Consider the following 60,544-nt stretch of genomic DNA (forward strand, 5'->3'; position numbering starts at 1 on the left):
AGGTGGGGGGCGACTCTGGCACTGCTGCTCCAGCAGAGCGATGAGACTCGATTGGTTGGTGGCCAGAGAAGCCAAGTGCGTGTACTTGTGCTCGAGATCCTTGTATCGGCTGGTGAGCTGCTGCATCTCAGAGGTTTGGTTCAGGATCTTGTTCTCCATCTGAGCCAACTCCAGGGCATTGTCTCTCTTCCTGATGATCTCGTGGAGCAGCTGCATGTATAGCTGAGTGACTCTGGAGTTCATGTTTCGGCTCTCCTTCCTCAGAAGCTTGACCTCATTCACAATACCTCCGTCCACCTCCACCAGCTGCTGCAGGGTCTCGATCTGCCTCTTCTGTCTCTGCAGCTCCACATTCAGCAGCTCCAACTCCTGTTTGTTGACCCGATTCTCCAGCATGGCCTCCGGCTCCTTGGAGTTGACGCAGATGGCTCCGGTCACTTTTTGTTGCGGCACAATGAAAGTGTAGGAGCACTTGTCCTGCGGCTGGTCAGCTGGAGCACGCTTGGTCCTCGGAGCGTAGAGAAACTCTCTCTCCAAATCATCCTCGCTGCTCTGAAATTCTTGGGTCCTGTCCCCCCTGCCGCGGCTGCTGTCTGACGGACCCCCATGAGCCCGCTGGGCAGTACAGGCTAGTCCATAAACGAGAATGAGCAACAGCAGGACCATTGAAGGGGGCTCCATGTGTCCCAACCAAACCACCAAAGCCTGAAAAAAATGCAGAAATATAGAGAACATTGTCCATTATTGCCAAAAATAAGTCCTGAATGACTCACTTTTCTAGTTAGTAAGTAGAAGACTGTATGAGAACACCTATTCTGAGATGTTTTCCTTTCTGTTAGAATTGACAGCCCTGTTGGGCTGCACGTTCATTTTGAGACAAACATCAATGGGGTCCTTCACGGCGAGGCGGATTGACATGAAAAGAAGGCTGTACATCAGGTTACACTAGACTTATCCTACATCACCTACGCTAGCCGTCGTTCACAAAGGCCCTGGGCAAACACATCTATACTTAGTCCGGCCTGGATGTCATTACAGCTTTCAAAAGTATGGGCTTCTGAAAAAGATAAGATCTCAAAAGAAAAGCGCCAACTCGCCCCGCTGAACGCCACTGGTGCTGCTGTGACTTTCCACGGCAGGATAGGAATTATATTGATGTGTAATAATTAAGACTTGCATGGTTGCTACACTGCAAGTGTCACTAGCTACATGAGCAAACACTGCTGTATCGACGTGTTCCCCCTGTTTAAATCGTTTTTTCCGCTATCAAGCTCATGCAACACACACATGTTTGAAAGGTACTAATCACCTCACTGCCCAATAGGAAAAATATTTCTTGTCTAATGAAGTTCTGATCTCCTCAGTCAGTTTTATTGCTGTTAGGGGGGAGCGTGTTTAGCCTAGTTTGCTTTGCTGGCTGAGGTTCTCTTTGGGCGAGTGCCACTGCTTGTCCATGACACACACACACACACACACACACATAGGACCACTCCTATCTGCTCCCCTCTGCAGGCCTGGACATCTTTGCTTGTGGAAAATATGAGACAGTACCAGATGGTGCTATTCATGGAACTGTTTAAATATTAAATGTGTTTCATCAGTCCCGTCCACAGCCTTTACCAAAAGAGGTAAATACTGTAAGTCACGCTCAGACACCGTCAGGCAGTACATAACCCCTCTCTGTGCATAACCCTCCCCAGATTAAAGTCCCTCTTAAATGATGTGACCTCTATGACTACACCTTGTCGCACAAAAAACATACATTTTCTCGAAAGTTAATGAAAATAAGATAATCAGCCCTTAACCCCAGAATTGAATTTATAGAGATTTTAATGAGAAAAATAAGTGCAGGCCGTTTTCGTGGATGATTGTGGTGTTATTAGGGGAAGCCCCTGAGTACTGAGGAGAATGTAACTCCTGTGCAAGGATAACAAGGCCTTTAACTCCTGGGGAACCTTAATTGAAAGCTGCTGTATATTGGATTTACAGGTGGGTCCTCTGTAACACCTCCCACAGTGAGAAAGGGCCATGTCTTATCAAAAAGCCCATATTGGTTTGGCTTTGAAGATCAGCGTCAGGGTTGCCAGGTTTACGACTCCTCACTCATTTCGCTATAGCCTAACTTGGTGGGAAAGATAATCTGCCATCTAATAGTAAGCACAAACCTGGGAAGAGAGCGGGACTGTTTTTGTCTTGTTAATCCAGGCGTACTGCCAGCACATTAGGTAGGAGACATGGAGAAGAGAAATGCAGCGCTCTCCAAGAACATGACCCCTGGCACATTCAACCTTTTATCTGTCTAGAGTAGAATGTGAAAACATTTTTTCTTCCCGGGAAAAACTCCCACCTTATACTGCTCGGTATTCTTTTCTGATATTTGGGTTTACCTGGCGTGAAATGTATTCTCTGCTTCTTCCATGAATTTGGTTAAAACAGAAAAGCACCAGGTCCATAATTGTAATATGACTGCTATGAATAAAAAATAAAAAATCTCAAAGAAAACTAGTCTTTGCTTGGAATTTAGTTAGATTGAAACAGTTTTTTTGTCAGCACAGAGAGGGGTCTCTATTAGCACAGATGCTGCCCACTAAGCCTAGCAGTACGACGTCACCTTAGGCAAATGCTGATTGATTCAGTGCCATACGTATCTTTTTCCACCATGCAAAAGGAATACTTATCAACACTGCAATGACCGCAGAGTATTCAAGAACCTACAGAAATCAATACTAATAGCTCACAAGCAGACCCATACCATGATAAAAGAGCAGCCCAGAGCCTGTGGCTCGTAATGTGCTGAGTGACTGTACTCGGCCAGCGGCTCCTGTGGAGTCTCCCCCTGGACCATGAGCTCTGTCTCTGAGAAATGCAGAGTGATTTGCCCCCGCTGCGGAGGAGGAGTCCCATGGTAGACGTCGTTAGCCCCCGGGAATCTACTCCAGGCGTTACTACCCGTCAAAGCAGAGGGGGAAACGTTTGCAGCTTTGAAAGAAACGTGTGTGTTGTGTGCGAGTGAAGGCGGTATGTGTGTGTCCTTGTCTCCGAGGGCTTTGCCGATAATGCGTGTTTTCAAATAACAACACTTGGTGGGCTCGGTATCCCGGGGACCTGACAAGAGTCCCATCTGCCCTGACATAGACAACCTGTTATTAACCCGTCCCCCGTCCCCCCCCCACCCCAGTCTGCCAGAAGGAACAACAGAAAGCCTCCTCCTCTTCCTCCTCCTCCTCCTCCTTCGAGGCTTTTAACAGCCTCATTGTCCTCACATCAGTCCCTTTCGCAGGCTGCCGAGGAGCCGCGAATAGCTGCGGTGATTAACCGGTGTTGAGAAGTGTCACATATGTATACTATGCCCAGGCCCAAGCGCAGTGTGCAGAGAATAACCACTCTCATTGTGATTGGCGGCTCCTCTTGGGGGAAGGAGTGGGGGTGGTGGGTGGTACTTTCTTCAAGTCTGCTTCACACCAAAATGTTTTGGTTTTACTGTCTTCAGGTGGTTAAGTCTGTGTTTACACGACTCCTCCCTCTGGACTTTACTCTGTGTTAAATCAAGTGTGATAGGCCAGTGCAGCGGGTGGGTCAATGTGCCTCTGACCAGCGCTGTGCTCCGGGCTTTTTTTTGGGTCATGCTCAGCACTTATTAATTAAGAAGGTGGGCAGCCTTGCTCAGACTGGTTGATGTCTCTCACCCCAGCCCCTCTCATTTCAGCGTGAGCGCGGCATTCCTCGCATTCTTCGTCACCTCATTAGAGCGAGCCGCCATACACACACGGAGAGTCGGTGGCGGTGGCAGACGGCTGGACCCTCTGGACGCAGGACCACGACTCCCCTTGCCCCCTCCGTGCCTCCAAGACGCACTGACCCAATTCACTCACGGTGTCCTACTTTCTGTGCGAATGCCTCATAATCACATCATCATCATCATCATCGTCCACAACAGGAGATATCACAACACCACTACGCGGCACCTAATTTGTCAGTAGCCGAGAAAAGAGCGGACACTTCAGAGAGGGGGCGGCTTTGTGCAGCATTTTCAAATTAGCGCCAACTCCGCTGAGAGCTGGCAGCCTCCTGCAGGACACCCTATATGTGTTGGATCAGAGTCCAATTCAATCTGCTCACGGTAATCTGCACTATTGCATTACCTCAAGGGTGACCTCATTCTTTCCTCAAGCATGTAATGCTTGTTAGCGTTTTCAACATGTTGAGCCTCAACTACCTGCTCCGTACGATGGCATAGGTAATGTTTGTTTTAGTAGAGGTTGGATTTTATTTATTTTTTTCTTCTTCAAATTTGTGTTTTTGTGTGTGTCACATGCTGCTTTTGGGAGTAATTCCATACAGCCGATCCGAGTCAGACGGGGAGGGGGTCTCGGGAATTGTTTCGATAAGTTCCAGCGTTCTGCCTCAAAGCCCCCTTATCCAAACACTACCCTGGCAACAGAAACAAAGACGGGATTCAACCGCCTTGCTTCCATGTCCTCCTGAGCCCGGGGGAAACATCCTGAAGCGGCAGACGGCTTGGAGCACCGGTGGCGGGTCGTCCGTTTTGTCCTTTCTCTTTTTTGAATGAATGGTTTCATTTAGATCTGACAAGACGAGTCTCTGTTGGCACGTAACGCACAAGGCTCTCGCTGTATATCACCTCATACACACCCTCTTCCATGCCGGTGCCTTCATTTGACCCCTTTGGGCTCCTGTGTTTTGACAAGCTGAGTGTTTTATCAGCAGTGAAGAAACACTTAGCCCAGAGAGCCCACTCTCCAGCATCCCCCTGCGCTGAATTAACCCTTCCACACCAACACCATCAAAGTCACGTGTCCGGTTAGTCCTCAGCGAGGACAGTGACCCCACTGGTTCCCAACAGTGAGTCGGATAACAGGTGCTGCATGACGACTGCTGAATTCAACATCAAACAAAGTCATTGTGAAAAGTAAAAGCAACTTGAGGGTTATCAGTCAAAGTCTGGCTTCAGTCAATTTAAGTTCAAGTAATTGCTTCACCATTGCATTAGAAATTTCAATGAGCTTACTCAGAGCTTCTTTCGAGATAGCAAAAGTCATCATCTACTCTGAGAGATTACTTGTTGCAGAAATGAATTGAAGTTATCCTTAATATCATGCATCATGCACGTGAAAGGTTGGTCCATGCTTACGACACAGATGCTTGCAGGGTATCAATGAGGCTCCCTCAGATGCCTTTCCCTCCCGGCAGAGCTGATTGAAGTTCTTCCCGGTAGAAAGTCATCCCAAGTGAGAAAGCTGCAGCCCTGCGTCCTCCTCCTCCTCCTCCTCCTGCGTTCTGCCTGTATAGTTACTCTCTGTCACCTCCATCCATTCCAGCCGTGGGGGTGTTTCTAAAGCGTATTATTACAAGACAGCCGGGAACTCTTCAGCAAACCTTGAGAAGGTTGTTCCAAAAATCCGACGGAAAGAAGTTGGAGCCCTTTCAGGGGACAAGTGGTAACTTAAGTCGGATGGTGGAGATAGTTTCCTGGTGAGTGGTGAGAGTCCAGGGCAGCATGTGTTGCCTGTGGCCCGTTAGGAGAAGACTGTCACTTTTCTGTGGGCTGAATCCATCACTTCTGCCTCACAGCTCTAAGAGGCCGTCTCTCTCAACTGCACCTCTCTCTCCCCCCTCTCTCTCTCTCTCTCTCTCTCTCTCTCTCTCTCTTTCTCTCCCTCCATGGTGCTTTTAAATGATGAAAAAAATCCTCCCCCTACTCCCTTAAAAATGAAAGCAAAAGCCTTCTTTCTTCACCCCTCCTCCCCATGGCACAAAGGAGATACACAAGCCACACACACACACACACACACACACATCTCAAGTTTCAGACCCTCTGCCCCCTGGCCGCTGGCTCAACACCACCACTATTTGTGGCCCGGACTGCCCCGTTCCTCTGGTGTCGGGCGGCCACGTTGTTAAAGTGATGGGATCCTAATTGGCTGCGACTGAAAGCTTGTCCCGAGAGGAGCGGGAAGGGATAAGGGATTCCAGGTGTTCTGAACTAGACCAGGTTCGGGGTGAGCAACCGCTCTCCCCAGGTTTGTAGTCCGGAGTTGAGCTGTCTGCAACACGCCTGCGTCTTGAGGACAGAGCAACGGCGGTCAGCCACATCGTGCTGGGTGATAATTACGCAACGCTGTCTGAAGCAGGGCCGAGAAGAGGATATGAAACACGTTGTCGTGTCACCGTGTGGACGATCCTGCCAACGCTCTGTGAATTTCTCACGCACAAAGACTTGGCTTCGGAGGCCGCTGCCGTGATGCTTGTGTGTCGTCTTCCTGTTTTTGTCCAGCCAATAATGATGTCGTCGTGTTTCGTCGTTGTTATTCGAGATTATTAGTATTTCATAGTTTTTTTATTCAGTTCATATAGCAACTTCAGAGTAGCATTTTCCTAAGAACACAATTTCATCTTTTCTAGCAGCTACTAAAATGATTTATTAAGCCTTGAGATACTCACATGCTTTGTTGCTGATAAACTTCGCCCTTCTGTATGTTACACAAAGGACTATATTAATATTACAGTCATGCAGGATTTCCTTGTTTGGATCATGTGTGGTTAAACTTTTCATGGAGCCGGCCGTTGATGTCCTCCAGGGTCCATTCAGTTTCTCCCTAAATTGGATGGAAACTATGAAATGTTTCCAAAGCGTCTGAATGTTTCTCCTGATGACAGAGAATGTACAACTGGCTTTATGAGGCTAAGTTCCTGGCACGCGACACGCAACCGACAATAAGTGGACCAATTCATGTCATAACATCAAATATTAAGCCTAAAGGACGGCACAGTCAAACGTTTGACAAGCTAATCAACTTGAAAAGGTTGCTCTCATTGTCCGATGTTACAGTGCACAGGTTTAACTAAAAGGTTTGTACTCTTCTTCTTGTCTTTCCTCTCCTCAATGACCACTGCTCTCACTCAGCGACTGGGAAGCTGAGCTGCGTTTCATTGGTGAACGTTTGAGTGAATCACTGGACGTCATTCAAAATCAGTCATTAGTTCCCGTTTCCTTTCGAATTCCCGGCAGGTGGTGGAACAACGACTCATGAAATTCCAGGGGGAAAAATGTGGGGGGAAATGTTGGTCCCACAGAGAGATGGTAACCAATTAATGCCTTTTGAAGCCGCGAGCAGCACATGGGAGAGGATGGTGGGAAGTGGCTTCCCGTTGGAAGCGTTTCACACATGGAAGGGCGTGTCGAGAGAGTTCTCCTGGGAGCGTAATAGAATTTGTGACTACATTAATTAAAAACATAAACTTTAAGACTGGTTGTAACTTAATTATAGTAATTATTTTCCTACACTCTCATTGCTGTTATCCAGTAAATGAAAAACAGGCCAACTACTGAGGAATTTATATTTAGTGCGCCTATTTACTAGGGCCTATTTCCTAGGACCTTTTTGTGCTTTTGTGTGCGTTTGTGATTGTGACTGTGTGTCTTGTTCGTTGTGTGAGCGGGTTACGGCTCGAGGCCACCACAGTGAGCTGTGTTTGACACGGGCACGTACAGGGCCAGCATGTGTTCCTGTCTGCCAGTCGTGATGGATGGTCCTCTGGTGACCCGTATCGACCTTTTCAACCCGAGTACTGTGAAGTCACTTCAGTAAATTGTTGTTGTAATGTTTTTTTTTTTTTTTTAGCCAGGTTTAATCCATGTTATGAATCGGATGGTAATGCAACACATTTATCAAAGTGGAAATATTAAAATGTTCCTCCGTGATGTGGCGTGGAAAGAGTTTGCTTAATTATTCCATGGCCCTGGGGGACTCGCTGTGCCTGGTGGCTAGACCTACAGGGGCTGTTCTGTTGGGAGGAAAATTCAGAGTTTTATGATCTGAGTGGAAAGAAGGGAAATGGCTCGGGGCTTTGTCAAGTACACACCAACTGATGCAGAAACCACCAAATGAAACTAGTAAATATGGAACGTGTGAGAACAAGATTTCATCCAGACGTCATTAATCTGATGCTAAAAGCATGAGGAGCCTCTTAAGGCCTTGTATGACATCTACTCAGCATGGCTCATTCGGGGGCTTACAACAACAATGGCGAAGCTGCAACCAACATTGAGAGCGGGCAGCGATTGACAAACCCTTTTGTTCGTGTTCATTTCTATTTGGATGGAATTTAAAGATCAGGTAGCGCTAAAGCTTTTAGCGTGCGGTTTCCAGACATGTTTAACAAGAGAACCTTCTCTACATCATCTGGAAAGGATCCTAAGGAACCTACTCAGTGGGTAAAGGCCTGTGAACAGGTGTCGTGATCTGGGATCCAAGGAAGCAGGACAGAGCAACAAATAAAGCCCTGTGCCATACAAGGGCAACTTGAAAATGTAATGATGTGTGACCTAATGTGTAACAGCAATGGCTGTTGGTCTTTATGTGTAGTGTGTGAGTGAGTTTCGGGCCGTAGAGTCTTGAGGATCGAGTAGTAATATACTTTGTACTTGGTAAACAGAGTTATTTCATCAAGGAGCCGGTCACTTGTAAAATTTAGCTTTCAAATAGCTCAGCTGTCACTGACGTTTATGTTTCTGTTTGCTTGTGTAAATACAAATAATTCTCTCCAAAACTGTCCAAGTGTTGAAAACACAGCACAAATTCAGTCTAACGTGCTCTCGAGGAACTATCTTTTGCGATGTACAATGATGCTAATGAAAGTTTGCATCTTCAAGTCACACTTGGAGCAAACATTATTATGTTGAATAGCAGTGGTGATCAGTATTTACATGTCAGCTCCTCAGCCCTGCCAAATCTTAATGGACGTTTATTTGGTAACTGCATCATTTATTTGGCAAGTCGGCCTCCCAGCCAGGTGTGACGTGGAGTAAAACCATGTCAACACAGGAGTTGCAGCTTTTCGCTCTCAGGTTCGAGCCCCTGGATGGTGGAGCGTGCAGTTTATTTTCTGTGGCTGTGTATTTGGGTTTAGGTCTGCTAGATTTAACGAGCGACATCGTGGGGAACGGGCAATCTAGGGAATGATTGGAACGGCACCCTGGGTGAGGGGGGGCCGTGGCTCATTTCCCTTCTGTTTACGGAATTACTGACAGCCGCCCTGCCACACTTAAACCCCAGCTCACTCTGACATTTAACACCTAACTATACGGCCTGGCACGGCCCTTAGTGGCATTAGAGACCCATTATGCGGAAGAAATCATTAATAGGCTGTAAAAAACGAAATTAGAGTACATTTAATGGGAAGATTGCGGACTGATGGTGCAGAAAATCACACTGTACAGTTCCTTATGTGACGTCTTGGGCCTTTTCTCAATTCTCTCGGATGATTTTCGTGATTTTCGTAAAACGCACAAATAATACCACTTTTAAGCTAAGCAATCACATTGGCCAAGTGTTAGATATCACACTGAGCATTGTTTGCTTTTATTTTTGCTTGTTTATTCAAAGCTTGTTCGTATCGAAGGAGTCGCGTGTCCGAATTAGTCCATCGGTTTCCCAGCGATAGACCCCTGCAGGTCGGATGAACGTTTCTCAAGATTCACTTTCAAGAAAGAATTCGATCTGACACTGTTAAGTGATACTACTTTTAAAATGCACATTTTAGTGTTTGAACAAATCAAAGTGTGCATTACACTACTTATTAGATTAAAGATGTTATATTTCATTCACCTTCAATACACAGCATCAATTAACATCCCATAGACCGGAGGCAGTTGTAAGCAACTCATACAAACAAACGGATCAATCCTTCTAGTATTTTCATTTGAAGCACACCCCTCCTGTTATTCACTTTTGCATTTTATTACACAATTCCGACTTAATGAGCTGGTTTCTAAGTGAGAGCCATTGACCTGAAACGCCCGGGGTGCTCTAGTTTATGTGACGAAAACTAGTGGCGTGTGGCCTTTCCCATCCCTGTAATGTTAACAAAGCGCTTGTGTTTGCTTGACCCCGCTGTCGGTATTGAACCAAGTTTTTTGCAAAGAATTTATTGAGCTAATCCGTACCTAACTAATGAGCTCTAGAACATAAAACATAAATCTGTGTATTCATTGTATTCTTCGGCTTAGTAGAGTTGATTATTAAGTGAGATATATATATAGTGAGATGTATATTCTAAACTATCTTCGTCCTCACCTGTCCTCTGTTCAATTCTCACGTTTATCAAAAAGAAGCTAAATATAATTGGTTATCTCAGCCCTGTAATCAATCAAGTTATTTTCCTGCTTTTGTAACAGTTTTCAGCTTCATTGTGTGACATCTTTATTTTCTCATAAGCCCATCATTTTTATGAGGTATTTTCCACAACTCATCGCAGCAGGAAGAAAACGTAGACTAGATTCTCCTTTTTCTGTCGCTGTGGTGAGTTTTTCGGAATACAAATCACGTGCTATGGTTTCCCCTGTGAAAACAGTAGTTAATCAGTTGCCGGAAGGATTTGGCTTTCTCTATGTCAAAAACAGAAGTGAACATTCTGCTTTGAAGAAAGATCCTGCGCGCTCCATTTGTTTCCATGTTTTGATTACTTCTCCGTGTGTGAAGACAAAGTCCTTGACGGAACCCAGGGAAGTGTCATCTGTTACAAGACTCACCTGAAAGCACCAAGCTGTAAGAGTGCTGGCCAACGCTAACCAAGCGGTTACCTGAGGAATGTGTTCTTTTCTGCTCTTCACTCCACTCCGTGCACCATGCGGCCAAGACGAAATCCCTCTTCGGAAAAAAAGAGTAGCGAAGCGAGGAGGCCAAAGCAGCTAGTTGTGGTGAGCTTAAATCGCAGACTAAAGCATCTCTGAATCAAAGAGCCCAAAGGATGGAAGAGGAATCCCTCCGTTGTTATTGTTTCCCATGTTCTTCCACCCCAGTAACATTTTCCAGATCAAATCATCCCCCGTGCCCTCACTCAAGAGAGTGATCCCAATTCCACAGGAGGAAACCACAGAAAGGGAATTTCTTTTTCCACTGCACATGAGATGATTTGTGCGAAGTGAGTTGTTCTTGGTTTCATCTCTATAAGTATTAAGAGGGTCATAACATGAAGCCCTCTTAGTTAGCTATTGCTGGTGGATCTGGTATTATCCTCCTATAGTTTATTGGATTAAACAGCTTGCAGTGACGTGATGTGAAAGTTTTACAGTTAACAGTGAGAGGGCTACATGCCTTTAGAACCTTTATATGGGTCTTTACCACGAGTCTTATAGCATGGAGAAATCTGGCTCCAAAAAGTTTACTACCTAAACATGCATCGAGCGGAGCAGTGAGCCATTTCCTGAACCACATCAGAGAACAAGACACTTTAAAAGCCCACACTTCTGAACCAGCACATGTGTACACTTAGTGTGCAGGCTGCTCCTGGGAGCTGCAGCTGAGCTCATGATTTGGCTGACTGTCTTCAGGCTCTCGGTACGCTAGGGTCAGCCTGCAACACGCAACCAGTCCTGCACTCATAGTTTGGACACCGCCAGAGATCTTCTTGTTCGTTTAGTTTGGAAAGATTTCTGACGCCGTAAGCTTAGTTCTTCCTGTTCTTTGTGAACAAGATAAGCCTCAGATCCTTTTTCATCAGAGCATTTGAACCAAACAGACCAAATGCATGGTCAAAACTATGTGTAATACATTTTATTCACGATGACACTAACTAATTACTGGGCCGCACTTGAATCGAGGCCTTCAAAACCTATCCTGATCCCCCCCCCTCCCCCCCACCACCTAATGTAGCCCGAGGTCAATGCACATTCATCATGGTGAGACAGGAAGTTAAACAGGGGTCTCTGTCCACTATTGAAATGCTTCCGCTGTGCAACCGGCTCCCTGCCGATGGGGTGTCAAGTGTTGAGTTTCCTCCAAGTAGCAGAGCGAAAAGTCATAACTATTGTGCATTTGACACAGTGTTGTAAATGTAACATGTCATTGCAGAGGACTTAAAGCGGAGACATAAAACACAGGCTAAAACTACCCAAAGGTTACATTCATCAGGCAACAGCAATCCAGTGAAACATTTTATTAGTTTCTCTTTGGAACAATAGTGTGCCTGTCAACTAAATTGTATAGAAGTTAAAACTGTATGACATGTTGGGCTTTTTCTGTTACTGTGCCTCTGCCTGGATGCTAAGTATTCACCTCTAAAAGGTTCAGTTTGGCTCTACTCGGGCAATTCATCAAATAAAAATAAGCGGGATAACTGTTGCCGTAAGGATCTTTTTAAAAGAAGAGCGTTACTTTTGTGTTGTCCTCGCAGCAGAAATACATTACATTGAAAGAGAAGAACCATTACCTAATGTTTTTTGTAATAGCTTCCATATGCCTTCAGCCATTATTTAGTCTTGACGATTTTGCCAATATTTACTCAGCTATTTCCTTCAGCCAGACAAAGGACTTCCATTAAGGGGCCCGAGCTCCAGACAGACATTATTACCCTACTCTAACGGCGCGGGTGTTATGTCAGCATATAACCTTCAGTGTTTATCATCAGTGCGATGAGGCTCATGGCTATTTCTCACTACGGATGACTTCCAAAGTCTGCATCCTGTCTGATTACGTCTGTATATTACACAAGTAACTTTGGACATTTGCCGTTAAACCTCACGGGGGGAGGCCCTATACTTTGTCTGCATATCTCCATTGTGATATAAATGAATTATCATCAACTGTATGTGTTATAGCTGCCTCACAAAACTACCGCCTGTGTGCTTACAGGCCCTTTAACAACCGCACTAAGCCAGTTCCCCTGGTTGTCCTTAACGGTAGCCCAGGCCCAACCAGCCGACCGTCAGGCCCACTTTTTCCAACCATCACTTTTAGTTTTTCAAGTGCGACCAGCCTACTTGGCTTTAGACGGCCGCCATTAGTGGCTGTTTAACCCGATTCATGCATGAAGAGTCTGTGTCAGAGGAAGTCACTGGTGTAGTTGAATGTTTCCTTAATTATAGCATGCACGGCTTTCTTCTCTTCTTCCACAAGCAAAACCGCCATGTGCTGACACCAGCGGAGCGGAGCGAGCCTCGGTGAGGAAGCGTTGGAGACACACTCTGTGCGGTGGAAGAACACTTACCTTTCCATCTCCAACATCTGTTCCGTTATAAAGATCATTGGATTTATGTTTGGATTTTAATGCATTCGTAAAAAATGATTTAAAGTTAGCCCGTAGTAACTATAAAGGGGAGTTTAAGTTAAGGATGTGAGACTCTGTACCTGAGCTGTTACAACCTGATCCCCCAATAATTGAAGCTGCCACGTGGGGATCCAGACCGCAGGTTTGAACGTCTGGCCCTGAACAGTGATTCCATCAGAGCTGATGGAAAAGTCGTCTCCGCCGAGACCCATTTCCCTGCTTTCCAAGGAGGCCGCTCCTCTACGAGGTCGTTTTGGAAGAATGTGCCAGAGAGTTAAGTAAAAGTCAGGTCACGGCACTTGACCTGTTTGTTTTGAGTCTTATACCTAAAACATCTCTTTAATCCAACTTGAAAAGAGTTTCCACACTTACTGGAGCAGCACTTACAGGCATGGAGCTTGTAAAGGAAAAGAGCGTGTGTCAGCAGCCTCGGTGTGTATTAAATGGCTGCACAGGAACTGGCTTTACTACTTTCAGTAGTAAAATTGAGTCACTGGATTGTGCAGTCATTCTTGGATACAACAGATCTACATCAGCTTTTGCAGATTATTCTCACACTCACCTCAAGGCGAGTTTTACTTAATAGACTGAGCAAAGTCGAGATGAAGCAATACGATAGATTGATTGGTCAATGAATATTCAAACAAATCGTCCCTGTATCTCTCTCAAAATGGGAAGTTTAGCCTTTTGATTTTGTCCTTGGCAATCATGAAGTGAATATTGGAATTTGAACAAGTCGAGAATATTCACCTAAGGATAGTGTAACAAGAATTTTCAATTTTTTACCTAATTAACTAATTGAGAATTTATTAAGTCAATTCAACTCATTAGAACGTCTGTTATTCGTCACACGGTTCCTCTAACCTACCAATGTGTCCCCTTAAAATCCTAAAACTGTGTGGCATTAACGCACACTGCAGCTCATTTGTGATTATTTCTGCTGCTTTGGAGGAATTACGCTGATGTATAAAGCGATATGTTTCTATTTGTTGGGGGGGGGGGGGCGTGGTCGGGCGCAGCTGCACCGGGGACAGAGTGGTTCATTCAAGTGGCCTCAGGTGTAATCAGTTGGGACTAATGGTTTCCTCCCTGCATACATACGGCAGAGTGACGCCCGGCGGCCAGTGGGGAAGACAACGGCAGACGAGACACACGTCTTTTATAGCCTGAGCATAGAAAATAAAAAAAGGGGGGGGGTTTCTCACTCCGGTAGATCAAACACCGGTGATGCAAAGTTGTCCCCAATTGTTTGGGTGTGATTCACTTCATTGCTTGATTCCAACGAGCAAGAGGGGCTTAAACTGGGAACATGCAAGGTCTCGTTATCTGAAACCAGATAAAAGCATTGTGCGCTACTGAAAAAACACGCACATCGTACAACAGAGAGCTTCTTGGTTTCAAAAAGATATTTTGGTGCTCACAACTGGTGAGCCGTCCTTGATATATGAGCTTATGAAAGGCGCCAGGCCCAAGCTATATTAACTAGTATAAAATTCCAACAATACCCTGATGTATTGATATATTATCTGCAGCTGACTTTCATCTATCATCCTATTTTTAGTATTTCCACACCTGTGGTCCCTGAGTGGGCCGGCACGCGTTATTTGCAGCATCGTAGAAACAGCAAATCAGTGACTGTTTGTATTGCATTTCGTTAGCACAAGCTAAATATAAGTGTGTATTATATTTCAAGGAGCACGAACTGTTCAGAGCTGAGAGGAGGGCCAGAGAGCTCCACAGGGTGTCCCAGGGCAGTGGCTGTGATGGATGGCTGTCAGCCCGTCCGGTAGCTGCTGCCCCCCCCCCCCCCCCTCCTCCCCCCACTTCAAACGCCGCCGCGGGTCACGTCTCTCCGAAAGTCAGCCACCAAACGCCAAACGCCTCGAGATGAAAAACTGTGAACCAACACATTGTAGACAATCAAAAGCCGTCCAATGGAGCCGGAGTAGAAAATGTGAAATGTTGGGACAGGCGCTAAAAGCGATGACTGTGCCAAAGCAAAAATAGTGAGCTCATAGCGCTGAATGATGTCTACTAGCGAAACCAAAAGTCTTCCGCTTAGAAACCAGACTCCATTGACTGACTCTTAGAAGTGGTCGAACGCGCCTCGTAACGGCTCATTCTTTCCCTGTGAGCTCATTCTGTGTTTGTGATAACCGAGCAGTTAGCAGTTAATAGTGATCTGCGTGGTATCTGACTTCTAACCAGAGGCTAAAAATGTTTTGGCTTTGCTACAATGAGTGCAACATTTTATTTTTTTATATACTCTTTTTAAATTTGGAAATGAGACTTCTGCGATAAACGGTTTAAAGCATTGTTGAAATAGTCTAAAATGTATCCTCCCGGGGATGGGAGTCATGACAGGTCACTCAAAGCCATGAGCCTCAGTTACTCCATGGCCGCTGTGTGTGTGTGTGTGTGTGTGTGTGTGTGTGGCGTCAAGACAGTTGCAAGGCTGTTTTTGGCTTTCCTTTTTACCTCGGCGTCGCAAAACTATTTATGACCAAGATATTTCCATCGCGCCACATTCCTGGCCTGTGTATTGCACTCGAGCCCCGTGTTTGTGAATTAAAGCCCATCTCGCAGTAGAGAACCACTGTAGTCACGCAACGGTCTGCAGGTAAGAGAACAGCTGTTCTAAAACACTCAAAACGAACAACTTGAACTTAAAATGTCATTTAACAAGCGTGTGATTACAGGCCGGGGCCGGCGGGGCATCTGGTTGCAAACAGGAAACAAGTGTGGTTTGGTGTCCCTGTTTTCAAGTTTTGAGGATGGTTTACATCTTGAAACCTGTTTTATAGACACATTTTATTCTATTTTAATAGCATTTGACAATGAAATATATTTTATATTTTGAGGTACTGCATTTTCTCTTTTTTTTACATAATATATTTCTGTTAGTGAGAAATCACCACATGATTTTAATTTGGAAAACGGTAAACGGAGGCATCTTGTCATGTGCTACCGAAGATTATTTCACCTTGGGTTGTATTTAAGAGACTTTTTGCCAATGTGGTATTTTTTTATAGATGTCCTAAGGCGCTTTGGCGTGAGAAAAAGTACTTCTTTAGCACCGGTGCTACACAGTAGGGGTTGTGTCTGACAGTAATCACTGGAGCAGGATTGACAATTACCTGTCCAACACAGCAGTAAATCTCAGCAGAACAACTGCACGACTGGAAAAGACTGCAGCTCTGGAAAATGGAGGCTTTGGCCTCACCAATGGAGCTGACACCTCATATTCTAAGAGGGCAGCAAACCTGCTTGCTCTGTCAAATGCTAGGCACGGAGAAGCAGGGGCGGGTCGCAGATGCAATAGTAATGTTACTATAAGTGAATTATTTATTCCAGAGGTGGAAATGAGCTAATAAACAAAACACTGGAATATTTGTTCCTATCATGTTCATACGCAAACTGATGCTAGTATGATGTTAAGTAAGATGTATTAAATATGGGAGCTTTAACTATGTTCATAGTGCATCTACATCACGTCCCAACCAAATGCCCAGTTTGCATAGCAGTTACTTTACTTTCTATATCTACATTCTTACTCCTACCAGCCTGTTATCGATGCTTATTTCATGCAATGCTTATAACAGTGTTATATGAGCCTGGAAGAAATCCACTTTTTTTGGGGAGGGGAACCAAACCGCTTTGCGGCCTCTTTTTTTCTTAAGCATCTGCTTGTCTTTTTACCTTTTGAATCCATTGCTACAAAATGTTTGTTTTTTCATATAATTACCTTTCACCCCCGTTGCCATTTGTGGGGAGTGATGTTAGGAAGCAGAGCTTGAAAGGCAGCTTGTGAAGCAGGATGGATGGAACTACTGTGGCAAGCAATGTGGCTCTGAAGTCACCGTCTGGCCCCCATTCAAAGTGAAGTGAGAGCATGCACTCACACCACAGCCAGGTTCCTGTCAGCGTGTTTAGAACACATGGAGGTGTTCTCCCAGATATCTGCATTTCCTGCAGGAAATTATTAGAACGAGGAAGCGTTGTGGGTGGTCTGTGTTTTCTGACTCTGCAACAGTTAGGGATGACATCATTGTCTACAGACACAAAGCCGTTAAAAGGTAAACAGTGGTCCAAAAACTCACTGATGTTCTTGGAAAGCTGTTCCCTTACGTGTGAAGGAAATGTCGTCGGGCTGGCTGAAAAATCGAATTATGTCACGTAGGGTACCGCACTGTGCTTGTTTCATTTTTACTGCGAGAGGTGCATTGAGGGCAGTGTTTCATGTCTGTAATGCACATCTCCATGAGCTCGTGTAGACTGTAACTCCTCTGCACCAGATACCTTAGAGAACATGTCTCCTTCAACTAAAGGCTTAAAAACAGAGATTAACACAGAACCCAAAGGGGACATGTCAGTACACATAAGTAAGCTTCCAGCGCTCCAACCCACAAATTACCTCAAATGATCGTTTGTCTGCGTTATTCCACACTGGCCGGCTTTTAAAAGATTTTGATATAGTGTGTATATATAACACTGCAGCCATGGTAACGAGTAAATATTAGAATTGCATCCTTTTCATCTGTGCACAAGTTATTTCCAGTAGGGCACAGGGCAATGCTCTGGGTGAGAAGAACGCGGTGCACACGCGCGTTGATTATCACGTTTATTGGCTGTGCGGCCCTATGAAACGCAACATGTCATCTGGAAAATATACTTCAGTTTCAACCATCGCGTCTCCGAAGTTGAGTGCCATGTAGACGCAGTGTGCGCTAGCAGATTCCATCAACGGGTTGGAAACGCATGGCCCGAGTCGTTTTATGTTTGGAAACAAGTGTGCAGTGTGCAGCCTGATCACATTTACATGTTCGACACCCTGCGTGACTTAACGAGGACGAAGAAGTTACACAAACCGGAGAGGCAACGCAGGGCGGGTGACGGAGTTGGACCTGTGATGGTTGTCAAACACTCAAATCTCACATTAACTTGTTTTTTTTGTTTGTTTTTTTTTAAATCTGGCAATGAAATCTAAGCGTACTGAAAGATGCAAACACGGGTCCACTTACTATTTGGCCCGGAGCCACGCTTCTGACCGTGCTCACTGAGTGTCGTTAAGCTCTCCACATCCTCCGTCCTTACAGCGTTGGTTCTCAGTCACCACATCATAGTATCACTTCATCGCCGCACACTTAGTCACAGACAGTAGAGTCGTGGCAGCTCAGAGCTGAGGCAGCATTGACCATGTTCATTTTACTGGTTCGGATTCCAGATGGAAAAACAAAAAAAGAGATTGACGGTCTTTTTCAGTGACAGCCCCTTGGGCAGAGTCAGAGAAACAGAATCCAACTCCTTCAGTGAACAAAAACTCGTGGATATCGGAAAAGCAGGAAAAGTATTTACTGTAAGCCCACATTGAAAATAGTTGATGAATGGATTAATTCAGTGACAAAATGTAATGGTTCAATATCAATATTTACTCTCCTTTTTATCTCATTTTTCACCAACTCGTGGAGGAAATGCAAGGCTCTTTAGCAACTTGATACTATACACATTCACCAGTAAACTCTGTCTTTGTGCTGTTAGGTTAACTTGAAGAATGCTTAATTTGAGCTCTGTTGCTTTATTCCTTCTAATCGGCAGCAGTGTTGTGCTCATTAGTGAGTGGAGCACAGCGAGTCCCCGTACCTCCTGGCATGCCGACTGTGTAAAGCAGTAGGGGGGATGGTACTGGGAGCCATCTCTCAGCCTCAAGCATTCATCTCCACTAATAATTGTTGTTTTTTTTAGAAAAGAGGAAAAGGCCTCCAATGTGTTTACATGTGTTAACTGGGATTTATAAAATCTTAATGAATGACTAGCTCCCAGTTTAATGAACAGTCCTGCTGTTTTTATCAGATTATAATTGTTTATTTTTCCTTTTTTTTCCTTTTCTAATTATTTCCAACCATTGCTTGTTCTATTCACATTTATCCTTAAAAGTTACTCAGTAATAGCTGCTTCAATTTTTGCCAATGGCTAATAGCACATACTGTGAATTAGCTTGTACTCAAAATAATGTTTTAATAGCTGTTGGTTTGTAAACACTTGTACCATGTCTATGTTTGCATAGACACCGCAGCTGAACTGCAACATTATCAATAATTCAATTCAATTATAACAACTTTGTTGCGGTATTTTTGTATCCTGGATATCAAATGTTTAGCTGACTTGTATGACAACTTCAAGTACTAACTCACTAACAAGTATCCAAATCCACACACAATTCCTCTCCCACTCGTAATTCCTAACATCCAGGATAAGCCAATGATCACATCACAGAAGCAGCAAAAATCAAAACAACTGGAGGCAACCTCCCCCCCCCCCCCCCCCAAATACAATCACTGAGGCATCAACAAACACACCCACTCGCTCGGCTCAGGTCGGCTTTCCATGACCTCCTCTGTTAGTCATTTCAGGGAAATGAACAACACAAAATGAGTTGTGTGTTACAGACGCCAAACTGTACAATGTTTTCAAACCTGTCATTTGAATTGTTGCAAAGCTAATTTGATGGAGGTGGCGGTGTCTACGTGGGTGAACGCTCCTGTCAGCTAGCCAGGACTGTACCCATGAGTGGGGTTGTGTTGAAATGACCCCCCCCCCTCCCCCACCCCCCCCCCACCTCCACTCAAAGTTGTTGGTTATTACAGCCAGCAGCTGAACATATGGCAGCGATGACAGCTAAGAGAGCAACAATACACGGAGAGCACTTCGGGCCCAACAGATGATCTTAATGTGACTGTCAACAACCTGAAGCCTGCTCCATCTACTGAGCAGATGAGGTATTACTACTTCACATGTTTGCAGGTCGTTGCTGACTTCCAGTACCCACGTAAAATATTGTTGATTTAAGGCACGTTATGCAATCGGATATCAGTCCTCTGTTGAAATGAATGCTAGCCGTCAATGATGGGCAATATTAATGTATCTCATCACAAGATGAGAAGAAGCGGTCGACCAACAGATTTCTCTTTCAACCTCCGTGTCAATTACAAAGGGTTTGATGCCCAGCAAGATTTTAAACACTGTATAATTTACTGTATATACAAATTTTCTTTGAAAGATGACTGATTGAAAAGACGCAAGTCAGAGAGAGAGATCGCAAATCCGGACTAAGTCTTTACAGAGTAACGACAGTATTTTAGGTTTACTGGAGGCTCGGGTCCGAGTAGACCAGAGTGGAAATGATCTCAAAGCCAGAATGTCTCCGGGTTTGAGGAGAAACGCATTTTGTGTGAGTACGGTGTAAACTCTCTCCCTGGTTATTGATACGTATGTTTGCACTAAAATTGTTTCACAAAAATACTGTTCACAAAAATAACATTGTTGTCCAGTTTATTTTTACACATATTTGAAACTCATTAATAGTAACAGGTAAATATTTATCTGCAGGATTTGGGGAAACATTTGTACATTGATGGCAGGTTTTTACTTAATTACTCCAAAACCAAATTTTCCAAATGTAGATTATTGTCGAGGTAAATTTTGTTGATCTATAAATTGTCAGAAAATATTTAAACTAATCTTTTTGATAAGACCAAAATTACAGTCTTCTACAATTTTGCATAGGAAGTTAATTTAATGCTGAAATCATTGTCAAAATAATTACTGATTGCTTTTCTTTTGATTAACCACCGAGTTGGTCTAGTGTATAGTGCTATGCATGAATGGATGATGGTTTTTTTTAGCTAATGTCAAACTACAGAAACTGTAAGTGTAGTACAACTCTATTCAGATTAGCCCTTATGAACATAGTACAAAACAACGGATGGAACAATCTTGCTGGCTCGACAGCTACAAGGCACGGCTAAAATGTGCCTCTGAAAAAGTTATTTTTTAATTGAGTGATGCGTACAAATTACTTAAATAAATACAAAATATCTATGACTTCTATAGCAAGCTGCAAACATTTTGTTTATAGAAGAATCGATTCGTCACAGAATAAAACTTTTTTAAGTAAAAAAACAAAACAAAACATACTGACCATAAAGAATGGTATTTCCCTGTTGGATACTAAATTACTTCAGTGCTTGGTTGACATTACATTTTTTGACGTTCTGCATTTTTCAGATCATGATTAGAACAATTTCTTCCCCAAACATGGCATTTAGTGAAAAAACCAAATATTTAGTTCATCCGGCATGTTTGTCGGTCGAGGTTCTGCGTTGTGATTAATTCGACAAAACCCAGTGAACGTTTAACACGACCTTTTTCCACCGTGACATTTCAGTCACGGATGCTGCGGGCATCCACGTCCACCTTCTCTTGTATCTTTCAGCTTCTTTGCGTGGCCTAATGTGTCCGAGGCACAGGGTCTCGAAGGGCTGGGGGTGAAATGCCTTGTGGGTAGGAGGCATCCAAAGGCCACCTGGGAGGCAGAGTCATCAGTACGGGTACGTCGAGATGGAGACGTAGATGATGAAGACGCTCTGGTAGGTGATGCGCCCCTGCGGGGACATGGTGGTCGCCTGCACCTTGAGGCGCACTAGTCCGGCTCGGTTCAGAGCCCTCAGAGTGAAGATGATCCCCCTGCCTGCCTCGTCTCGGATGCCGAACACCCGACCCGACTCGCCCGCCAACGACTCTTGCTCGAGTACGGTGAAAGACGTCCGCTCCTGGAGGACGCCCGACTCTGAGAAAGCCGACAGTCGCACCACGTTGTGATTGGCCGGAATGCCGGAGGGGAGGGTCAGCAGCTTGTACTGCAGGAGCAGAGGAGAGCCTCCCGCGGCGCAGTCCTGAGAGCAGGGCCTGTAGCACGTCCTTTAAAGGCCAACAGGAAAGTGCAACCGACGCGTTAGTGTTAAAGTGCAGCATGTACGGCCTGATATTATATTTACACTGTACGGCGTTTCTTTCGGTCGTTGAGTTTACCCTGGGCTTCGTCCGCTCTGATAGGACGCAGGGCAGGGAGTATCCAGGCACTGGTATCCCCCGCGGGTATTAAAACACATCTGATTGTGTCCACATTGGATGCCTTGATCTACACATTCATCGATGTCTAGAGAGAGAGAGAGAGAGAGAGAAATGGACCTCAGTTGCGATAAACTACAGGGAAGAAAAAAGTTTAAAGAAGGCCTCACCTTTACAGCTCCGGCCATTCGGTAAGAGCTGGTAACCATGGGGACACAGGCACTGGAAGCTGCCAACGGTGTTCCGGCACTCATGCTGACACGGCTTCCTCAGCAGACACTCGTCCACGTCTGTATTTCGGGGGGAAATGAGGCGGAATGAGAGTCTAGTGCAGTGGGATTGTGGACTGGCGCTTCATTCGACCGCCTCGATCCACCTGAGCTCACCGACACACGTCCCGTCCCTGTTGGCGTAGCCCACGGGGCAGCTCTGTCGGGTGATGCGAGACACTCCTTGAGCGCGGGAGAGGATCGGCCTGCCGACGGACGACACCAGCTGGGGGCGGAGCCTCGCTCCGACCCGGGTGCCGTTGGCGGAGGCGCGCCCCCTCTCCAGCCCCGCGCAGGAGCGCCCGTCTCCGAGCAGCGCGGCGCCGGGGGGGCACAGGCACCGGAAGCTGCCCGGCACGTTGCGGCACTGGTAGGCACAAGGGTTGGGTGTCTGCTGGCACTCGTCCACGTCTAGAAAGCGGAACCAGGGAATCAAGCGAATGCTCACGCGCCATTGGTGGGTTTTACAAGCACACGGAGGGAGACGTTTTACCCAGACATGGCAGGCCCACTCCCTGCGACCTGTAACCTCTGGGACACACACAGCCGTAGCCCCCGATTGTGTTCTGACAGATCTGAGTGTAGCGACACATGTGACTTCCATCCTGGCACTCGTCGACATCTGGAAAATGAGCGGTTTGAAACAATATACCAACAACAAACTGCCAGGATTACATTTATATTGTATCCTGTAGCTCTTTGGATCAACATTTTTTAACATTAAAAATGCTGAAAAAATGCTTTTGTTATTTTACCATAACGGTACGGATTGTGGTACTATACCAATGGTGCTATTGGGACTATAGAGCGTGCACACTATCATTAACTGTGTTGCTGCCTACTATAAAGTACATCTTTGTCTCTAAAGGGTCTTTCTGATTAATAATTAATAGACTTTTCTATAAAAGCTTTAACTTTTGATAAGAAGAAGCAGCGTTTCTTTCTGTTTTCTACCCTCAAATCTGACCCGCTGTTACCGAATGCAAAATGCAGTTTAGACGTCTTTAGGAGAGTCCTGTTGACTTTTACTACTTCTCCTAATACAGACAACGCCTTCTTATTTTACCAACTGTGACGTGTTTAATATCCAAGCACGAATAAGCAGTTGACTCACATGCTGTTTCTCTAAATGAATGAAAGAATGACTCAGTGCTATTTAGCATATATGGCTACAAGGCACTAACCCATGCAGGCTCCATTCTCTGATTTGGTCATGCCAGCAGGGCAGCTGTCAAAACACTGGTATCCTCCCTCTGTATTGCGGCACTCCTTGTGAGCCGGGCAGACATTTCTCGTACATTCATTGATGTCTGTAAAAGTGCAATCATTGCAACGGAGCAGTTAGTTACTATGTAACTTAACATAATCCACAGACCTTTTTTGTAAGCAGTCATCCGAAAATACACAACTTAAATCTTGATGAATAGCACTATAGGTAAAGGGGAACAGTGTTTATATCCGGGGAACTGTCCCTTTAATAACCTGTGGGAGTCCCACTAAGTTGAGGTGACCTACCGATGCAGCGATGTCCTGACAGCTGGTATCCAGGGTGACAGATGCAGCGGAAGGAGCCCAAAGTATTGAGACACTGATGCTGGCATGGGGAGAGAGCGGACTCCTGGCACTCATCCACATCTGAAACACACACAATTTACACACACGGCTTCATCAATGTACTGTGGACGGTACTGTATGCGCGAAAATGAGATTTGTCAATACAATTGGATACGTGACGTAGAGGGACTCGCCTTCACAGCTGGTTCCTGTGATACTGGGTTTAAATCCTTGTCCACACTTGGCCTGGCAGCGATAAGTGCCCACCGTGTTGACACACTGCTGATTGTAGTGGCACATGTGCGATCCCTGGGAACACTCATCAATGTCTGGTTTTGAGTGAAAGTACAAGGACAAGTGGATTAGATGAAGACGACACAGATAATATAGGCCATTAGCATTGCATCTAGGGTCGTGTAAAAAACAAACAAGCCAAAATGTGTTTTTATTGCCTTTATTGCCTTACCTTGGCATTTGTTGGTCTCGGTAGAGATGGTGAAGCCAGAGGGACAGGCACAGGAAAAGCCTCCCATGATGTTGTTACATGAGTGAGAGCAGGGAGACTGCAGCGCACACTCATCTTCATCTATTAAGGACACGTTTAATCATTACACTAAAACCGGTACAGCGGCGACTGTTCAAAGGAAAAGGAAAGAGCTTACCGGCACAGTAGGCGGCCTTGTCAAGAAGGAAACCCTTCGGGCAAGTGTCTCCATAACCATCTGTAAACAGACAAGTTTTGTTCAAAGCTGTCCCAATTTGCAGATCCAACATTCTTGTGGGATGAAGTAATAAGCTTTCCACGACTGCAATTCTCCCCAGACCTGGTACGAGGAGGCTGGACGTTATGTGGAAGTCCAACGTGAGAGTGAACATGTTGTAGACGCTGTTCATCCCGGAGACCTTGAGCAGTTGGAGCAGGGGGCCCCGGCGCTCCTCCTGGCCCTCGTATATAATGGTGTGATTGCAGCGCAGCACCATGGGGTTTCCTCCTCTCTGGTGGGTCTGTGATGACCACGAGTACAACTGCCCCGGGCCCGTCTGCATGTATGACTCATCAAACGGCTGAGGGGACACAACGGAAGGAATGAAAGAGCACCGCAGGAACGTCGTGGAACTCTCCTGTGAGAGATGTTTAAGGTGTTTCCTTTTACAATGTCATGGCTGCAGTAAACTCACTTGTAGGCTCAGATGAGATGATGACAACACAGGAGGCACAAATCCGTTAATTACGATGTCGATTAATAGAACTCCCTCAGAATCCACACCTCTGGCAACATGGGTCAAACGGAGGATCTCCCCTGTTTAAGGAGATTACAAAGGAATGTTTATTTGTAATTACAGAAGGGCTTGATGCAACTATTTGCAATTCATATGGGCTACTTCATGTGTGAACTCGGTTATATCAGTAGTTCCATCTGCTGGTTGTTTAGCAAACTACAAGTAAGTAATCTGACTGCAATATACAGTATTCGTCATATAGCAGATGAGTTGAACAACTAGCCAAGCGCTTAAAAACTCCTTTATATAGGTATATATATATATATATATATGGCTTTAAATATCCACACTTGTAATGGACTAAAACAAATTTATGGCAGAACTTACCCGTTTCGAACTCCAGCTGGGACTCCTGTCTAAACTGGCCCTCAGTGAAAGAGTATCCGTTCCTGGCTGCTCCGCTCTGCAACACAGTGCTCCAGTAGATCGGAGCAAACGCAGACACCAGCACCCGCAGCAAGGGACCTGCAAGGAAACGGCTTCAGCTCTATGCTTCTAACGGACGATTAGGAACCAAATCCCCAAAATGAGCATGTTTTCACATCCTAATTAAAAAAAGCATAACGAGACAGAAGAAACCTCCACATGTTCTCTGAAACTGACATTTATTCTATCAAAAATTATTCCATACGTTTTGTATTGAAACGTTGATTAGATCAGAGTTTATTATTTTGCAGCCTAATCATCTTAATCAAATTCATACTGTGTGAATTAAAAAGGTGAGTAACTCTATTCTTTTTCGTTGTGAGATTCAAACGTATAATAACATCTCTCTAGACACGTGTAGCTGTACGCTGCCTTCACTCACCCACACTGGGAGGGATGTTGTCCATGTGTGCATGCAGAGTGCTGCTCCCCTCTTCAGTATTGTCTGTGACGTTGGCCTCCAGGAAGGACACACCAAACTCTCTGTCGTTCACCATGCCTATCAGGCTGCCTCTGGTCCTGCGAGGAGTCTCTCCTTCATCACCAAACAGACAGACAGGCACTTGAATAATTTAGGAATATTCATAATGTGACCTTTGAGTTGATCTGTGGAAAGTTTTTGTTGCCTGCTTAGGGACTACGGATGCAAATTAGCATTTTGTATTTCATAATGATTTTCATAAACATATTTGGTCCCCATTTAATGAGTAAATAAAGCCATATATTCTGTGATAATAAGTGTTTTTATGTGTGCACACTGTAAGGTAACTGTCACTATATTCTGTTAATTCATACACACATGAGGATAACCTTGAGTTGTAATACGTTCTAACAAAGCAATGAATTAAAAACAAATCCTCCCTCAAAAGTGAGGACAAACTCAAATCACGTTCCATCCAACTTTAAAAATGTCATTGTTAATTAAATTGCATATTTGTGTGAAATTGTCAAAAATAACCTTGAATACTTCGGACAAGAAATATAAATTCGGTTCAAAAATATGTCATGTGAGTTCAGAGTGACTGGAGACCATCAAAATCTATTCAGTTGATCCTAATCCAGGTGGACGTTTATGGCAAATTTAAAGGAAATCCATCCAGGCTTCTTCAATAATATTAAGTTAAGGAAAAATGCACCAGATGGATGGATGGAAGGACGATTCAAAAAAAGAATGCTTCTGGCTACGGCAGCTTCCCACATGGACGCATAACAGATATATTCCTACCTGGACAGAGACCAGCTTGACATTTCCTAGACTCGATACTGGGGCCGCTGCATGGTCGACCGCCATTGGCCGGTTCTGGGTTGTTGCATAACCGTATTCGTTTTTGGAGGCCTTGTCCACAGGTGCTGCTACATGGACCCCATTCCTCCCAGTTCGAGTAGCCTCCACTGACTGTGTCAGAGGGAGAAACGACAGAAGGGTTTTGAGTCTAGATTATTTTCGAGAAAACAATGAGCTGATAAAATGTGTCCAACGGTTTTTGGCAGTGAGAACAGGACGGGGATGCATCAATATGTGGAGATGTGGCAAAAGTTATTTGAAATAGTTGTGAGACATAGAAGTCCACCAACCACGGTGAGGCTTCCAGCGTGTGTAGCTGTGTATATGTTCTAATTAATTTCATATCCTGTCACAAATGTGTGCTATTACCACCACGGAATCACTCACTCTGAACCGTCAGAGTAATGGTCCTCTCAGCTGTTCCAGCTTCACTCTCAGCCACACACTGGTAGTCCCCTTCATCTGCAGCCTGTAGATCAAACCGGTAGAAGACAGTTTGGCTTAATTGGGACCCCGAGGAACAATTTTCCAGTGATGGGATCACAAAGCTCCAGAACAAAACGGCGTCTTAGATCACATGTTGACAGAAAGCAGACATTAAGGCCAACAAAAAATCCAGCTTTCTCTACTTGGCAGTTGAGACTTTACTCCATTGTCTTCTTAGTCATAATAGATATTACTGGGCCAGAGAAGGGACATTTCACATTAGAGTGCTCCGTGGGAAGGACGGTCATCTGTCTGTGAGAAAGCCTCATCTTCAGGCTGTGCAATTACAGCGACATTAAGAGACCTAACGAGGTTAAAGGAAAAAGGGAGAGAGTCTGGGAACAGGCAGCTCTCTGTTCATCTCCTCAATCCGTTCCTAATGCTGTTAGCCTTTCTGATGGAACCGAATCTGATTTAGGTGGGAACAGGACGCTGCAGGACAGTCGTGCAATGACTCCCTACCCATGAATAGGAAGAACACAGCTCCACTGTCCTACAACATAAGAAATATTTCATGCAAGTTTGCTAAAGGTGGACTTAATCATTCAAACTAGGTTCAACAAAACTTGTTTAGAGACAGCTAATTAAAAACCCAGGAAATACACAGCAAAACATGAAGGGAGCTCTGTATTTACAGTGATGCTGTAAACGACCAAGGAGCCGTTGCGAAGCGCCTGCATTCTGGTCGAACGGAGCAACGGTTTTCCGTCCCGGAGCCAGCGCAGCACCGGTCTTGGGTCTCCGCGGACCGGGCAGTCCAGCATAGCGGAGCCACCCTGGATGACCGCCTGAGTCGTGTGCGCTTCGCCCTTCAACACCGGAGGCTCTGGAAACACACGGCACACATTTACAAGATCATCGCGGCGGCTGGCTGCATATGGCTGTGCAAGACGGCGGACTCAGTGGAAGATGATTTTAAACCAGTTAAAACATTGTTATGAATCTAATATTAGATTGTTGCCAATTAATCCCCCTACCTAATGGATCCACATAACCCTTGAGAAGACGCTCACCTCTGATACGGACAAACGAGAGTGCTCGGATGGAGCCAACGCTGTTGTCTGCGACGCACACGTAGGTCCCGGCATCAGCCATGGTGACATTCTCAACGGTCACCGAGCTCCTGCCAGCCTCGTCTACGGTGGCCCCTGAAACATTATAAGTCAAGGCAGAGATGGCGTTTGAGATGACTAGCTTGAGTGCTATTTTCCTCCTCCTGGGATCTACAGAACGGGCTCAATGGCAATAAAGAAAGGGAATACCTGAGTAAGGACTGTTGTTGACAGTCCAGGAGATGACAGGAGACGGGGTTCCCTGAGCGTGGCAGGACAGGGCCAGACGCTGTCCCTTGTTCAGGGTCACATCACCCGGCAGCTCTTTGAACGCGGGCCTCATGTTGATGGACAGGCGCATGTCTTGTCTCGCAGAGCCGGCTGCATTGGTGGCCACGCAAGTGAACAGGCCGGCATCCGCAGGCTGTTGAGAAGAAAGGAATCCAAAGTGATCCGTGTGCCCGGAAGTAGAACGAAACGGCGGTTTCGTAATGCGCTGAAGAAAACTTCAAGGCGAACCTCGGCCCTCTCGACGATCAGCTCTCCGGATCGCAGGACGGTGAATTTGCCCGGAAGGTTGGGCACGGTGGCGCCATCCTTCTCCCATGTGACTCGGGGCTCTGGGGAACCCTGAGCGGCACAAGGCAGCAGCGCCTGAAACCCTTGAATGACGGACAGGTCCGTCTGCGCAGGAGGAATCATGGGTGGGACTGAAATGCAGCAAAATAGGTTTTCATTGATACGCCGTTAACCTGCTATACTCGTTCCTTTTATATAACATGAAATGGCTTTACCTTGAACGAGCAGCCTCACGTCGTGGCTTGCTCTGCCGGCCACGTTTTTGGCAGTACATGTGTAGAGGCCTGCGTCACTCCGCTGGGTGGAGGAAATTGCCAAGGTTCCATTGGCAAAGATGTGCGTATGAGCGCCGTCTACCACAGGCCTCCTCTCCTTGTGCCAAGCGACTTGGGGTTGGGGCTGTCCGTCAGCCGCACACTCCAGACTGACTGGCTGGCCGAGCACTGCGGCGTACTCCACGCGAGGCACACTCAGCACGGGGGGCACTGGGAAACACGAGGAAAAAAAGAATGTATCATTATATAAATCAGTTCATAGGTATCCAAAATACTTATTTTGGGAATGAGTAATAATCAAATCCAACGTTACCTTGAAGGACGAGTTGGGTCCTGCCAACGGCGACACCGGCTTCATTCTTTGCGAGGCACTGATAGGTTCCCGCGTCGCCAAGTGTCACACGCGAAAACTTCAGGGCTCCATTTGAAAGCACAGCAAGCCTGTGACCTACAATCAAGCATCACATGAGCGTGAAAATCAGTCTGATTTTCCATGACTTAACTTAACCTAACAATGTGTTTTATAAAATCAAGGTTGTGTTTGTGATTTATGTCATTACCTGTTGCTATGGGAACTCCCTCTCTTTGCCAGGTGATGGAAGGTCTCGGGAAGCCCTGAACTTCACAAGGCAGAACGGTCCCATGATGCAACACTGCTTGTACTTCCTCTGCCATTGGCCGGATCTCTGGGGGTTCTAAAGAATACAAAGAATAAATCTCTTGTTATATAAATTTACTTACATGTTTTATCATACTGTATGGGTTAAAAGACATTATCATGAAGCTATCTACTAAATCCTACCTTGCACAGAGAGAGAGAGGTGCTTATGAGCCACTCCGGCTGGGTTGCGGGCCGAGCATGTATACCTGCCAGCATGGCTTGGAACAGCAGCAGTTATCTCCAACATTCCTGCATTGCAATAAATATGCATCGTCTAATTTAATCAAAATGTAGTCCATGCTCTGTGGTATTTTATTCTAATTCACCTTAATGCATAATTTTTTTAAGAGCCTTTGGATATGTTGTCTCACCAGTAGGAAGGACACGATAACTTCCTCCTCTGGCACCCAGCCTGGCTCCGCCCTTTGTCCAAGTGACAGCGGGCAGAGGGCGTCCTTGCACGTGACAAGGCAAAACCACAGGAGACATTTTCACCGCCGTGACTCTTGTGACATCGTCTTCAATAGATGGTGGGACTAAAAAAGGGGGGGAAAAATAGCCAATTCATCTTTACAATTATCTGAATTGACTCACTACTGTTTGCTCATTGTACGACGACAAAAATCAATACCTTGCAGGATGACCTCAATGACCCTGCGCTCCTCTCCAACATCATTGACCGCTGTGCACTCAAAGTAACCTTCATCCTCATTGGACGGCGTCAAGAGAACCAAGGACCCAGAGGACAGTAACCTGGGTGGGACAGAATTAAACTTGTATTGGCTGTTGGACCCTTAATGCATGCATAGTTATTCCAGCCATGGCTTTGTGCTTACCTGTATGCAGCAGGCTGCTGGCTGGTGTCGAGCGGAGTGCCGTTCCTCTTCCAGGTTACTTGAGGCGGAGGTATACCTGTGGTCTCACAGCTCAGCACAGCTCTAATCCCCGTGGTTACGGTCACATTGAATGGACCCGGACTGATTGAAGGACCCACTGATTGGTTCCGAATACAAATTCACATGTTTATTTTAAGGAAGCTGCATTACAATCATGAGAGGGAAACACTTCATTCCACGGTTGTACAATAGCTTTTGTTTTTTTCTCTGCTATATTTACCAAACACCCGTAGATCCACTCCGCGGTGATCTGAGCCCGCCTGGTTGGACACCGTGCAGTAGTAGCGACCAGCATCACTCAACTGAACGGCATGCACACGCAGGGAGCCCTCTGGCAACATTGTGTACCTGAAACAAGCAAATAAAAGAGACAACTAATGAATGCGTAGAGATGTTGATCGTATGTTGGGATTTGGGTTTTATATGTGGAAAAGTGAAATATAGCAAGGGGAGATTACGCAGGAGTTTTGTTCATAGAAAAGAAACAGTGAGGACCTACTTATTGTTATCTTGAGTTATGGGGAAGCCATCTTTCCTCCACATGATCGTAGTTGAAGTGTCGTCTTCAACTTCACAAGGTAAAACCGCGTCCCGGCCAACGTGTGCAGTCACCAGTGAGCTGCTCTCCTTTATAATTGGTGGTGCTGGACAAATAGAAAGTGGCATATCCATGTTGTGGCTTCGGTTTAGCACATTTCAAACAGGTCATCAATGACACACACACACTTACAGAGAATCTCCACCGTGAAAAACAGACTGTTGCTTCCAGCTATGTTGGTGACCACACAGCTGTACTGGCCGCTGTCCTCAGGCCTCAGGTCTTGTATTTCCAGGTACTGACCTCCTGCCAGTCGCTGGATGCGACCACCAAGCTGATGTCAAAGGAGGAAGGTGGGGAAATGTGAGAGTCGGAAGGAAAAGCTTCAATTTTTCGGTGCCTGTTTGGGATTTTGACTGTGTACCTGCAGCTTGGTCTCATCTTTGTACCACTCGATATCGGGTGGGGGGTTGCTGTCAGCCAGGCACTCCAGGGTCAGGTGTTCATTAACTGGCACTGTCAATGTCCTCACATTCCCAGAGCCAAGGAGGGTTGGTGGGACTAAAAAAAAAAAAAAAACACCAATGGTTAAAACGCAGTGGAGCACTGGAAAATATATGTTTAGCTTTCCACAACAAGAGCGTGCAGTAAGAAACTTGTTATGTTATTATACTTCTAGAGGGACCATGTTGTTCTAGTAACAAATATAATAAGGATGCTGCACAATAGATCCTAAATCGAAGCTGTATGTGTCATAAATCAACACACATCTTAACGTCCCTTTTTCTGGATACAATTCATATGGCGTGCATAACTGCATAACCATAGCCACAAAATGTTAACGCCAAAACCAAGTCTGCTTTAACTTTTGTGTAATTAGTACTTTAGACTGGAAACAGAGCTTTATCCACCAAGACCCAAGTGAGACAAGAAGGTAATATATTCCTCCCTAGTTGAGCAACACAAAAACAACAGCTTGTGTCACCTTGGACTCGGACCCAGTGGTTTCTTCCATCCTCTCCAGCTGGGCTGCTGGCCAAGCAAGTGTACAGACCTGCATCCTCAATCTTTAAAAGGGAAAAATCATCAGCTTGAGTGGTTCTTGCATATCCTGTTAAAGCCTCAGTCATGCAGATGCTTTGAATCAGATTTTAGATACACAAAAGAATGCTCCTGCTTTTGTGAGATCTTTTTATACACCACACAAAAACTTAAGTGAACATAATTATTCGTGCGACAGGCACATTAAGTGCTATTTTAAAGATTCACCTCCTTTTCTAAACCTCAGCAAACTACATTTTCCCTAAAATACCGTTGCAGAAAGTTCCAACGTAATCACTTGTTCTAAATGGCGAACATGCTCACAGCTACTGGGTAAAGATTATCTACCACTGCTCTAACGTTATAACGCAATATCAGAAAATACGGTCCGTTTGTAGTTTACCTGAACTTTACTTATTCTGACAAAGTGTCCATCCTGCTGAACGATGTCACTTCCTTCCAAGGGGCGACCGTCTTTGAGCCAGCTGAGGGTGGGGGGCGGGGCTCCCACCGCCGAGCACTGCAGCTCCAGAGGACTATTTACTGCGATGTTCAGCTCCTCTGGAGAACCGGAGCTGGATACCTTTGGGGGCTCTGGATTGGAAGGGTTACATCGGTCAAAGAGGATTTACACTCTTTTAACCCGTTTACATTTCATTCACAGATTGTGTTGGGATTACCGTGGACCGTGAGGTTAAAGCTCTTTGTGCTGCTCCCAGCCTGGTTGCTAGCCACGCAGCTGTAGAGGCCCGCGTCCGAAGGCGCCACATCGGGCAGCTGCAGCCGCGTCTCCTGCCCATCCAGCAGCAGGTTGCGGTGAAGAGAAAGCGGCTGGCCGTCCTTCAGCCAGTTTAGCGTCGGAGGGGGGATGCCGCGCGCTTCGCAGGTTAATGTCACCACGGAGCCCTGGACTACTGTAACTGGTTCCACTGGTTCGACATGATCCACACCGGGGGGCACTGCCGAAAACACACACACACACACACACAACATCAGGTATAAAATCCTCCGATCCTGAAAATGTGTTCTGGGGACAATCGGCAGGTGGCGTGTTGTTACTGTACCCTGGACCTGGAGATCATAACTGTGCTCGGCAAGCCCGGCTCGACTGCGTGCCAAGCACGTGTAGAGCCCAGAGTCAGACAGCTGCACAGGGGAAATCCTTTTTCACAAAAGAGATTATCATTACCACCTCTGAGAATGTCATCTCTGCGTGCATTTGTCTCGTCTCTACACTGACCTCAGCACAGAGTCAGCCGATAGGAGGCGCGTGCGAGGAGAGAGAAGCAGAGGGCGTCCGTTCTTCAGCCAGCTGATCTGAGGCGGCGGGTTTCCTGCTGCCTGGCACTCCAGGGTCACCACACTGTCCTGCGTGACCTGCAGCTCTCTGGGGACAGTTGTCTCACCGGAGATGGATGGTGGGACTGTGGCAAGTCAAGTCAAATAAAATAAAAAAAACACACATATACACTCACACAGATACACATCTGGAAAATGTTCAAACTGACCTAGTACTAAGAGAGTGTAGATTTTGCTCTCCTGCCCAGCCAGGCTGACAGCCAAACAGGTGTATGTCCCAGTGTCCTCAGGTGTCAGCCTCGGTAATGTCAGAATGCTGCCATCAGGGGTCACACTGCAAGGTTACAAATGCAGAGGTTTTCACATTAACACCGTGTGATTCAAAGCATTGAATCAAGTGGTCTGAAGTATTCATTAATCTATCTTGTTTTCCTTTCATCATCATTAGTATCTTCCCACGATCTTCTCTCTCACACACACACACAGATAGAAATGTTCTTTCTCTGGCTGTTTCAGCTGCGATGACCACAGAAGCTGCTGAACAGCTGTTGAAACAGCTGGTCTTGCCATTCGTCATGATGAAATTAGCCAAGAGACTTTAAACGGCTTTGTCTGTCCACACATCCTTCGATCATAGATACTATTTTCACAATGATTCATAAGTTATTCTCCAAATCTGCAGGGAATGGCCGTGATCCACTTTTGTGCTTCTTGTGAAACTATTCCAGCAAGGCGCTACTAAAAAACATGATTTCACCCTTACTGTTGCTTCATATGATTCTGTGTGCATGTTTTAAAGCCCTGGCACTCGATGGGCAATGTGAATGACTCACGCGATGTGACGGGTATCCGATCCCTCTAAAGTGACTCCGTCTTTCAGCCAGCTGAGACGTGGCGTGGGGATTCCAGTTGCTCTGCACTCCAGGGTCAGCTCCTCGCCCACGGGTGCACTCACATCAGATGGGTGTTTAGAGTCCAAGATGGTCGGCGATACTATGATCACAAAAATCCTTTTATGAGTAGAATCCATCATTTTCATGACATTTTCCCCCCACCAAAAAAGAATTCTTCACTTACCCTGCACTGTAAGTGTGAAGTCTTTCTGTGTGTGTCCCTCTCGGTTTTTAACCACACAGGTGTATGTTCCAGCATGAGACAGAGTGAGAGGCCCCAGCTCCAGCCTGTTCCCTCGAACAGACCAATGCCACGGCAGACTGCTCTCTGCACAGTAAACACACTTTCACGAGCTGTCACACATGACAAACGGCATTGCAAATCCCCCCTATGATTGACCTCCTCCTACCAATAGGAGTTCCATCCTTGAGCCAGGTGATGCTGGGCACAGGGACTCCAGAGGCCTCGCACAGCAAAGCTACATGAGAGCCAAGTGTGTGGTTTAGGGACTCCTGCAGGGGACTGTCCAGGACCGGTGGAACTGTGGACATAAATTTGAAGAATAAAACCCCTCTCTTTTCGAAAAAAAAGTTAGTTAAAATGGTTAATAGTGTTTAATGGAATAGGTATTCTCACCATGAATGGTCAGTCTAAATGTCCTGTCCACTTGTCCAGCCACATTGGACACTCTGCATGTGTAGGTCCCTCCATCTGCCATCTAGGAACCACAGAAGAAGGTCAATTTGGTAACAGAGGGGGCCTTTTGAGTCCAGCTATGCTATCTGGCATTAACACATCTTAGACACCATCAGAGAAATCGCTGTAATAAATGTGTGAAAGTCAAATGCGTAAGGCTTGTCATGTAATATGTTGTTTGAAAAGTCCAAAAATACGTTTTTCCTTTCAAATGCCCCCTCAGTCCTTAAAATACTTTGTTTGCGTCCTCAAACGGATGACGTAAAAGCATTTTCTCCTGACCTGAACTCCTCTGATCTCCAGCTGGTGAGGATCCATCTGCAGCCCGTTCCCTGCGGCTAGTTGCTGGCCATTCTTGTACCATGTGACCTCAGGCTCAGGAACGCCATGTGCTTCGCATCGCAGAATGACCGAGGAGCCAACTTGTGGGGTGACCACGTCTGACTCTGCATCTAGCCGGGGCTTCAGGGTGGGCAGGACTGATGGTTTGCACAAAAAGACAAGGCCACGATCTCAGTTTTATTCATTTGGAATCGCTATGATTCACTCCTGAACTGTCCACGGCCACAGCTGGCTTGCGGTAAACAGACTTTTATTAGCCAAGACAAGGTTTTCAGATTTGATCATCTGTGTATGTAGCTGCATTGTGCAGATGGGTTACCATGTGTATGCTCACCATAAACACTGAGGAGAATGCTCTTCTGCTCCTGGCCTGCTGAGTTGGTGGCCGTGCATACGTATTGTCCGGCATCTTCCAGTCTTGCCCGGGGCAACTGAAGCATTTGGCCCCCTATGACATAGAACATTTTAGATCATAATACATAAATATATATATATATATATATCTGGGCCATTATTAGATTCAAACAAAGGAAAAATGCTTTTTGCGGTTGGCCGTGATCTGACCTGGCAGAATGTGGATGTTGGTGTTGAAGTGGAGCAACTGCCCATCTCTGGTCCAGGTGATCTCTGGAGGAGGGTACGCTTGGACGTCACACAGCATCGACACCATGTGGCCCTCGATCACACTAACTTCCTCTTCCTTGTGGCCAGTTATTCTTGGAGGCACTGAAAGCGATAAAGCAGTGCTTTGTACACTCAAAGGACTTAAGTCATGGCAGAAGAGTTGATAACATATATCACAAATAACACAAAACACATGCATTAGAAAGCCTAATTAATGTGAGAATGAATACAAGGACTTTTCTTACCTTGCACTGTTAGACTGAAGAGTTTCTCAACTGTTCCAACTTTGTTCTCAGCCACACATAAATAGCCAGCCATGTCTGAAACCTGGACACTTAGGAGCTGAAAAAATGGGATTGTGTTATTCCTCAATAAAACATGTCCCGGGTGGCTCTGTTTACAAGCTGGTATTTGTATAAAAGTCCAATCTACTAACCTGGAGACGACTCCCATCCTCACTGATCATATGCTGTGAGTGGGTGTGCACCGGCTGCCTGTCTCTTAGCCAGGAGATGACTGGAGTCGGGTGTCCGGTCACATCACAATGAAGGACCACAGAGCTGTTGACCACAGCTCCCACTTCCTCCATAAAGTCCTCTGACGCCCCCATGATCACAGGAGGGACTACGACAACAGACATCCCCATCAGAAAGCATTTAGTATCATTTCCTAATAAACACATTTTATTGGATGTGTTTTATTCACATTTCCACACATGTGCTCGCTTACCTAAGATTTCCAGCTCAAAGTGCATGCGATCCTCTCCGGCCTCATTAACAGCCTGACATGTAAACTTTCCAGCATCATCTCTCTGCACCCGGGCGATTTGCAGCACCTGGCCACCTGAATGGACAAACAGAATTGTCTTTCATTCATTTTATTTTCATTTTACATGCATGCACGCCTCCATCACACAGCAGACACAAAAATTAAAATAATACAAAAAAGTGCGACCACACAGGAAGGCGTTCCCTCTGACCTGGAAGCAGTACCACTCCATCGGAAGAAGTGAGTTTTCGTCCGTCCTTGAACCAGCTGAGCTTGGGAGGGGGGATGGCATTACTATCACAGGACAGGCTAATTGAATGGCCCAGGACCACTTCCCTCTTCTCCACCATGTCCTCATTATCGTCACCCTCGTGTCCAAGACCCCAGGCTGCTTCTCTGTTAGTTATCCGCTGAAAGATTGGGGGCACTAGCAAGACGAGAGCATCTTTGGGTCAGTTCACTTCCTGTTTAAATGAATGATGTATTCCAAACTGTTTTAATTATAAGCTATACGACAACCCGATCGTGATACTGTTTTTGTTAAATCAGTTTCACCCAACACACCCTGAATGGTGACGTGAAAGTCTCTCTTGTCCTCTCCTGCAGAGTTGGTGACCACACAGGTGTACTGGCCCTCATGGGACAGCATGGCGTTCTCTATGTGGAGGATGAAGCCACTCTCCTGAATGCCGGCATGCAGGTTCCCAGTCAGCAACTAAAGAAAAAGGAAATAACAATATCCAATCTGTGTTGATTTTTTGACAAACATATTATAAAACAAAGTCCCTCACTAAACAAAATTCATACTTTTTTTGGCAGTGCCAGTTAATCTTGTGCTGGCTGCTCGACGTCGCAACAAAATGAAGTTGCACATAAGAAAACACCCGGTGAAGCAGCTTCATTACAGTATTTTACATCATGATATTCCCTACCACTGGATTCTTCCTCTATATCAGGCTCCCTTGTAGCACAAAAAACCTCGAGGGTGGAGGTGGCTTCTGCAAGTGAATGTCAGTTCTATTGAGGTTGTTGCAATTCTTGATGGTTGCCAGTAGAGGCTGATGAAGATTACAACTTATTACTCATTATAAGAAATGCAGAGCCTGTAAGGATGAAACACCAACCTGTCCATCTTTGAACCAATTAACCTTGGGCTCTGGAAATCCTTTGGCCAGGCAGGAGAGAGTTAAACTCCCGTTGATCCGTACTTTCTCCCCCTGACCACCGAACTTTGCAGATGCAGAGTCGCCTTCTATCTGTGGTGGGACTGATGGGAGAGGAAAACTGGTCTTTAATCCATGTTTCTACCTCAGGCACTTTAAAAGGTCATGTGACGTAAGATGTCCCTTACCCAGAACACTCAGAGAATAATGTTTGATTGCGGTTCCGGCTGGATTCGTGGCTCTGCAGGTGTAGAGGCCGGTGCTGTCTCCTCGGGCTGAGCCCAGTCGCAGAGCCTGTCCCCCACGGGTGTACGTGGACTGAGGACTGGACACGATTGGCTGGTTGTCCTTCAACCACGTGATGCTGGGAGCGGGTGAGCCCTCGACATCACAGGGGAGGACTGTGGGGAAACCCAGGACCACCGACACCGCTGAGGTCTCACTAGGGCCTTTGATGGTGGGTGGAGCTGTGGAGAAAGATGACACGTTAATTAACAGCCAGTAAGATCTTTTAGTGGCCCCTCAGCACAGGATGGGTTGATTGGGGAAACGGCTTTAGGTTTCTCAGAAATCCCCACGGCACAAACCCACACATGAATTTGGATATTATGCTCAGTATTTGTCTTTCTTAAAACAACACTGCTACTAACAGCTCCTTTGGAAAATAAATCAACTCGATATCCTTTTAAAGGATTTTTAGAAAGAATATGAATGAAAGTATGAGCTTTATTATACAACCCCTGGTTGTAAGTGTGTGCGTCACAGATAAGGCAGAGACCTTGCACTGCGAGTCTGAACTGGCGCATCTGAGTTCCTGCGTTGTTGATGGCCAGGCACTGGTAAAGGCCCTGGTCCCTCAGTCGGACCGACTTCACCTTTAACACCTGGCCATCATCCACAAACTGCACGTGGGGATCCCCGTCACGAGACAGGACTCTGTAGGGAGGAAGCAGTGGTTAATCAAGTAAGTACAGTGTGTGTGTGTGTGTGTGTGTGTGGAGCTGAACGCCACATTAATAAATGGTGGAGAGTGATGCTTACTCTCCGTCGCGGCTCCATTCCACTCTGGGTGCTGGTCGACCGCTTACTCGACACTGGAACTCTACCTCCTGGCCCAGGACCACAGATAATTCCTGCAGTCGGGATGCTCCTGAGATCACTGGCGGAGCTGGAAGAGTTTACACACACACACACAGCTGATATAGACCAATCAATATTTATGTAACCTGAATGAGAAAATGAACACTTACAAAATCAAATGAATAGAACTTTGGTAATAATTTGAAAGCTTTAGAGCGCTTTTCTGAAATATTCATGAAAAAGGGAAAAACATCCCTTTTAAGTCTGTACTTGATGTAGTAGGCGGCTTTACATCTGTCAGCCTCCCACACCCCTTGATTCTGTCATATACTGAATACCAGTCAGACATCCACAGCTGGTTCATGAGCTCACCTTGCACCACGATGTGATATTCTCTCCGGGCCTCTCCAGCGGAGTTTTGAGCTGTGCACGCAAAACTGCCCGCGTGTTCGGGCTGAACTCTGTACATTCTCAGCAACCTGTCGCCGTTCTGCAGATAAACCCCAGGACTGCCCACCTGGACATGCCGAAATCAGATTAGTGCATCCTTTGTGTCTAGTTGTAATTCTAACAATGGCCACTTGGCGGCATTATATAGCTAGTTATCAACAACGTGTATTAATATGCAGCCCAAATATTACATGAACTAAAAAATGGCAATTCTGGGTGAAATAACTCACTGGATGACCATCTTTAGTCCAGGTGATTGTAGGGGAGGGGATCCCAAAGGCATCGCAGCCCAGAGTGAGAGGCTGCTTCAAGGTGACGGTGAGGTTCAGTGGCTGCCCATCGTCTTGGATCTCTGGAGGAACTACAGAAGTACAAATGGGAGGGGGGGAAATGATTAAGTGCTGTTAAAGGCCTTTTGTTGGGGAAGATGAAATGAGGTTAACTAAATGCTCACCGTTTACTTTCAGCCTAGTCTTCCTCTCCACAGAGCCGGCCTCATTGGTCGCCACACACTTGAAGTCCCCGCTGTGGCTGGCAGACGCTGTTCTAATTACGAGAGCGCCGTCCCTCGCCACAGAAAGCTCTGATTGTTCGGGCTGTATCTCCAGGCCATTCTTGAACCAGCGCAGCTTGGGATGGGGGGAACCTGCAGGTGCGCAGACAAGAAAAGTATTGTAAAAGGAGTATGAACTGAGCTTCATTGATACCGTCAGACAGAAAGAAAAGACACTTATATCTCTCTGCTTCGCTGCAGGGGGACTTAAGGGGCAAGCGGCCCAGAGTGGAAAAAAAGACCGGTCTACATTTATCTGCAGGACAGAAGGACACACATTGCCAAAATGGGTCCTTGTAGCCCGCAAGTTAAAAGATTTCAAGGTCACATGAAAAAGTAAGTAAGTATCCTGTAGAGATGCGTGATGCACGGTTTAAAAACACGAGCATCAAGGCGCAATACCAGACGCAGAGTCTCGAGCAGGAGGTGGAACAAGCAGCTCAAAAGGCACTGGTGCGTACACTCAGGAGCCATAAACTATGTTCTGTGGATTATGGGGTGGGAAAGCGGTGCAAATGCTCAAGAAAAGAAAGGGAGGGGGGGGGAGGGGGTGGGTTGAAGTGAAGGTGAAGAAATGTCCCAAAGAAAGATGAGGGCAGTGGAGTGATTCAAATGTCTATTTGCAGAGGGGTTACACATAACAACACCGCAGACAAACACAGACAACAAAGTGAAATCAAACACTGCGTCCTTCCGTAATCCCCAAAAAATAGCCAACCAAAGGAGACGCATCACCAGCAGAAGGTGATGTTATCCTCCGTTGCCTCTGAGCACATGCTTACAGTTAAGGAGCTCAAAGCATATTCATTACCTCATTGCTGGGAGGAAATGCCTACAGATGTTATGTTTTAGATTTGAACAGATCTCGTTAGCAGACTTTGAGTTAACTCGGGGCTGTTGAAGTCGTAGATTATCTCTTCCATGTGTTTCTTAAATAATTACCTCTGTCAAATGTAATGTGCTTGTCGGGTGGATTATTAATATCCTTTTGGCGACGACTGTGATTTATCTCCCTGATACTGATGGATCTCAAGAGAACAAGCCCGGGATCCTAGTTTACTGCTTGTGGATGCCTCTCTAGGATGCCGAGAGCCTCAAGCCCTTCCCTCTGTGGCCTGGTACAGCCTGCCAGCCCGCCTGCACCGCTTGCATGGGAGGAAGGCTGGTGTGGCTTCACCTTCCTGTTCCCGCGCTTCAAGGTGCGCCTCAGACATCTCTGTCCTTCGTCTGCAGGCAGCAGCCTGTAATTAGGATTCCTCTCCCAGCGGTGCCCCGATGCAGAGGAAAGCAGATGTAGCTCACCGAGGCAGCATGCAGACTGATGTTCCAGCTGTTGCTTCGCATCGGACGCGGGCCCCACACCTCCTCGCACCGCGATGCTAACCACGACACAGCTACACTTTGCACGGGGCTGTCATAGCATTAAATATTCACTGGTGCATCCACCGACTTGTAGGTACATTCACTGGGTTTTGATGGAATAGGGAGCTTTCTAGGTCCCTCCAGGATGTTACCTTGTTTCAAGAAGTACAGAGACAACAGCGTACCCTTTGGGTGCTGCGATGGAAGATGATGCGCCATGCAAGAAGCTCAGGAGCTTACCCCACTTTCGACTCTCTTAAAAACTTAACTCACATACTGTAAATTGTGTCTTAACTCCAGGTCTTTGATTGACCTTTTCTTTTTAAGTCCGTCTGAAGCTAACTCAACTGAAAATAATGTCATACCTTGAGCGGGGCAAGGGATGATGACCTTGCTGTTCGCTACTTTCTCCATTAGGGCATCTCCGGGTTCTGCAAAGAACGGCGCCTCTGTGGGGGCAGAAAAAAACAAATGCAGGGACCCTTAAATCAGATTAATTGTTGTTGAAATCTAAGTTTACGTAAAGGAGTAAGTGAGAAGCCTTAAGATCATCTTTGGGACTGTTGTGTGTGCTGGATTTGAGACATTTGTATTCTCTGTTCAATCATTTTTCACAGGAAAATGAATAAAGCAAAGATAAGATGATACAGCTTTAACGGCTCCACAGGGAAATAAATAATATATATCACTTATTAGCTCTTATTAGCGTTAGTAGGGTTTTTGTTACACTGAAGGCAACAAACACAGACTGATCGTTAGGAGCCTGGGTTGCCATGGATCCAGGGGCCCATGAATCTATAATTTTCTTAGGAGTGGACGATGAAGTACAAGAATAATGTTATCTGTGTATAAAGTAAATACTACTGGACCAAGAACGGACCTGTGTGCACCCGATAAGTGAAGGCCCGAGATGATTGAGGCTTGAAGGACTGATCAGGGGTAAGTATGAACAATATATTTTCTGGTACGACCTTTTTACAAGTACTGGAAAATGGTTTAAATGGTTTAAAATATGCTGTTTATACTGCAGCTTTCTCAAAATGAGAAGGGTTTTATTCAGAGCTGAACTGCAGGTATTCACCAAGAATTTCCAGCTTGATCTCCAAGGTCTCCTGTCCAGCGCTGTTCCTGGCAACACACCGGTAAGTGCCCTGATCCGCCAGACTGGCTTGCTGGATCCTGAGGGGCGTAGAGTTCTTGACCCCGACAGGAAGTCCATTGTGAAACCAGCTGACCTCAGGGCTCGGCTGTCCTTGGACCACACATGGCAGAGTCACTCTTTGGCCAATCAGGGCTTTCAGGAGGGAAGGAGCCGGCTGGATTCTGGGCTTGACTGAAACATAAATATTCTAAATCAATGTCTAACCACATCTCTTAAACACCTATCCAGATGCATGTCTTTTTTTCTTGTTCGAGGGTCTCATGGAGTCTATCAAATTGACAGCGTTTTATGGTTTCTAAGAACGTTTTAATGAAGAGTTACCGTGAATGTGTAAATTGTAGCTTAAGGACACGTTGCCTGCTGGGTTTTCCGCAGTGCAGGTGTACAGTTTGCCGTCGATCAGGCGCACGTCGATGATCCTCAAAGAGCCTGAAGGCAGGACAGTGAACCTGGGGAGTGGTTGGGTTTCCAGGGCGAAGGGATGGGGAATATACAACACTTTGAGTCTGTGATCTACATTGTGGAGCATTAACAGATCTTCATGAGCTAATAATGCTGTACAAAGGCTGCCCAGTGTTCATAGTATTGGTGAACCTTGAACCTGAGCGGATTTCAAGTTTCACAATGCAGTTTTGCTTCTATTTAAGAGAAGATGAGTTGATGGAAACGGCTTCTTTTTAAAACAGCTTCAGACAGTGAATTTCCAGTACAGAAACAGCCAGAAGCACAGGGCTTGATCAAATATTCACATTCTTTTAAAAGAATGGAGCGTCATTGTCCAATGCATTGTGTTTTTTCACTTTGAATGTAAAGTTCTAAATACACGACAAAGCTTGAGAAGAACTGACAGGAATACAGAGTTAAACAGTACATTTCGAGGCCGTTGCTCACATCTTTGCAGATGTGATATTTGAAAGCAAAATGTATCTAATGATGGATTAAAGTACTGAACAAGAAAACCCTTTGTGGAGTCTGGAATTTACCCGGGGCTTTGTAATCTCCCTTGAGAGTCATACTGTTACAATTACGATTGTTTTGGGTAATTACAGTGTGAAAGGCTACCCAAAGTTTGAAGTGGTGATATCAACATCGAAAAGGTCATTGTTTAGAAAATAATTCAATGCATTTCTTCCTGTTGGGAACAGAAATGTACACATCAGGGCCAGAAAATACAGATGCTTTGAAAATCAAGAGGCCGTCCTGATGGCGGAGCCACTTGTAATGTTACGCAGAACTCTGCTATCAACAAGGTCCGTCCTACTGAAAACAACTATGCGGGGAGCAAAATGCACGCCAAAGCAGCCACTCCAGTTACAGATGTTTGTCATGACACAGAGAACATGATTTGTAGCAAAAACAAAAGCAGCATATAGGTTCAGCAACCTGAAATGCACCAGAAGTTGTCCAGCTGTATAAATGCTTAATATGAACAAATGTAAACACACTTGTGCAGTTTCCCCGAGATAAGTTTGTGTGCTAAGCAACTGAATTACAACAATAACATGTTTTTCTGTAAATGGAATGGAGTTTGAAGCACAAAGAGCTCTATATGTCAGCTGCACATATGGTGTAATGTTGCTCCCCCACCTCCTCAAACAGCCTTAGGAGAGGCAGCAACATCTTGCATTGGAACCAAATGTGGCCACACTGTGCTGCTCAGACTGCAGCGCCGCAGTGCTAGAATGAAGTCTGACACAAGCTTTTTCACAACTTATCACACCCCGCAGTGGTGTCAAGTCATCTGTGAACCCCGTTTGACACGTAAGACTACCTGCCACAAAGCATTGCTTTGTGTCTTGACCTGCGCTGCCAACCTTTTGCTTTAGAGCAAGTCCATGACTTAAGATGTGGCAGGAATCTCACCGCATACGGATTGCAGTTACCCCAACTATCAGCACCCCGTGTCATTTCCTGACTCCACAGAGTGTAGCTGGAGGAAATGAATCAGCCTGCTACACTAAGGGCTTGTTTCTGCAGGCCTTGCATATGCAAAGCAAGGGCTTATGTGGGGGATGTTCACAGAGATGTGTTATTCTCATCAGACAGGACCAGTAAAGCGGTCAGCATGTTGTTTTACTGCTGAAGCACCCCAGGGAATCCTAACATCAGGCAGACAAGGCTTGTATCTTTTCCCCTCCGTCAATTAGTTTTCCTACCCTCTTCCTGGCAACCCCCAACTCCACCCCCACCCTTTTCCTCCTTCCTGGCCCCACGCAAGTCCCACTGGGTCTGAGTCACCGCAGCTTTAAACCCACTCCGTCATTCTACTATCTTCCCCGAAACCATTCGGTCTGGTGCGATGCCCAGAGAGTCTGTCTGTCATCTGTCCGCAGACTGTCTGCACCCAGAGTGACCACACATGAAAGCCTGGGAAATTAGCGAACCATGTTAGACCAGATGTTCCTTCTCAGTTTATCCAACCAGTGAAGCCCGCACAAATCTCACTCTGGCACACTGTTGCTGCCAGCTCGGCCCGGGCTGCCCTTCAGAACTCATCACCAAATTAATTCCAAACAGCTGAATGGCAGCCAACTTCAGTCCAATGAACCTTGTCAAAGTTAAGTCAGATTTCAGCGGTAAGGCATGGCGAGATATCTTCCTGAATGATGTTTAACTGCACATTTTAATTTTACTGCATCACTTCCAGAGTGGGAAAGACGACCACTCACCCAGTTGTGACTGGGGGGATTGGATGTCCATTTCTGCTCCAGGTGATAAGTGGAGAGGGACTTCCTTGGGCCTCACATGGGAGAACAATCTCTGTCCCCACCTCTGCAGCCATCTTCACTGTGTTGCCATGGCCACTGACGCCCACTATCTTAGGCATGGCTGGAAAAGAGGGAAAGAAGTTGTAAGAATACCAAGTATAAACTGAACAGGATTTCCCAGAGACACACATCAAACAGTCTTTGGGACAGACGTAAGCCTCTGTTCAACCAAACGCTGGTATGTTTGGGTGACTGTGGTGCAACGACGAATGTGCCTTACTGTTGACACTGAGCTGGATCTCTCGGCTAGAGTAGCCCACGGGACTGGTGGCCGTGCAGATGTAAATGCCTGCATCGTCCTCGGTAGGGTGGGGGATGTGGAGGTATCCATCGGGGTCAGACGAAAGAGACGAGTTGTCCCTGGGCAGACGCTGCCTCCCCTGGAGGAAGAGCAAGCGTAAGAGCGGAAAGAATATACTGTAGATAAAAGCTGTCAGCACAGTGGTGCAGGGACACTGGGCTTTGTTTTGGGTTACAGTCCAACCTGTGATGTCTAATGTAATTACAGGGCAAGCCTTTTAACCCAGTCTCTTTTCCTCTTTATGCACGCATACAAGAAAGCTTACATATGCACCTGCTTTGAACATGAAATGGCTTTTACAGATTCACTTTTATCTGACAAGGAAATAAGGTGTAGTTCTAAATAAAAAGTCAAAATATGTGGGAGAAAAGTCTTGCTCAGTCCAAAAATATGTGCATTGACCTCACTCAGTGACACTGGATTAAAAGATTACGCGACAACCTGTTTGTAATGTTTCTTACTGTATGTACTTATTTTTTAAAGAAATGTCATTAATGTGCCTTTAATGATCATGTTGTTGGCAATAAATCAGAGGATTGGCTTTATTCATTTGGAATGTTTTGTGGATTTGCACCGGTTCTCATCTGATCTTTTTTACCAGCCGCTTTTTTCTTAAGTGTTGTACTGGAAAGGTGCTGCAAGAAAAGTTTTAAATAGATTCTCGCAGTACAAAACAATCTTGAGTGATTTCTAAGTAAAGCAGCAATATTATAAAGTTGCCATGGTTACACACTTCATAGTGAAGTTAAATCCAATCTTGATAGACATGCAAAGTGTTATTTAAAAATGCAGAAAGAGGGAGAAAACATGTTGTGGTATTAATATGCCAATGGGAAAATGTCTCTAATATATCAACGCTTTTCTAGAGTGATCATTTTTTTGCAAAATCAATTTTATTTTCAGGGTTGAGGAGCTCCATGTATGTTTTTGGATCATTCTCAAAGATCTCTGCTGGTGATTTTTTTTTCCAAACAAGCAGTTTGTAATACCACAAATACAAGGCCCAGTGGGCCATTGGTTAAACCTCCTAGATAGTGGCTTCATAGATAATGGCTTGGTTGGTGCAGGTAGCACCAGCAAAAGTAAGTTTGATTTTGAAAGTTACCAACCAAAACTTCAGGGCCTCCCTCCAAAAGATCCCCAAAAAGATGCAAATGGACTAAAAGGATTGGATGGATATATTCCTGGCCTGTTATATCTAAATGTACCAGATTAGGAAGAGAGAACGCATTATTAGATGAATAAAAATGACCATCCCTGTGAGTATGCTAGAGCTGATTCAATCAAAAGCAGGTCTTAGCTCAACACTTTAAGTAGAAAACTGTAGATCCCATCACCAGAGCAGTCATCAAGGAAAGCATGTTTTGACAAGTGTGACACCCTACCTTAGACCAGAGCACTTTTGGTTTGGGAACTCCGCTGGCTTCGCATGATAGTGTGATGGCTACGCCCTCATTGGCTATATAGTGGTACGGACCAGAGTTGATCTCAGGGGGCACTGTGGATGAAGTAGGTCACAAAACACAGCTGTTTGAGTGGCCATGAAGAAATGTACTCACAGAATTTCTCACTGGGCTTAGCCAGACAGCAGTGTCAGCGCTCAAGGCATTTCTTCATTACAGACCGATGATGAACCGTAATCTGGCCTGTCATTACGTGCCTATGAACAAAATGACCCTTTCATCAAAGCATGCAATGAATGAACCCTCTCACTATGATGACAGCAGGTGGTTCTAAGTTATTGCCATCATTTTGTTTTCCATGCTGAGTCGGCACATAGTTGACCTGACTGTCCAGACTGTAATCTCTTGTCCAAACCTGCCAAGGTGTCTCAGGCATTGAGAACACCGAAATCCGAAAGGTTTGACATTTTGGGACACAAGCTTATTCATTTTTCACCTTTTTCATCTTCTAATCCAACTCAGGTGTGCAAGAAATCAAATCAAATATGAACTTTCCCCACGGATCCTTTAACACGTGCTCCTACCGTGGACCTCCAGACTGACTGTGATGTTCATGGAGCCGGCTACATTCACCGCGGTGCAGACATATGTCCCCGAATCCCCCGGGACTACTCGTTCAATGTACAAACCGCCGTCACTCCTCAGGAAAATCCTTCTATTGAGCTGAACCTGTGCAGGAGGAAGGCGACAGCTGTTACACAGGAACACAGAGGTGATCTACAGGGCACGTTAAAGTCTTACAGCTTTTCCATTTTGGGACCAGTGTCTTTCTGGAAGAGGTATTCCATCCAACAGCATGCAAGGAATGCTGAGGGACTGCCCACTGCTGGTGGTGATGATTGGGGCACCTTGGGCCAAGAGAGGGGGCTCTGCAGGAAAAGGAAGTGTCAGGACACAATTGCTAAACAAGAGCAGGAAAAAGTATGTATTTTAAGGCCACAGTCTGTTTGGAATGGCTGCCGTTCTTTCTGAGGTCTTTGGCGGTGCATGAAGATAAGACAGCTTAGACAAGCCTACCCAGTCCAGTGACACCAACTCTGGCCTGCGCTTTAATTGTTCCAAATTGGTTCTTGGCCTCGCAGATATACACTCCGCCATCATCCAGCCAGACACCTGTATTCAAACACAGTAAACAAACACTGAGCAAATTTGAATCAACCTTTAAATCAGAGATAATAGCACCTCCACTCCAGTCGATGTTAATAACAGTAAGACCATGGTGAAAGAGTTAAAAATGGGAAATAATGGGATTAATGCGTTTGCCTGAGCTGCCAGTCTGCTGATGATGTCCCATGTTGCAACATCTTTAACAACATATGATTCACTTGTTTTTGGATAGTCAGCTGATGAAAAGACATTAAGCAGTAAAGCAAAAAGTGAAGAGCAGAAGGGTGAAGGATAGCAGAGTTTTTAAGCAACACAACGTGAATAAAGACATTTTTTAAAACAATATTCCACCACAGATTGAGGTAATTAAGTTAAAAGGCATGAGAAATGGAAACAGTCGCAGACGCAGCAGCCAAGGAGCACAAAGGATTTCCTTCAGTGGCCAGCAATAGTCATATTTCGGTCTCAGAGGCCTCCAGAGTTCACAACTTTAAATTCTCTTCAAGGAGAATTACTTGAACAAAGTGACACCTCCTCGAGCTGAATTATTAACAGCATTAAGGTGAGGTGACCCTCATTCTCTTAATCTTTCACCACCCTGAAGAAATACTTTTATCAGGAGAGATATGTAATATTTTGAGATACATACTGGCCATATACCATCCCTTTACTGATGGCAATGACATCTTGCTGCCCTCCTTCTTAAGGAAAGATTTTTTTTACATATTTTCAATTTTAAAAAGTCACTCATGCCTGTTAGGGCAAGGCAATCAGACAGCAATGTTTCAGTCTGCACCGCAGGACATGGATCAGTGCTGTCACAGTGTGTAATGGATAACTCACTCTGGATTAGAAGATGTCCACTCTCCAGCTGAACTGTTCTACTGCGGCCGTCTGTCCTCGTTAGAATCTGTCTGCCGTCCTGCCTGCGCCAGGTCACCGCCGGCTGCGGGAAACCTCGGGCCGTGCAGGGGAGGGTGATGTTCTCCCCTACGTTGGCTGTAACGTCCACCGGTTCCTCAGAGAACAATGGACCCGCTGTTGAGGTAGAGTGAGTTTTCCTTTTTTTTTCTTGAAATATTGAGACACAAATAACAAGCTGTGGGGTGGAACACCAGGGTGTTCTCTCACCTCCAACCTCCAGACTGACGTTGCCAGCGGTGGTTCCGGCAGAGCTGCTGGCCACACAGCTGTACTGACCAGCGTCCACCTCCTGCACCCCTTTGATGTGCAGGGTCCCGCGATGCTCATCCTGCTCCACAAGAGGAGCAGAGCCCACTTCTAGCTCACCTGGAAACACGCATAAAACAAGCCAAGTGTCCTCTTGGTGGAAATGTCCTCATTTGCTTGGATGTACACACGGTTTTTAACCTGGGCTTACCTTTGAACCAGTGGACAAGAGGAGCGGGAATGCCTGTGGCTCGGCACTCCAGAGTCACGTCTCCACCAACAGACACAAGTACCACCGGCTGTGCCACTGTTATTCTAGGCATCTCTGGGGAACAGAAAAGTAGGCTTGATTGTGCGTTAAGTCTTTTAAAAGTAAAGTAATTAGACCTGAGGGGAATTCCCCCCCCCCAAAAAAAGCTTACATTTACACAGTGGGGAAAGGCTCTAAGGAACAGGTAGACTGAAAGAACGAGATGATGTGTCTCACAAGGCTCTCGCTGCCTTAACAGATCCATGTTGTTAAAAATGACAGTATGTGAGACCCAGGAAGAAGGTGCCACAGTCCTTCTTTCTGTCAACAAATAACTGACACGCCATGACTGATACTCCAAACTGTCAGCGCCCACAAAACAAGAAGCAAAGTGTCCCGTTGTGTGAGACGGAGCAGCATGTGGCCAAACTGACACTGGATATCGTTCACACAATGGTTCAAAACAAACACTTCTGAAGAATAATCACAACAACGCAGGCAAAAAAAGTCTTCAGGATTCTCCCGGATGGATACATAAAAAAATGAGGCCACGATCATTCAAACAACCGCAGGGCAACACAACCGCAACTGTCACCAAATATATGGACTTACCTGCAAAAGTGAGTGACATTGTCTGAGAGGCAGTTCCGGCCTCATTGGTGGCCGTACACGTGTAGTCCCCAGCATCCTCTGGGAGGGCCGCTTTAATGGTCAGAACTCCATTTTGATCTTGACTCAACCTGCATCATGCAAGCCGGAAAAAATCACGTTTGTTGACTGGTCGTGATCACATTAATCTCTAATCCTTTCTGCTATTCATGAGAGAAATAGATCTTTTAATATGTACTTTAAAACAAAAAAGTGATGCTAACAATTTTGCATGTGTTTAAAGTGGAATGTCGTGCCGGAGGTGTTGAGGGGCCCGAGGGTTCCCTTACCTCGGCCGCTTAGTAAGGAACATGTTTCCGTGGCTCCAGAGGAGCCGGGGAGGAGGGGAGCCGGAAGCCGTGCAGACGAGGCGGATCTCGTCCCCTCGGGAGAAGGCCCGGCCCTGGGGTCGGACTACCACAGAAGGAGCCTCTACGGTTGGGAGTCAAAAAGAGGCAAAGGGCTTTTCGATGACTCGGGGCCTTGTCAGCGCTGCATGATGTCATTTATAACTTCCCTGTCATCCCCGTTTCACAACAGCAGACGTCTGATGATGTAGGCTTCAATAAAATTACCATCACTTACAATTTCTGACATCATTGGAACAGAACTCTTTATTACAAACATCTGAGTGCGTCCTCGCAGTAGAAGGCACACATTTAAACAAGCATTCACTCTGGCTGATGATAAACATTTTTTTGACTGGAGAAAGTGGCTCAATCAGACCGCCAGGAAGTTGAGCCAAAAATGGAAAACAGATGACGGGAGCCAGGAAAGAAACACATGAGGCCCTTCGGGGTTTTAAGCGTTTCAGCAGATGACCTGTATTGTTCCCGCCGTACCTGGTACAAGAAGCCATATGGCGATTCTGCTGTCTCCGTGGGCATTGGTAGCCACACAGTGGTACTCCCCGGAATCCTGAGCGTGCACCCCGCTGATCTGAAGGGACGCGTCGGACAGCAACCTCACCCTCCCTGCGCGGCCTTCGATGGGACGACCTGCCCTGTACCAAGTCAGGTTGTGGCGCATGGAGCCTTCCACCTGGCAGGACAGCACAGCCACGCCTCCCACAGGCGAAGTCACATTCGCTGCGGGCTTCAGGGCCGGAGGAGGCTCTGTATAAGTTTGGAAAACAAAACACAAATCACCAAACTGGTGTTTTCAGCAGTGAACTAATAGTTTACTCATAAATGCAAATGTTTGCACTGGCACGCTTTGTATGGTGGCGGTGTTTTAACCATAGGTCTGAGGTGAAGAACGGCTGGAACGGATTTCAAAGCCTTGCTGTGACTGTGAAGCACGCAAGGTAAGAAGGACGTGTGGGTGCTTGCATCGGTGCATGTGTGTGACATACCTCGGACAGTCAACTGCGTTAAGGCACGTCCCTGTCCTGCGCTGCTCTGCACTATGCACTCGTACAGGCCTTCGTCCTCGGCAGACGCATGGGCAACTTCCCATGATGCCATGGCAGAAACTCTGAAACAAAGACACGCCTGGTTCGTTAACTGGAGAATGACTTCAGCAACAAGATTCAATTAACATCCCTGGCACACAAATATTGTAATTCAAAGCAGAGCGTCAACAGAGAGAAAGAATAGACGCATTGTTTGATTTTCAAGATGACACAATCATTTATGTGTTGTTCACTAAATTGACTGTATACTCGTTTCCTGACTGCGCCAAGAAAACTCAAGAAGAAGCATAAATGCTTTACAGACACCCTCATCGGTAAGAGCAGTGAGCGACCTAAGCGGTTTCACAGCAGGGTAATGGCCAAATTAAGCTTAAGCATCTGTAGGAATCGGAATACCAAAGGTTTGCCAAGTGTGAAACACTCACTGGAATAACTTCTCCGCTCCCAGTGGGATCCCACTTCTGGTGAACCTTAGCCTGTAGGGAATGTCACTCTCCACCCGGCAGACAATGACAGCGGGCTGCATGTACAAGCCCTCCACCGCATCAGGCATGCTCACAGCTGGGGGATCTACACAAAACAGAGGAAACAAAGACCAAAGGTCACCAGGAAGATTGATGAGGTGTGCGAGACGCCGCAACCACTGAGTGGCTTTGGCGCGATGTGTCTGCAGGGAGGGGGGGTGTCTTGCCTGGAACGATGTTGGTGTAGGAAACACTGGACAGCCTCTGGAAGCGGTAGCCCTCCTCGTCTTTGCCCGTTACCTTGATGAAGAAGCTCTGTGAGGGGGTGCGAAACTCCGGGAGGCTCCACAGTCCTTGTTGGCCGAGGTCGGAAGGCAGAGGCACGGGGATCGTGCGTAAGGAGCGGCTTGAGCCTGACATGAGCTCAACCAGGCTTAGCCGACCGGGAGGCTTCAGGCCTGTGCATTTCAGCAGAACGTGGGCTGGAAGTCCTGAGAGACAAAAGACAAGATCTCATCGTAAAGTCTTGCTGTCTCTGTGCGCGATCGGTTGAATGAGAATTTTATCACGCACCTTTTATTGGCCTTTCTCTGGTGTGGTTGAACTCCGTAACAGGTATGCTTGAAAAGCCGGCCCGGAAGTCCAGATTGCTGACTCCTGTGACCCTCAAAGTGTGGCGCCCACTGCAGCTCACCTTTGGAAAGAAAGTACTGTCAAAACATTGTCTGGAAATAATTTAAGAAACATATTCATTGATTATTCAGCAGATTTTTCAGGCATTAAACCTTCAGCTTCCAAGCCCCCGGTTTGGGAAACTTGAGGTTGACGACGCGAGCAGAATTGGGGATGTTCAGCAGCTCTTTCAGACCCTGCTCCTCCCCAACTACACGACCTGGAACACAAGAACGGGAGCTTTACGGAGCAAGAATGCTACGGGGGCGGTGGAAATATCGCAAATCAATATTGCAAGAAAATGAACTGCAACAACGGGTTGCGTACCGAAGGGATCGCTGAGTTCGATTTGCGGCGTTGGTCCACTGAGTGATACGGTGACCTCTCGAAGGCTGGGGTCAAAGGGCACTTCCCAGTTGTTCTCCTGGGCGCTGTCATGGTTGGAGGAAAGCAGGTGGACTTTCATGGCCTGAACTGTCTCTTCTACCCACTTTAAAACCTGGCGGCAGGAGGAAAAACAGAGGAAAGTGTCACGCTGGAGGAAACACATTCATCGGAGGTCGAGGCTGGGATTTATCAAATGCAAACTGTCAGGGATCGTCTCTCTACTTAAAGATAGGACAAGGACAGGAAGGACGCGCTTGGTAGGAGGGGGACTGCTCTTTGTCTTCAGACTATTCTTTCACCGCAAAAAAAGTATTCCGAAACAAAGGGAAACTAAAAAGGCTCAACTGTCCAACTGATAAGACCCAGCTCTCAAACATGTATTCAGAGAGGCGAGTGTGCCATTGTGGAAGTCTGTCAGCCAGAAATCACCCTCCTACAATACGGCTTTCATGAGTCGTTAGGCTTGTCCCTCAGAAGAGAAAGCAGTGGTGCCTTTGTTTTAGAAATACACTCAAACTGTATATTCCACAGTATAATTGACTAATGTGCCCAATGTGTACAATTCACAGATAAAAACGTCCGGCTGTTTCACAGCTCCTTAGTTGAATCGAACAAAACAGATAAGAATGGCTCCAAAAAGACTCCATAAAGGATTCCTTCCAACGCTCAGAGCAAACTCTGTAAATAATAGTTTCACAGTTTAATTATATGGCAAAAGAAATCATGACTTAGACTATACTGTCTCTGAGACGATCTCCAGAGAAATACCACACCATGTAGAATGTCAGTTTTGACAGGTGCTTGACCTTCTAGGTAAAATCCTAACCATGGTTTCAGGTTGACTACAGTTTTTCTTCTGTTTTCTCTAGAATGAAAACAGAAGCAGAAAAGCCCACTGATATTTTGCCGAGTTTCATTTCAGAAGCTGCACCAGACCAAAAGTCTTCCAAACGCTTAACAAGCAACTGCTGTCTAATGTTTGTTTTGACCTCATATGGAGAGGCATTATGGCTGAACCGTGTCTGTAATGAAACAAACTGGAACATTTCTTTAGCGGGCCCTTGGAGACGGAGCCAACGGCAACACACTTTAAGACATTTACGAAAACAGGTAAAAAGAGAGACGAGGAAAGCCTTAATTATCAGCCCTCCACTTTTTGTCCGTCGGGTCGACCGGGTGCCGACAGCAGCTGGTTCCTCTCGTCGTTTTACAACTGGAAACAGCTGTAATTTCTGCCACATGTGCAGCCATCACCAGCGGAGCCGGAGACTGCGAAGAGGTGACCTACATCTGCCTCGGGAATAGTCCGTTTCTTATGCAGCAAGACATCAGAGGAGTAGTAGGCATCAGTCAGACCACAGACAGAAGGGAGCGCAGTGCAGAGGTGGGACGACGAGCTGTCCGGGGCCGTGGTGGGTCTGCAGGAGCACGCTGAGCTCTGCGGCCCCTCCCTGACCCAACTAACGGGGGAACGCAGAGGATCTCAAGTCCTGTAAAACCCCATTAACAGGGCTGTTACAGGAAGTACCCCCCCCCCCCCCCCCCTCTGCTATCCACAGAAGCATTACAGACGGGGCAAAGAAGAAGGGTTAGCCGCGGCTCGGGTGAAGCTGTGTGAGTTCCCCCTCGCTAGTCCAGGCGCTTCACCTGCTAGTGAAAAACGTGGCCATGTAGTAGGTAAGCACAATCTTGACATGGAAGATGTATGCTGGAAGATGTATCTCTACAAATCAGGGCGTTTTTAGACACCCCTGCTCTTCCTCAGTGAGTTTCAACACACCTGCCGAAGTTTTGCAAGTCACAAGTGTCCCCTTGATATTAAAGGACCATAAATGGTGCTTCGACCAGTCAAACAACTGCGGATAAATACTACCAGAACTGCTGCATTTTATCTTCTGACAACAACTAGCAACCCCTAGACCTACTACTGCGTCGACGTAATAAGAAAACCACGAGGGTAGTGTTGTAAATGACTCTTCCATGTGTCAGGTGAAAAAACACATCCGGCCGTATACGATGTCATAAACCACATCTACATTACACGCACATTTAGCAGCCTGTTTATCCGTTGGCTGACGTTACAGGACACATTGTCATGGAGCTCACGAAATCACATCCACCAAACACCATCCACACCACAAAGAGCACAGATCGCGCATTGTACAAATTTGATCGCACATAAAAAAAGGGCTTTTGGTTTATCATAATCGGTCAAATTTAAAAGGACATGAAGTGATATACTGTACGTAAATCTGACAATAGGTTTTTTGTTCAAAGACTATGAGCCCACTCCACTGGGCAGCTGTGTTAGAAGGAGGGAAGCCGTGACAGATCGTATCCTGGGATTAGAGCGTCGAATAAGCAGTCTGTTTTCCTTTCACTCTCCCCGGGAGACCAAAAACAGATTTAGTATATTTTTTATTTTTGCAGTACTTTATTAAACTGCTTTCAAGTGTGAATTTTTTGCTTAGATTTATAATACTTCTGAGGTGTTGAGGATTAAAGGATTTGCAACAATTTGGTAAAATCGTGCCACCAAAGAGCTAAACAGTTCAAGAAAACCAACTGGCAATCACTAATTCAATGTGGATGAAGTATAAAAGTATTCATACGTCGGCACATGTTGACATGCAACAGTGCACTAAGAACATGTCGACGGCTGAGGCGGGAGGGCAAAAGTGAGTTCGGTCTCCTGTTCCCTCCACACAGCAACACAAGTATCACATTCACACAACACTCCTTAAACAGCTGGATAGATCATGGCGCGATAGCGAGCCGAGCGGCCCCACACGCCAGCATTGTATAGGTACATGCATGCATGCATGACTTTACAGGAAACAGCCCCGCCACACTCACGCACACAGTTAAACACGTCTGAGTTCAGGGGTTCAGTGGGCCACCAGAGCGCAGGCCGGCCATCTCCTGTGTTGACATGCAGGACACCAGTGTCTCTTCCAGAGGAAACTCTGGCTTCTTTCACATCTGCTTGGGAAGTGAGCCCTGCTATCTTTGGCTCCTTAGACAGGGCTTCTCTTTGCATGCTGCTCCCAACGTAAAAAACACTCACTCGACCGTGTCATACGAACAGGAAGCTCAGTATCAGCCGTGTAACCATTTGATTAAATTCAATTAAATTGCTATTATTGGGTCGTCTCTGCAGTTCTCCATTAGTAAGAGATAAGCTTCATTCATAAAAGAAACTCCGAATCAAAAGCATTCATTTACTACTAATTTGTGTATTATGGTCAGAGATTGGTGAAGTTAATTCTAATAGCACTGCCAAGTACCCCATTCATCTCACCTCGTTGACCTGCTGCTTGTCCAGGTGAAAGATTTGTCCAGAGGAGGTGGCAGCGATCTCTTCATAGGCCCTGTAGCCGGGCTGAGAGCGGTCTCCGCAGTCCCCAGTCAACACAAATACCACCTGGGAACAGAGAGGGGGGGGGGAGTTAAGAGGATTACTACTGTTCAGTGTTTGTTTTTTACGATCACGCTTGTCGGTTGACTCCAAAGTGACGCTAATCCTCATTGTCGTGTTTCATGTAGAGGCTCTGACTAAAGTAACTTTGATGCGACTTTTCCCTCCTCAGCCCGGTGTCGGGGGTCTTCATTGGAATGTAGATCCATCCCAGCATGCCACAGTATTCCTTTTGTTACAGCGTGGGATGAATGCAAAAGGTACTCAAAACGCTGTGGACCGGGTGTTGCCTGAAAAACCTTCAGATTTAGCCCTTTTCCTGCTAATAGCAGCTTTTGTTGATACAGTAGTGACTGAACTGCCAAAGTGATGAACTCCTCTACAGCCCAGAGTGGTGCTAACAACCCCATCCATATTCCTAGAACTTCACCTGGGATTGACGCAGCTGCACCAGTTGCAGAACATCTCTCTTTAGGCGGTAGTCTTTGGCTCTGGCGTCAGTAAACACGTAGATGAAGGATCCAGGCAGGGAAACCTCCAAGGCTTTCTTTATGGCTCCGATGCTCATCTCGGGGCAGTCACCTCCACCCTGAGTGACAGAATTACACATGATCAAAGACTCCCAGAAGAAATAAACCCATCTGATTGTTAATTGCATCCGTACAGATGTTAGACTCAAACAATCCTAGTCCCATTTTGGTGAAGACTAACACATTGTTCTGAATTTAAGTATCGTCTGTCAGAGGAAATATGACTAAATGCCTTGTAACTTGTATTCATGAACTTGATAAAAAAAAACACCCTTGATTGAATTTCCTTGGGGGTTTTGCCACTACAGCCATACTTTGTTTGGTAGCACCCGGGGCTTATGGTGGCTAATGTTACCAGACTTAGGATACACATTGCTGTGTAACTGATGTTGATGTAGCTTGTATTAGTATGGAACAATGCAATGGTCCCAGGTGCAGTATAACAATCACGTCCCGTCTTCTGGTTCCCACCTGGACAAACAGCTCTTGCAGATCCTGTTGGAACTTCTTTGGGTCGGTGGTGATGGACACAGGGCCGATATCTGCGAGTTTAGAGATGTAAATCATAAGAGACTCAAAGAACATTGAGTCTGGTCAGCTTGAGAGATATCTTCTGGTTGTAATACAATACACAAGGACACATTCATCCCAACAGAGTGCAGAGGGCTAACTCTTCTATTTTTTTTTTCTTCAAATAAATCAACTATATGAGAACAAAGGATGTAGTTGTTCTGCCTCAGTGAACAGAGCCAACGCATCAACGGCATCAAAAAGCCCAAATAATCCCCAGTGTGCTTGATGAGGACCAGAGTGATAACATGTAGCGTTTGTGCGTGACATGAACATCAACCGAGACATGAATATCCATCACACACAGTACAAGAGTGGCAGAATCGGTGCATTGACAAAATCAGAATGCTCAGCTTTTGTTTTACACGAATCCCGTTCAGAAAGCACGTTTCTGCAGCTGTAGTCAGCATGTTCCAGTGTTTTTCAAGCAGAAGCAGACTCCAGTATGATGGATAAGAACCTGCCAGGGCCTGACGCTTGAAGGCCTTCTGGGGCCGATAATCATCAACCAATAAACAAAGGACAAATTGACAAGACTGTTGTCTATAAACACAAGCCTTCCATTTAAGTTATTACAGACCCCTTATCATGCATGGTGGAGCCGTGTCATGGTTTCTGTGTGTCTCCACACTTGTTATTGCAACTGTCAAATACCATTCTGAAGAATCTTTCTGCGACTAATGACACCGTCAGCCTCCAGACAAAGGTCACTCATCTATTTTCCAGCTCGGAGGCTTTTAAGTTCGTCTCTGCTCTTCACGAGTGTAAAGCACTGACAGCACCGTCATGCATCTTTGTCAGCCACCTCGGCTTCTTTGCAATCTTGGAGGTTTACAAGCTCCCCAGGGGGCAGGCCACATTAAACACAGACAAAATGTTTTGGTGTAAGTACAGCCCCCCCCCCCCCACCGCCCAAAACACCCCAACACCCCCCAGACGACCGACTAAACTGGGGGGCAACGAGGGTTTTCCGGAGGCTTGGATGGAATTGAGGGAGGGGTGGGGTGAGTGGGGGTAATTACACACAAGCAGACAGCATATGCTTCTCATCAGTGCTCAAACACCCTCCCCCCATTAGAGCACTTTTATTTTCAAGCTGCAGCTTTCTCGTATGAGGGTGGATGCCAGCGGTGAATGAAGAGCCTTACCTGTCCCACACACTCCTCCTTCTGGAAGCTCATATATATATATATATTTATATTCCTGCTTGGTGTATTTGAGTTCAAAGTGCTGCTCTTTGTCCAAGTGGACTTCTTCTGAAACAGCTCAGAGCTACAACTCGGGCAACAGGTCCTGAGATGTGTTGCTGCATGTAGTTACACAAAATCTATGAAAATGTAACCAAAATTCAGAGTTTGTCATAATGCAAAAAGAAGGCAAAGGCTATTGTGTTGCCTGGATCTGGCAAGACAATCTGACCATTATTGGTTGACTAACTTTTAATGACATGCTATTACAATCATATTCAGGTTCAAGATTTAACAGCCAGCTGTTGGTGAGGCCGATGTAAAGTGTGTTTGGTCAAAAAGATACCTGGGTCATGGAAGGGGACCAGGACAAAGTTTTTGATGGGTCTCGTCCTGCGGTTCAGGGTCTTCTCCAGGATCCGCGAGGCGCCGTCTATCACCTGTTTCAGATCGTCGTACATTGAGCCGGTAACATCGAACACAAAGGCCAGGGTCGAGGCACTGTCACCGGATCCATCATCCTCCTCAGCCCGGGGGATCGCCAAGAGCCCGTGGGCGCCGACACACAGCGCCAAGACTAGGCACTTTAATAAGACACCGGTCATTTTCTCTTATAGATTTACTGCATCTGTCTGCTGGGATATGGCGAATCGCATTTAAAAAAAAAAAAAAAAGAAGAAAACGCTAAGAAAAAGTTTAGCAAAGTTTACACTTTAAAGTTTGGGACTGCTTCCAATTGGTAGAAAAGATATGTGGAACAACACAGCTCAGCTTGAACACATGGAAATCCAGAGTAAAATTCTTCCACAGGAGGAACTCCGTGCGTAAAGTTTGGAGCAGCGTGTGGAATGGCTCTGTGTTGGAGAGCCCCTGGAGAGCTGGTGCTCTGACGCTTCAATAGGGGGGCGGAGATGGGTATTAAAAGGTTCCCGAGACTTTTTTGTGAGACCGCGTGCTTGTGGGACTCTCCCTCGACCCCACTGTGACTTCTAGACTTTAACCCATCCAGCGCCCCCCCCCCCCCTTACATTTCTCCGTAATCGACGCAGGCCCTTAGAGACGCGGTTTTTAACAGCTTTGTGCACATTACCAGCGGAGTCTGGAGAGAACATTGTCTCAGTAACAGCCTCCTTCTTATAAATAGCCATCGTTTATATTCAGCTGACACCAATCTAATTTTATACATAGCCCACCCTGAGAAATAGGAAATGGAATAGCTTGACGTGCCACACTTTAGTTTGGACTGGGCTATTGATTTATACATCAACATTTACTCGATGTCTAAGGCTTACGAGATCAGACTTTACAGAGGAAGATTATATTAATGTCATTAATTCCTCAATGTCATTAACGTTTGGTAAAGTGGTAGTGAGCCAGAATCTTTGAAATGTTAAGTATTTCAAACTTCTAACAAATACAAAGTGAATCAAAGGACATAGCAGTCTCGGATCAAAGCTCTGGGCCCTCCTGACCTCCTCCTCCTC

The 60,544-nt window shown here is 46.0% G+C and overlaps 2 protein-coding genes across 2 annotated transcripts in view; both read right to left on the minus strand.

The window, feature by feature from the left end:
• Positions 1–5,627, minus strand: part of angptl2b (angiopoietin-like 2b) — a 10,189-nt gene extending 4,562 nt beyond the window's left edge. The window contains exons 1-2 of the mRNA XM_037483554.2: positions 5,153–5,627; positions 1–705 (exon numbers count right to left, since the gene is read on the minus strand). The exon at positions 1–705 is cut by the window's left edge and continues 199 nt beyond it. Coding sequence (XP_037339451.1) covers positions 1–681 — 681 coding nt within the window. The 5' untranslated portion in view covers positions 682–705; positions 5,153–5,627. The remainder of the gene's footprint in view (positions 706–5,152) is intronic.
• A 14,767-nt stretch (positions 5,628–20,394) lies between these two features.
• hmcn2 (hemicentin 2) lies at positions 20,395–59,705 on the minus strand. The gene is made up of 81 exons (XM_037483573.2): positions 59,407–59,705; positions 57,775–57,845; positions 57,204–57,362; positions 56,657–56,779; positions 53,296–53,467; positions 53,082–53,188; positions 52,870–52,990; positions 52,524–52,787; positions 52,258–52,402; positions 51,773–51,894; positions 51,261–51,533; positions 50,709–50,850; positions 50,383–50,510; positions 49,732–49,845; positions 49,482–49,640; positions 49,194–49,388; positions 48,261–48,356; positions 47,985–48,112; positions 47,768–47,912; positions 47,166–47,278; positions 45,700–45,859; positions 45,381–45,540; positions 43,033–43,160; positions 42,631–42,882; positions 41,915–41,998; positions 40,089–40,280; positions 39,865–39,995; positions 39,557–39,701; positions 39,146–39,272; positions 38,883–39,040; positions 38,293–38,571; positions 38,066–38,208; positions 37,506–37,656; positions 37,153–37,368; positions 36,903–37,016; positions 36,610–36,797; positions 36,419–36,515; positions 36,114–36,275; positions 35,884–35,997; positions 35,490–35,686; positions 35,148–35,229; positions 34,921–35,052; positions 34,695–34,838; positions 34,451–34,610; positions 33,827–33,951; positions 33,559–33,742; positions 33,383–33,480; positions 32,999–33,277; positions 32,722–32,912; positions 32,263–32,344; positions 31,702–31,838; positions 31,470–31,611; positions 31,239–31,383; positions 30,960–31,087; positions 30,680–30,836; positions 30,475–30,596; positions 30,215–30,379; positions 29,985–30,092; positions 29,743–29,877; positions 29,496–29,630; positions 29,123–29,392; positions 28,848–29,038; positions 28,539–28,752; positions 28,290–28,424; positions 27,912–28,102; positions 27,178–27,259; positions 26,731–26,901; positions 25,888–26,040; positions 25,407–25,544; positions 24,978–25,099; positions 24,623–24,863; positions 24,461–24,520; positions 24,265–24,384; positions 23,993–24,127; positions 23,760–23,879; positions 23,429–23,554; positions 22,738–22,866; positions 22,362–22,655; positions 22,146–22,265; positions 21,937–22,063; positions 20,395–21,825 (listed from the first exon to the last, which is right to left on the minus strand). The coding sequence occupies exons 1-81, from the start codon at positions 59,663–59,665 to the stop codon at positions 21,447–21,449; spliced, it is 12,603 nt and encodes a 4,200-aa protein (XP_037339470.2). The 5' UTR covers positions 59,666–59,705; the 3' UTR covers positions 20,395–21,446.
• Between the last annotated feature and the right edge of the window lie 839 nt (positions 59,706–60,544).

This window comes from Pungitius pungitius, chromosome 5 (genome assembly GCF_949316345.1).
Source record: "Pungitius pungitius chromosome 5, fPunPun2.1, whole genome shotgun sequence".
NCBI classification, from domain to species: Eukaryota; Metazoa; Chordata; class Actinopteri; order Perciformes; family Gasterosteidae; genus Pungitius; species Pungitius pungitius.

Excerpts from the sequence above, each read along its gene's own strand:
- hmcn2 (XM_037483573.2), bottom strand. The coding sequence starts at position 59,665 with ATGACCGGTGTCTTATTAAAGTGCCTAGTCTTGGCGCTGTGTGTCGGC. Across the intron at positions 27,260-27,911 it reads TGGTCGTTTACAGCATCACT|GCTGCAGATGAAGGGGACTA; the intron begins GTAAATACAGAG and ends TTTGATCTACAG. Across the intron at positions 26,902-27,177 it reads CATTACTCTGACGGTTCAGA|TCAGTGGAGGCTACTCGAAC; the intron begins GTGAGTGATTCC and ends CCTCTGACACAG.